Source organism: Cyprinodon tularosa, unplaced genomic scaffold (assembly GCF_016077235.1).
Source record: "Cyprinodon tularosa strain WSP-4 unplaced genomic scaffold, ASM1607723v1 ctg70, whole genome shotgun sequence".
In the NCBI taxonomy this organism is placed as follows: domain Eukaryota; kingdom Metazoa; phylum Chordata; class Actinopteri; order Cyprinodontiformes; family Cyprinodontidae; genus Cyprinodon; species Cyprinodon tularosa.
Genome location: NW_024039452.1, coordinates 4,395,107 through 4,467,195, shown reverse-complemented (window position 1 = coordinate 4,467,195; position 72,089 = coordinate 4,395,107). Strand labels below are relative to the sequence as shown.

Below are 72,089 nucleotides of genomic sequence, written 5' to 3'. Positions count from 1 at the left end.
AAGTGGGAAAAAAACAGATCCTAACTAAATAAACATATATTTCTCCATCCCCATGCATAAAGCTGTTGCAGAGCTAGAGAGGTCCTCCAGTGACAGACTGCTGCTCCCTAAATGCACCAGGGAACATTATCACAGATCCTTCCTCCCAGCAGCTGTAAGACTTTATAACCACCAGTGTTTCAAACAACCTTAATTAATAAGTTGTTCCATTCATGCTGATTTTTGTAAAGTTTCTACCTTAGCGAGTTAAATTACATGCTGCTGTCATTTTGTACATCTCTGATATTGCTGCTATTTTCAAATATCCATTACTGTAAAAACGTCCATATCTGGATATTGGTTATTTATTCTCCAGGTGCACAGTATTCATATTATTAAAACACTATATACTACCATATTTTATTGTTTATCTCTTAACTTTTAAAAGTTATGTTATTCTTAGATATTTTTCCAAGGTCCACATTTGTGTGACCATTTTTTCTATAATATTTTGCTTCTGTAAACCCAAGAATTTCCCCATTGTGGGACAATAAAGGATTTTCTATGGTATGCTATTCTATTCTGCACAGGAATGAGGCATCTTCTCCAATCAATGTTATTATTTTTATTTTTTTTTTTGCTACTTGGTTGAGCTGCTGACAAGATACTACTATAGTGTTATAAAGTTTGCAGTTTTGTTGCTGGTGATTTATTTTGCTTAGCTTAAAAATAAACATCTGGCATCTGTTAATAAAGGAACTACTTCTGCCAAAAGTCATGTATTCCGAATAAATAAAATCATTCTTGTACTCATGCACTGAAGACAATCCATGGGGAATAGGTCAATCTATCATCATCAGATTGTGTCTCCAGTTACAGGAAAAGGGGGAGGGAGCCTAAGAAGTTTATTAAGAACCTGATTGGCTGAGAACGTTCACGTGTTTATGAGAAATTTTATATAGTGGCAAGACACTATGATATGTTAAAAAATCTCTGAGTGAAATGTATGAGATGATGGCAGCTGTTAGTTTTTATTTTTTTTTTTTCCCATTTGGCACACAAGACATCACATTTGTTAAATACTTGTTTCTTTAAATTAAGTCTCTCAAACATTTATTTCTATGATTCTATCATTATTCAGTGTAGACCTGCAAATGAAACTTCAACTGTAATGAAGACAGAATATGGGGCTACCAAATAAGCTTTTAAATTTTACAAAAGCCTTAAGGCTTTAGATGCAAAACGTGTGACACAATGGCACAATGTGCAAGCAAATGTTAGTGTCCTCTCATAACAAAGGTGTGCTTTCACTCAGGTCTTCAGTGTTTCCAATGCAAATGCCTTCTTTCAAAAAAGTCCACCTTTCTTAGAATAATGAATAACTACCTCACAGTCTATTGCAGATTCCATATAAAACCTGAGCATATTTACTTGATCCTTTATTATAATATTTATTTTTAAGAACCATGTACAGCTTCTGATCCCTGGTATAGAATATTTACTGCAAGCTGTTTAAAGACTGAATTAGTATTTCTACTAGAGCAAATTAGTATAAATAAATCAACTAAGAACCCAAATGTTGTTATGTTATGGAAAAAAAAGGGAAAAAAAATACTTTTTGACAATATTTGATGACCAAAACCAAAACACCAGACGGTCCATTTTATTGCCACATGTTTTGAAGAACTAACCTGGAAAAGAAGGGGTTCAGTGTAACATTAGCAGCTGGATGTGTCATTCGTTGTAATACACATTTTAAGGAGAAATAATTGTTTGTGTAGCCTACAGACTTTGCAAATCTGCTCAGTGTTTTATAGACATCATTTTCCTACAGGTTGTCATGGCAACCGGCTTTGCATGTTGAAGAGAATAGATAATTTCCCTTGTATAAAACAGAAAGCCTTTTAGAGAGTGATTATAGCATCAGCGCTTTCGACTGCAGTGCTCAGCTTAGCATCATGATGGAGAAGATCTTGCTGGGACTCGTGTTTCTTCTAGGTGAGTGACTTTGAGTTTATATCTGGTGATTCCAAAAAAGAAAATTAAAAACAATCCACTGTAATTTGCTTCCAAGTTTGAAGACGTTTTGTTTCCCATCCAGGAAGCTTTTTCAATTCAAAATGTTGGGAATAGCGTTGAGTTCGAGGCTTTATACAGTAGGCTATCAAAACCTTGTTTTTGTTTTGAAAACATACAAATTGAAACTGATAAAGGGGTCCACCCCTTTGGAATGGGGGTCGTTTGGCTTCTTTTGTTAAACTGCAATTCCCCATACCTGTCTAAGTCTCTGAAAGGGAGGTAGTTAAAGGGAATTGCTGGCCTGGCTAAAAAGTCAAGGGCCTCCACTCTCCTGTACAGAGGCGAGGGCTGTGATCGTAGTGTGAAGTGATTAACTCAATTGCTGCATTGTAGGTTTTAGAAAGCGTCCACCCCCTCTGTTTAAGGTTATCTTTTCTTTCTTAACATAGATGGCTTCCTTTAAGCCCGTCTCAAACCACCTCTGTCAAAAATGTGAACATTCTGCCCCTCAAAATAATGCGCTTTTTCTCTTTGTTTTTGTTTCCAAACTTTTCTTTTTTTGTAATGACTATGAACTGGATGACTGAGAATCTTAGCCAGCATTTAAATCTGGTGGTACTTAAACCTTTTAGGGAAAGCATCACTGAATGATGAAAAATCACATTTTTTAAATATCTTCCAGACTGGGTTGTCCTCTCCACCTGCCTCCTTCCTCAATACTATTTTGTTAATAAATTGTTAAATTGGACTGAAGCTCAGACCTACTGCAGGCAGAGGCACACAGACCTGGCTACCATCCTAAACTCTGAGCAACAGAACCAACTAATCGCAACGCTTACATCTGCTGGACACAGCTCTGACGTCTGGATTGGTCTGTTCAGTAAAATCGACTGGAAATGGTCTGATGGTTACACTGGGAGTGGAGCTGACTACAGAAACTGGTATTGGAGTTACCCAATATGGTATTATATTAATGACTTATGTGTAGGATCACATTACCATGGGGGATGGTTTGATAATACCTGCACAGGACATCGCCAGTTTTTATGTTACAAAGGTAGAAATAGGAATTATGACTCGCCATTCTTTAAATCATTATTATAAAACATAGAATCCCTGCTTAACATTATCCTACATTGTCGTCACCAACAGGCTCACACTTGGATCCTGAATTTGTTTATGTGAGTACAGCAATGCCCTGGTCTAATGCACAGACATACTGCAGAGAAAATTTTGTTGACATGGCTATTATAAGAAATGACACAGAGTACCAGAAAGTCCAGAGCCTGATACCTTATGGTCATTATCCATGGATTGGTCTATATAGAGAGCCAAATCTTCAATGGTCTAATGGGAGCAGTATCCTCTTTACCAGCTGGGATACCAGTGGTATTTTTATTGGCTCAATGAGAGTCATATGTGGTGCTACATCTACTGGGAGATCAGGAAGATGGAAAATGTTGTCCTGTGAAACAAGATTACCATTTGTCTGCAACGGTCCTCCTGGTGAGTGTGTTTTAAATTTAAAAAGCGAATATAAGAAGCTGCTTTTAATAAGTATCAGGCATGTCCTGATGAGTATAATTTTTTGTTCTCTTTTTGGCAGAAATGTATCTTTCCAGACTGAGTTGCTGTCTAAACTTGACTTACTAGTGATTTATAATTTACTTCTCATTTTACTTCTTGTTCTTGTTATTCCAAATTTTATTGACAGAAATGGAAAGTTTCCAACTGGAGTTTTTCAAAGTTAGAATCAATACACTTATCTAACATAGATTAACTAGGTTAAGACTGTAATGTTTTCACATTACAATAGCTGGTGGTCTATCTCTAAACCTAAAGAAACTACGTACAGAGGCCTGCCAATTGGGCTCAGCGCTGCAGTGAGGAACTTCAAGATCCGCCGTCATTGAATCTGGGTGGCAGTTGAAGGCAGCAGTCGGGGTCTGCTAATTCCTGGAATCCTAACCTGCCCTTAAGGGGAACAAATTCAAACAGTAAAAACAAAAGAAGAGGAAAGGACCATATTTTTTAATTACCATAATTTCTCGAATTTAGATCGCACCTCTCAACAAAGTTTTTTTTCTCTAAACTTAAAACGTACACACATAAGCCAAACATGGCTATAATCTGTTGATATCTACTGAACTGGCCCCCTGCAAACCCATAAGGGGAGCTCTACATCTCACCCCTAATGTAGGGAATAACAAGAATGCTAACGTTCATTAGCTTCCCGGCTTGCGGCAGTAAGAGCTTTTTTTTTTTTAGTAAGCATGTAAGAGCTTCTAATGAAAGATGGTGTTTCGTCAGCTCTTCATTTCAGCTCTACAGGAGCAGCGCATAGTCTCTAGATTGGCTTAATGCAACAAATAAATGTCACAATGTGTGAATTCTAGACACTTGTTCTCTTTTGTGCTGACTGCAAGAACCTGCTTGTGCTAAATAAAAATGAGCCCTTTCTTGTTTGATTTCCAACTCTAACTTCCGCACCCTGGAAAAATGGGGATTGGAAAAAAGTAGGGGCTTATAGTCTGGAAAATACGGTAAGAAAATATCATGTACATCTTATTCAGTTTTTATGGCTTTGAGCAAAAAAATGTATTTGATTTTAAAAGAGTAGCTCTTCATCCACAGGAACAAGAGGCTTGAGGCACTTAAAGTGCGATCAAAAACTACAAATACCCATCCTGTTGAGAAAATAACATCAAGGGAATATGACACTGGATTTTAACTGCCCTTAAAACAATTACTAATTTTATAACTTACATCCCTGTGAAAGTATTTTATACTTATGTATTTCAATGTATAAAAAATGTACTATAATGAAAAATCCCTTCTTTTAAATTAGTTACAAAACAGGTGGTGAGGCTTGGACTTCATTTGGAGGACTATGTGGATCTGAATGACCGTGTTCTAAGAGGAAGCATCCTGATGAAGGCAAGTTTGAAATCAGGATTGTTTTTATAGCCAAATGAATAATGAAATCTCTCAAAATGAAAAAGTCTCTGCTTTTGTGTCTTCCAATTTGATCCTACAGCTCCAGAACAAACTGCAGGAGAACGGAGTGAGTGGAGTTATCCTAAAGTGGAGAGAGCAGCCTGATGGGAAAGTCTTCAGAAAGGAGTAGAATCTAGTTTAAACTAAGAAATATGAAACCTGTTTTCTTCTTCCGAGGCTGAATAAAACAATTGTATCATTTAGAATTATATGATTTACTAATACCCTGTTTGCTGCTGTGCAAATTAATTATTGTGACAGCGTGAAAAATATCTCAATTTTGTTAGCACAATAATAATAGTATGTTAACACTTCTGCAAGTTTGAGTGCCTTAAATATGGTGGGGGGTTAGAGTTGGTAAAAATGAGGAAAACAAATATTTTTGTCATGGTTTACAGCTGTTTGAGTTTTGTTTTTACCTTTCTGGGTTTTTTTTTTATAATTTCTTGTCGTATATGATTTTGAGTGAAGTCTTGCTGGTTGTGGTTCTTTATTTTTTCAATATGCTATTTTAATATAGGTTAATTTCTCTAAGTTTTGTTTCTTAATTTCTGTTTTCTGTAAACATGGCTTTATTATTTTATTTTACTTCAGACGTTTTAACTCATAGATTCTAAGTTCAGCTCCTTCCGCATTATCTTTGTTAATTAATTCCTTTGCCTGCTTTCCTTTCTCAAGATTTTGGTCTGGTCTTCCACATTTCCTCTCAGTGAGCTTATTTGGTTCCATTGTGTTGAACTTAGAACTTACACTGAGCTCTATATCATTACCCTGAAGCGACCGTTGCGCTCGATGAGCACTAAGTGGCTCTTGAGTGTGTTTAGTCTTAAGAGGAAAGTAAAATACATTACTGATGTTTGTATTGAAATAGTCCTTTGGCCAACGTCAGCCAATGACTTGAGCCAACCTCTCGAATGAACTGAAGAGACAAGTATAAACACAGGTAGTACTAAAGTCTGCAGGGAGGGGAAACATGAAATCACAAAACATGCGTTATGGATAAATGTTATTCTTCCAAGTTAATTTCAATGTTGAACATTTGTTACTATGTAAATCAATGTGGTAACCGAAAGCAGGTGTAAAAGTGTAAAAGGCAAAAACAAAAGACAATTAACACAAGAGAAATTGAAAGCTTGAACACCTAGTTGACAATCTTGAAGGGGGCTCAGAGATATGGTAGAATATCAATGATTAAAACAGCATCAACATTAAAAGGACGAAACGATTGAAGATGTTTGAGGTCTGTGGTCGGAAAATATAGATTTCTTTTATTTCATATTTTGAGTTGGGCTATTTAATCACTGAAAAAAGATTTTCCCTTTGTCAGTTTCACCTGCAAGGAGGGCCGCTGGAAGTACTTTTGAACAGGGGGCGCCGTGAATTTTGTTTTGTTTTGTTGGACAAAACACCTATGAGCCTATAGGCCTATTGAAAATACAGTAAAAATAAATACGTAAACAGACTGAGATTCATTACGTTATTGTCTTATACACTTCAGTGCACGCAATCAGAGTCTGTAAGACACAGACATCCTCAGTTCTGAGGTGAATATACGTGCTATTAAGTAAACTTCACAATAAAACTATAACAACATAGATTTGGTCAGCTGGCATAAACCTGAGTCACTGTGTTTGTGTCACACTTGACTCTATTAGCTCCAAAATCCTTTTACACAAACCACAAGGAAATACTTATATTATTATAGTATTTAAACATTATTGAAGTTCTCCATAGTCATTACACAAACAACCCAAGATCAAAATAACACTCTAAAGTACTATGGTTACATTAAACTACACAAATAGATATGACAGTGCGCGGTGGCACTATCCTCTTACTTTAAGCTACAGGTAAGTCCTCTGGTCACAGTTTTTAAAATGTTGAGGGGCGCTTTGGCTCATGGACATAAAGTCTCTAATGAGTGGACAAGTGGCAAACTGGATACCACTAGTTTGCTTGATGTTGCCCGACAACAGCAGGTGCCGCAGCACCCCCAGTTCCCATGGCCATGATCTGTAGAGCAGAACTTTAACACCCTCAGACTGATAAAGACTATTAAAAGAGTTTTTACCCTTTTTAAGCCGATTCTCCAGTCGTGCGAGCATTTTTTGTATCAGGCCAAGTCTTAGCCTCATCGTGCATCCTGCGTCATGTAGTATACATGGTGTAAGGAGGAAGGATTAGCCTCTCACTGTTTCAATGTGAACTGTTTTCCGCACTGACCTTTTTGTATGTTACACCTGGGACTTAGCCAGGGAGGACACTCATCTTTGGGACTCTGGTTCCGTGTTAATAAATCAACAGCCCTGTTGGGCTAGAAAGGTATATACTGTAGTCTGTTTGAGTTTATTAAAGGCAGAATGTAACACTCACTACCACCTCAAAAGAAATGTGTTGCAAAAGGTCTGTTTTGCAGCAGTTTGGTTCTGAAAGGTCCATGATGACTTATGTTTGAGGATTCTGGAGATCTGGATTTCCCCTGGGCCTTGGATCTCCACTGTGGTGGAAGCAGACCCCAGCAGACCCCAGCTTCATGGGCAAGGGAGAGGAGGCAAAAAGAGAGAGATCCTGGGTCCTCTGGTTTTGTTCTGTTCTCACAGACAGGGGGCTGGCAAGTCACACCTCTGTGGGAGGTCCTGTGGAGGCCTGGCTTAAAAGGGGGGTTGGAGAAATCTAATAGCTGTTCATTCACCAAAGCTGCGTTTCCTTCTCTGGTCATCATGTCAAGATGAAATATGGACACTGGTTCCCAATGTCCAAAAAGCAGGTTCATGGCATATGGCACAACAATCAGAAGCGAAACGTCTTCAAACTTGGGAAAAAAAAAGTCCAGTGGATTATTTTTTTAACTTTTGTATTTCCTGAACATAATGTTCAGGAACATAATGTTGGCTTAGCATGAACAGACTACCAACCTAAACAACCCTCTTTAAAACAAAACTAGTATAAAATAGTGATTATTTTCACCATTTTGACATTAGCCAGCAGGCCTTGCGGCTACTCCAGGCTCACAAGCAGTTTGTGATGAATTTTGGAAACAGGAGATGAGCACCTCGTCTAATGCCCCACCAGACTTACTTTTAATTATTATTTAGGTAGCACACACTAATCCTCCTTACCTTATTTTATTATTATATCTTAATTGTACTTTCAATCTCATTTTTCTCTCCTCTGTAAACCGCAGGAGACTTTCTCTAAAGGGATTAATAAATTAATTCTGATTCTAGTTCCTGAAGCCCTTTAGCAGAATTCGTATGAGACATTTTAATCTAGATTAACCTTGATTAATTCCAAGATTACAATGAGATTCATCTAGATAAAAAATGATCTATTGTCATGAATCGCGGACAGATGGACCCAGTATTCAGGAGAGACAGTCAGTAGGAAAGTTCAAAAGGTTTATTAAAATAAAAACAAAACAAAAGCGATGCTGTGGCTCGCTGACACTGCAGGCGGGGGGCGGGGCACCGCCCAATCTCAGACACTCTAGGGGAGGAAACAGGTAAGTGACCACGATAAACTGATATATGATTATCTGGGTTTGTCACTTACCTGGTTTAACAGTCCAGACCACGAGTGTCCCCAGTGCTGCAGTCCCAGAGGTCATGCTGGAAGCTGATCCTGGTGAGGGATCCAGAACAGACAGGAACAGACAGGAACAGGCGGGGTCCAGATCCGGCAGGAACAGAGACAGGTGGCAGGATCCAGACTTCCAGACATCCACAGGCTTCCAGGAGAGTTCAAAGTCAGACTGGGACCAGAAGCATGACCAGGTGGTCACGCACAGGAGCAGACAGGATCAGGTGCAGATGAGCAGGCACAGTGGAAGAGGGTAGCCGAGACTGGATGAAGGAACCGGAACTTGAAGCAGGACTTTAAACTGGTCTCCTTCCTGGAGCCAGGCTTACTTGGATAAAAACTGACCCCCCCCCCCCCCATAATGAGCCAAAAACCCAGAGGACCCCACAGGGGAGGAACAGTGGACAATCAGGAGAAGAGACAAACACTAAAACCCTCTTTCCACTGGCAGCTAGGATCCAGGACATGAACCAAATAAAAACTGAACAGAAAGACAAGCAAAGATCTGGCACTGAATGCTCAGGCTGAACTGAATATAAACCAGAGGAAACAGGTGAGAGGAATAAATTATAATGAGGCAGGGAGGGAAGAGGGCAGGTGAGAGGAATTACTAATTAAGGGAGAGCAAACAGGCCAGATCATGACATCTACGGCCAGCACTAATTAGAACACTATCATAAAAGAAAACAAATAACTGAAAAGCAAAACACAAACACCTCTAAATTAAAAAATGGGATCAAAAATGTATATTATATATACTACTATACATATTACACTCAAAACCACCACAATTTAATTAAAAAATTTTAAGTTTACAGATGAAGAACATATTGTGTTCACATCGTTTAGAAATCTTTCACATCATTACAATAATGGATTAGATTCGTAGCAACCAGGTTATTAGCAATCACTATATTACTGAATAATAAAAAGTAGTTTAGGTTTCATATTTTTTGGTTTGAAATTCTTTCTTGTCCTTTTTCTTCTGATTTGAAGACTTTCCCATCAGGCTGTTATCTCCACTTCAGGGTAACTCCACTCACTCCGTTCTTCTGCAGTTTTTTCTGGAGCTGCAAGATAAAGTTGGAAGACATAAAAAACGTAGACTCTTTATTATCTCTATATAAATTTGAGATCAGGTGTACAGTACTGACTTCAGACTTGCCTTTTTGAGGATCTTTCTTCTTACAACAGGGTCATTCAGATCCACAGAGCCATCTGCATGAAACCTGAGCCTCACCACCTGTTTTTTCATTACTAAATTAAAATAAAGGAAATAATGAATAGCTTGAGTGTTCTTTTAAGAGACACGTTCTTATATGTTAAAAGAAATAAGTAGTGCATAATTTAACACTTTATAGTGTAAGTTTAAAATGAATAACTCTATTTAGGGCTGTTCCAATCCATTCTGAAAAACCCATGATAAAAATGTCTTAACTTGAAGGTATCAGTTCCTGAGGCCTCTTGCTCTTGTAAGTAAAGAGGTGCGCTATCTCAATCAAAATAATTTATAAATGTTGAATGAATTTGAGTTGTTTTCCTCTTTTGTCGCTTTAATTTGTTGAATTTATTTACATCAAAGGCAGGTTTGGCTTCCAGGAATTAGCAGACCAAGACTCCTGCCTTCCACTGCCACCCAGATTAAATGGCAGCTGATCTTAACATTCCTGTCTGCAAGTGGTGGGCCTGCATGAAGAGCCTTTCCAGATTTTTGGGTTGAGCTCAGCAACACAGAGATAGACCATGAGGTTTTACATTGTGAAAACATTACAGTCTAAACCTGGGTAATTTATATTGGAGAAGTACATATATTCTTCCTCCAGATGGAAACTTTTTTTTTCCCAGTAAAAGCTGGAATACGATGAACAAAGAGTGAAAGAGGAAATTAGAGATCAGCTAAGCATTCAAACATAGTTCCAGATATCAGTATAGAAAGTACACCTAATAAGACACGGTTGATTCCCATGTAATGCAGCTTCTTATTTTCTCCTTTTGATAAAAAAAAAAAACACTCACCAGGAAGACCATAACAGACAAATGGCAATCTTGTTTCACAAGGCAAACCCTTCCATCTTCCTGATCTCCCAGTAGCTGCAGCTCCACATATGATTGTGTATGAGCCAATCATCATATTGATGGAATCAATGTTTCTAAAGAGGACGCTGCTCCCATCAGACCAGAGAAGATTTGGCTCTCTATATAGACCAATCCATGTTAATTGATTTATCAGGCTCTGGACCTGCTGGTTCTCTGCGTCATTTTTTATGGTGGCCAGGTCCAGAAAGTTCTCGCTACAGTACATCTGAGCATCAGACCAGGTCATCGGACCTCGCCCCCAGAGTCCCTAGAGAGCGAGCGGAGCAGGCGCCAGCCAACGCCGAGCAGCAACCGAGTCCTAAGGGGATATCCAAAGCCGGAGACAGAAGACATCTCCAGGTTAAGAAGCCGGTAGAATCCAGGAATAAATCCAAAACAGAACTGACAAACAGAGCAGACAGGGGCAAGGCAAAACTCGGGATCCACAGGGCAGAAACAGGTCACAATCAGGAAAACAGAACAGATTAAAGAATGCTAGAGTTAGTCTCACCAAAACTCTCGAATAACCTGGGGCTGATGGGAGGAAAGCACACAACATAAATAGCAGAGGAACCAGGTGGAAATGATCGCCGTTAATCAGCCGCAGAACCAATTAGACAGGGAAACAACAAGCAAAGGAAAAAACCAAACCATCAGCGCCAAGATCATGACAGAACCCCCCCTTCAAGGGCGGATTCCAGACACCCAAACGGGCTGATCAGGATGAACATCGTGGAAGTCCTCATCCAAGATCAACTGGGCCGGAATCCAGGACCTCTCCTTAGGTCCATAACCCTCCTAGTCTACCAAATACGGGAGCCCCTTGCCTGTCCTCCTAGACCTGAGGAGATGGCTGACTGTGAAGGCAAGCCCCCCCTCTCTGAATTTGGTGGGTGGAGGTGAACGGAAGGGAAAAAGGTCTCCCCTATCCCCATAAAAAAAAAAAAAGAAAATACACCAAACCACAATCAGAAGAAGGGGGAGAAAAATAATCCGGATCAGGGTCCGGGGGTGCTGGGCCGAGGTTACTGGAGGATCTGGGGTTCTGGAAGTAACCACACTAGTCTTAGGTAACAGGAGAGCAGGGGAGGCAGAGAGTTTGGTGCTTCACGACTTAGTTTTACCCTTTGAAGGACAAGGCCTTTGAAAATGTCCATAACTGCCAAAGTAGAGACAGAGATGAAAGCTGATGCGTCAAGCCCTCTCCTCCTTGGAAAGGCATGTGCGTCACAGCTGCATCGGTTCGGGCTCCGGCAATCGAGCCGGACCAGGGGCCGACGTAGGTGCATAGGGGGAGGAGTGAAGAGCAGGTTGAGGAAAGGCCGTCGTCAGTGCCCTCCTTTCTCTGCCACCCTCGGTAAGGCGAAGGTCAATCTGGTTCCAGTTGCTTCAGAGTCCGGGGGTAGTCGCGGGTCGGCTCATCCTTGATACTTTCACGAAAGCCAAAGAAAAAAAATCCATGAGGGCGTCCTCATTCCAGGAACAGTCCGCAGACAGCAGGTGGAAGTCAGTATTATATTCCAACACGGACCAATCTCCTTGTCTGAGTGTCAAAATCCCCAGGAGGCTTCCCTACTAGGAATAACTGGGCAAAAAATTCGGATTAGTTCCACAAAAAAATCATTGTAAGAGCTACAGAGATCAGGATTGTTCAGCCACTCTTTGACGTTGCCCATAATTTAGCTTTGCCTGCTAACAGAGAGATTACATAGGCAACCTTAGCATGATCAGAAGGAAAAGCGGAGGGCTGTAACTCAAAATGAATCTCGCACCTAGTCAGGAAATCTCTGCATTTCCCCCTTAAATCTCTGCAGGATCTCCCTTAAACACTTCAGGATCTCGCAGGGGCAAGGCAAAACTCGGAATCCACAGGGCAGAAACGGGTCACAATCAGGAAAACAGAACAGACTAAAGAATGCTAGAATTAGTCTCGCCAAAACTCTCGAATAACCTGGCATTGATGGGAGGAAAGCACACAACATAAATAAAAGAGGAACCAGGTGGAAATGATCGCCGTTAATCACCCGCAGAACCAATTAGAGAGGGGAGCAATGAGCAAAGGAAAAAACCAAACCATCAGCGCCAAGATCATGAGACTCTGTTGTTTTGATTCAACAAATTAAATATTTCTCTAAGAGCAAACTGAATTTCTGTCACTTTTTTACCATATCCTGACAATATTTTAGTTCTTAGTTCTTAGTTTAAATTTACATGTTATTCATAGTTTAAAAAAAAGACAACAAAGCTAGCCTGAATGTACTCCACAGTAAATACTACACAGAGTTCACAATCAGCAAATTGCTCTTTGGACATTCCAATAAGTCTTAAGTGCCAGCGAGAGACACAATAGAAACATGCCTCTGTAAGAGACAGATAATATTGGAATAAGAAAAAGAAAATCACCCGAAATTTATATGATACATTTATTTATCTTAGTATTTAAGAAGGGAAAAGTCAGATTTAGGTGAGCACTTACCTCGCATAAAAATATCTCTTCTTTTTCTTCTAATAAAATCTTGCAGTACAAACATGCTACACGCTATTCTTCTAGACTTCTAACAAGTCTATAGAGAGAGAAGTAAACATGCTTTTTATACATATGGGTTCAGAGTCAATATCTTTAGCAAATGTCAATGGTTCTAAAACAGAAATAACGAAAAACAAATTGAAACGGGAATGAGATCATTTTACAAATAATTCTATTTCTGTATCAGAAAATAAATCTGCAGATGTAATTCATCTATCAGCTCTTAATTTCAAATTTTTAATGATTTTGTTCCTTTCCCTGGGCTGCCACCTTATCATGGTGGAGGGGTTTTAGTGTCACATTGGAACTTTACCTTAAAGAAGTCCCCCTCAACACATTGACTAAGGATGACAAGCCTGGACTTCAGGGACAGACAGACATGTTGTGGTGAAAAATTTATTTCTCTAACAATAAATATTATTATTTAATATTTATTTTTGGACAATATCACTATAAGGAGCAATAATCAATTCAATCCAAAGTGGACTGGTCCCTGGTTCAAGCAAAATATTGACCTCATCGATAGACTGAATTTTGAGTCCTTTTGTTTAGAGTTTTGCAACAGATGAAGTGGGCACATACACTTTGTGTTTGCCTACTACCCGAGCTGTGAACATCCTTTGAACAAACTGCTTCTTTCACTCAACTGCATCTTTGCAGTCAGAGTCTAGATCATCCCTTATAAATGTGTCAAACTCAGAGAGTATTCACTGTCTGCACCGTTTAACAATGTTCAATCCAATGATGCCAGGTAAAGAGTCTGGTTTGTTTGCGTCATCATCTTTGAGTATGAGGAAAACCACTTTCTGAGATGATAAACCCCATTACTGAACCACTTAGCAGTGTGGTGCAAATCTCCGTCCTCTCCATGAAGGTGGTTTCTGAAGAAACTTTCAGTCAAAGTCCTAGCATGATTCCCTGTGTTCAATAAAAACCTCAACGGGATACCGTCCTACTGGATTTCTACCTCTGGGCTCTTTCCTACAGCGTTTTTTCTGTAAGCCTTCTGACCTGCCTCAAACTGCCTGGCTCATAGCAATATAGACCTCTAGTTTCCTTGTGCTGCAGGAGTAGGTGAAAAAGCAGGTTGGGTTCCTGGAGCAGCAGCAGAATAGTGTGGCACAGTTGTGTTGGGATCTGGAGATTCTCCACCTTCTCCAGCAGAGTGCGCTGTGGATCCTCCTGGGCTGGAGCCCTCCAGCACAGCTGACGTTCATCAGCTCATCAGGAGACTGGCCTTTATAAGCAGCTGCCAGACCTTCCTTCTACGTGTTAGCCAAGTTTGGTTAGCGAACCTGAGCCTTTGAATTTACTAATCTTTGTCTTCCTAGAGAAACCTTATTCTAATCTGCCTCTGTCTTCTCGCTCCTAGGAAACCAATCTCTCAAGAGAAGCTCTGGATGAGCTTAACCAGAAACCTGCCTGCCTGCCCTAGAGAGCCAAACCTGAAGTTCCCACTCTGGAATCCACTTGCTGCTCTTAGGGAAAGAGCTGATCACTCCAACCAAAGTCTTTCACTGGAAGTCAGAAGCTAGACGCTGCTGCTGCTTTAGCACTCTGCTGAACCAACAGTCTCTGGACCCAACCGGTTCCCTCTCTCAGAACTAAGCCTGGACCTCTTCAAGGTATCCACTGAAACATCTGAAAATTCATTTAACTAATCTGCAAACCAAGCTAACCAAACTATCCGTCTCTGCAGACGCCAGAGAATCCTGCCCGGACCAGAACCTGAGTCTAGTTGATGTCATTGTGTGAAACCTTTAATAAACTCTGTTAAATCTTTTACCAAGTCTCCAGTGGTGTTCTGCATGTGGGTTTATCCCTAAACCGATCATGACAGGTTGAGCAGCTTATGTGGCTCCTCAACATAACAGCAATTGAGATCGGCTGCTCATTGGGTATACCAGAACTCGTCTTTCTAATCTGCTTCCACAGGTGGGTTCACAAAACACAGCCAGCTGGTTCAACCTGGTTTGAAGGGGACAAAAGAGTGATCACTGGGGCAGTCACTAGGAGAGGATTGGTTAAGGAGAGCCTGCCTGTCTTCCTGATCAATAATCAGATGTTCAGTAATTGAACATCTCACAGACTCTGGCACCACAAATTGCTCAGCACCAACGGGACTCTCCTCATCTCAAACACCTTGGACAGAGCATCGGGTTTAAGATTTTTAGTCCCGGGCTTGTAGGACAGAGAAAAAGTAAAGTGGCCAAGAAAAGTGCCCACCTCACCTGTCTAGGACTGAATCTCTTAGCAGACTTAAGATACTTTTAGCTTTTGTGGTCTGTCCAAACCGGAAAAGGAATCTTGGAGCCCTCCAACCATTATCTCCATTCCTCTAGAGCTAGCTTGACTGCCAGCAACTCTACAGTCCCTGACATCATAGTTCCATCCAGCAGCTGAAAGATTCTTGGAGAAAAAAGCACAGGGATGAATCTTCCCATCTTTAGCCTCCCGCCTGAGAACCGCCCCAACCACTGAACTAGAAGCATCCCTATCCACAATGAATTCGCTCTCAGGATCTGTAGAACAGGCGCAGAGGTGAACGAAGAATTAAGCCTTTGGAAAGCATGATCAGCCTTTCCAGACTAACAGAACTTAACCTTGGAGGAGGTGAGACCATGAAGGGGTGCAGCCACCGGACTGTAGTTCCTGATAAACCTAAGGTAAAAGTTGGCAAACCCCAGGAACCTCTGTAGTTGCTTCTTATCCCCGGGAACCGGCCAGTCGCTAACTGTGCTTATCGTCATAGGGTCCGTGGAGCTCTGATCATTGGAGACCACAAAACCCAGAAAACACATTGTGCAAACGTGGAACTCACATTTCTCTGCTTTGACAAACAGTTGGCTCTGAAGCAGACGTAGAAGAAGAGATCTGACGTGTAACATATGGGATTCCAAATCCCATGAATAGATAATAATGTCATCAAGATAGAAAAAAAGATAATGTCCCACTAGGTCCCTGAGAACGTCATTGACCAGATTTTGAAATACCGAGGGAGCGTTGGTGAGCCCAAAAGCCATGACCAGATATTTTTAATGACTGGTGGTAGTGTTGAAGGCAGTCTTCAAATTGTCACTCTCACGGATGTGAACCAGGTAATAAGAGTTACATAGGTCCTGTTTGGGAAAGATTTTGGCCCCCTGAATCTAATTAAAAGCTGATTTGATCAGAGTGATAGGGATTCTTTATAATAATGTCATTAAGCATCCTGTAATCTATACATGGCCTGAGGGAACCATCCTTCTTTCCAAAAAAAAAGTAGCCTGCACCAGCCGGAGATGAAGGACGAATAACGCCTGCTCTTAGTGACTCAGAAATGTATTTGTCGTTAGCGAGAGGCTCAGGGGCGGATAATGAATATAGCCTACCCCTAGGGGGTATGGTGACTGGCAACAAATAAATCCCAGAAGCATAAGGGCTTTGGGGAGGTAGAGCTGTGGGCCTGCTCTTCTTAAAAACCTCTCGGAGATTGCGATACTCCTCAGGAACCTTGGAAAGATCGGGGAAATAGTCATTAGCCACACCCTTTACTGACACCTCTGACTTGGTTAGGAACCAAGACACAAAGTAGCCCAGCCTAAAACCAGGAGACAGGGTTAAAATCTCAGACTTTTTTCTTAAGAGAGGAACAGTCCCCAGTGTGTCAGACTCATGTTGGAGGCGGTGCTCAGCATGTCTCCTCCTACGTCCGCAGCTTACACATAATACATTATACTCAGCAGCTGCTGAGCATTTCTGACTTTGTGATCCACAGAGAAAGACACAATGAGCGGCAGAGGAAAGGGAGGTAAAGGACTCGGCAAAGGAGGCGCTAAGCGTCACCGTAAAGTCCTCCGTGATAACATCCAGGGAATCACCAAGCCCGCTATCCGCCGCCTGGCTCACCGTGGAGGAGTCAAGCGCATCTCCGGTCTGATATACGAAGAGACCTGCGGTGTGTTGAAGGTCTTCTTGGAGAACGTTATCTGCGATGCCGTCACCTACACCGAGCACACCAAGAGGAAGACCGTCACCGCCATGGGTGTGATGTACGCTCTGAAGAGGCAGGGCCGCACCCTGTACGGCTTCGGAGGTTAAACTGCTCCGCTTCCAACCACCAATCAAAGGCCCTACTCAAGCAACTTCTACCATTAAACAGGCATACAATCATTCAGATTTTGTCAACAGTATCAACAGCTTTATTGCTTTATTTTATATAAAATGTTTAAATGGAGAATGAAGTTGGTATAGGTGTATATATAATCAGTCTAATGAAACCTAAACTGAACTCATGTGTTAAAGTCCACACTAACATCTGTTTTATTCTCATTATATATTACCATGTAACTAGCATGGAAACTCCATTTATGTGATTAGTTTCTTTTTTTTCTTTCTTGAAATTAAATCAGGTTTCTTTGGTTACATTTCCCCTAAATGTTTAAATGCCCTGTGATACTCTTTAACAGCTCTGCAAATTCATAATTCTACCAAGAATTATTGTTTTATGTTGTCCTATTTTTTTCTGATACATTCTACATTCCTGATCACGTTCTGTTACCTGATTTGTTTAGTTTTCTGTTTTCTGACTACCAAGAAAACTATTTTTTGGACATTTTCTTCCAGTTCTCCTTTTTAAAGCTCCAACTTATTAATTTAAAATCATTTTATCTGAATAGACCATCATTTATTTACACTCACCGGCCACTTTATTAGGTACACCTGTCCAACTGCTCGTTAACACTTAATTTCTAAGCAGCCAATCACATGGCGGAAAATCAGTGCATTTAGGCATTTAGACATGGTCAAGACAATCTCCTGAAGTTCAAACGAGCATCAGTATGGGGAAGAAAGGTGATTTGAGTGACTTTGAACGTGGCATGATTGTTGGTGCCGGAAGGGCTGGTCTGAGTATATCAGAAACTGCTGATCTACTGGGATTTTCACGCACAACCGTCTCTAGGGTTTACAGAGAATGGTCCGAAAAAGAAAAAACATCCAGTGAGCGGCAGTTCTGTGGGCGGAAATGCCTTGTTGATGCCAGAGGTCAGAGGAGAATGGCCAGACTGGTTTGAGCTGATAGAAGGGCAACAGTGACTCAAATAACCACCCGTTACAACCAAGGTGGGCAGAAGAGCATCTCTGAACGCACAGTACGTCGAACTTTGAGGCAGATGGGCTACAGCAGCAGCTTTCAGCTAAGAACAGGAAACTGAGGCTACAATTTGCACAAGCTCATCGAAATTGGACAATAGAAGATTGGAAAAACGTTGCCTGGTCTGATGAGTCTCGATTTCTGCTGCGACATTTGGATGGTAGGGTCAGAAATTGGTGTCTACAACATGAAAGCATGGATCCATCCTGCCTTGTATCAATGGTTCAGGCTGGTGGTGGTGGTCTCATGGTGTGGGGAATATTTTCTTGGCACTCTTTGGGCCCCTTGGTACCAATTGAGCATCGTTGCAACGCCACAGCCTACCTGAGTATTGTTGCTGACCATGTCCATCCCTTTATGACCACAATGTACCCAACTTCTGATGGCTACTTTCAGCAGGATAATGCGCCATGTCATAAAGCTGGAATCATCTCAGACTGGTTTCTTGAACATGACAATGAGTTCACTGTACTCAAATGGCCTCCACAGTCACCAGATCTCGATCCAATAGAGCATCTTTGGGATGTGGTGGAACGGGAGATTCGCATCATGGATGTGCAGCCGACAAATCTGCGGCAACTGTGATGCCATCATGTCAATATGGACCAAACTCCCTGAGGAATGCTTCCAGCATCTTGTTGAATCTATGCCACGAAGAATTGAGGCAGTTCTGAAGGCAAAAGGGGGTCCAACCCGTTACTAGCATGGGGTACCTAACAAAGTGGCCGGTGAGTGTATGTCCTCACTTGCAAAGGATTCCTCTCTAGATTCCTGTCTAACATCCCATTCAAACTGATGTAATGTTGTCACATGAAACTATATTTTAATAACTCTTGTACACAAGAGCTCAAAGTAATCATGATTGTTGTTTTTATTCTTCCTTTATTTGGCTTTTCCCAGATATATACATCTGTTTATATTTCATCATTAGACGAATGTCTGTGTAGTGAATAGTTCGACACATTCTTATCTTCATATTTTGGAACTTGTGCTAACATATGGCATTGAAGATGAAGAAATAACATTATTTCCTCACAACCCTGTCCACTCTGATCACTTTTTAATAACCTACAGGGTTACTTTAACAGAGTTCTCCTCCCCCAAAAGAAGGTTTCACTTTAGCGGATCATTATCAGATAATGCAGTTATAAATTTTAAAGAATAACTTTAGTTTATTCCCCTTCACAGGTTGATTATTAATTAATGGGGTTGTTAGTTCTCTGTGTGCCTTAGACAACGCACCCCCCTTGGGAAAAAACAAAGCAAACAAAAACTTCCTGTTAAGGGAGTTTTTCCTCTCCACTGTTTTTTTTTTTGTTCAAAACTGTTGATTTTTACCCTTTAACAAAGAGTCACCATTGGTATGTATCTGTGGTTCTCTGTAATCTAGAAATAATCCACCAAGCAGGTTCATCTCTGAAAGATTCTATTTGGACCTAGAATTATTCTTAATTAAGCCAAGCACTGAGTTTATTGATAATTTTTTTGGTTAGCTCTCCTGCAACTGATCTTTTTTAGAGACAGAAGAGGAAAAAGATCACCAAGATAATAATGATAATAAATAACTTTTTAATGCTTTGTTGAGTCAAAATCTCCTCAAATAAGAATAAAAGAAAATATCTTGTCCACAGTCCTGCTCACATGCTAATTTTTCTGTGGAAAATTGCTTAAACTTAAAAACTAAATCCTTTTTCATCCTGAGTTTTCGAGGGAACTTTCAAAGGTTTTGGGGTAGAACAGATTACTGTTCAGAGATTTTTTTAGCAATTATTTTATATCATACCATCCGCCTTGGCAAACACCTAGTTCCATTTGAAGAAACATGATTCCAGGTCATTATCCTACCACTGCCATGTTTTACTGCAGTGATCTTTTTGTGATTTGTAGTGTTGTTTCTGTGCACTCCTTTGTTCAGCACATAAGGGATATGGCAGAATGTTGTTACATATAGAAAATTACCAGTAATACAGAAATTACTGGAACTTCTTCGTCACAACTTTTTTGATTCTTATTTCCAGTTCAAACAGATATCAGCCAGACAAAAATTTATTTTTTTATAATTCATTTTTATTTGGGATTAGCCAACGTTTCTTCTACATCTCAAAAGATGACATTGTCTGTCTTTATTTGTACAAATTTCAAATAAGAACCACTAGAGGGAGCAGTAATACCCCTTGTGAAACCACCAATCAGTGTGCCACATTTTACTCTGTGTGGTCTATGTATGTTTTGGTACCTTATTTGTGTAAATCAGATGATGTCAAATGGTGTGGGATGTCACCTGCTGCATGATGAGGTTAAATTGGTGAGCATAGCAGTGGATATAGTGTGCATTAGCGTAGTCATCCTTGATCATTTTCTGTACATCACCTGTAACACCTATGACACTTGCACCATTGTAAGCTTGGGAAATGAGCTTGCTTCTCTGGTCATCAGGGAGAATGGAACCAAGCCTATCCAGAAGTGTTGTGGCGATGTCTTTCAAACCGCTGTCTGTGCCTATTGGCCAACGCTCTGACCAATGAGCGTAACTGACTGTGACGTAGGAAGAGCGACAGAAAGATGGTGGGGGAGTGTGAACAAACAGCCTGTCGGTGAAATGGGGAATACGTCCTTCTTAAAAACAAAAGAACGTAGAGCCTCTTCCTGCTCACGTTTCAATGAAAACCCCAAATCTAATCCTTCTAAAACTGATTCCAAAGTTGAGTCAAATGAGAGCTGTTCAATAGTTGTTGCCATCTCCCTTGTGCTTTCTCCAGCGTTGCACAGCTTTGTCGTCCCGCCCTCAAAACCCCGCCCGCTTTGCATACAAAAATTCAAAATGCATCTCTGTTGTGATTGGAGCATTGATCGAGGCTAGACCACTGGCAGGAAAAAATGATTTTGGCCGATGGCGGATGGGGCTAGTTTACTAGGCTAGCTACCTAATACAGGTGCTGGTCATAAAATTAGAATATCATGAAAAAGTAGATTGATTTCAGTAATTCCATTTAAAAAGTGAAACTTGTATATTATATTCATACATTACATACAAACTCATATATTTCAGATGTTTATTTTGTTTAATTTTGATGATTACAAATGACAACAAATGAAAATCTCAAATTCATCATATCAGAAAATTAGAATATTACTGAAGACCAATAAAAACAAAGGATTTATAGAAATGTTGGCCAACTGAAAAGTATGAACATGAAAAGTATGAGCATGTACAGCACTCAGTATTTAGTTGGGCCTCCTTTGGCCTGTATTACTGCAGCAATGCGGCGTGGCATGGAGTCGATCAGTCTGTGGCACTGCTCAGGTGTTATGATAGCCCAGGTTGCTCTAATACTGGCTTTTAGCTCTTCTGAATTGTTGGGTCTGGTGTATTGCATCTTCTTCTTCACAATACCCCATAGATTTTCTATGGGGTTAAGGTCAGGAGAGTTTGCTGGCCAATTAAGAACAGGGATACCATGGTCCTTCAACCAGGTACTGGTAGCTTTGGCACTGTGTGCAGGTGCCAAGTCCTGTTGGAAAATGAAATCTGCATCTCCAAAAAGTTGGTCAGCTGCAGGAAGCATGAAGTGCTCTAAAACTTCCTGGTATGTGGCTGCGTTGACCCTGGACCTCAGAAAACACAATGGACCAACACCAGCAGATGACATGGCACCCCAAACCATCACTGACTGTGGAAACTTTACACTGGACTTCAAGCAACGTGGATGAAGTGCCTCTCTTCTTTTCCTCCAGACTCTGGGACTTTGATTTCCAAAGGAAATGCAAAATGTACTTTCATCAGAGAACATGACTTTGGACCACTCACCAGCAGTCCAGTCCTGTTTCTCTTTAGCCCAGGCAAGACGCTTCTGATGCTGTCTGTGGTTCAAGAGTGGCTTGACACAAGGAATGCGACAGCAGAAACCCATGTCTTTCATACGTCTGTGTGTGGTGGTTCTTGAAGCACTCACTCCAGCTGCAGTCCACTCTTTGTGAATCTCCCCCACATTTTTGAATGGGTTTTGTTTCACAATCCTCTCCAGGGTGCGGTTATCTCTCTTGCTTGTACACTTTTTTCGACCACATCTTTTCCTTCCCTTCGCCTCTCTATTAATGTGCTTGGACACTGAGCTCTGTGAACAGCCAGCCTCTTTAGCGATGACCTTTTGTGTCTTGCCCTCCTTGTGCAAGGTGTCGATGGTCGTCTTTTGGACAACTGTCAAGTCAGCAGTCTTCCCCATGATTGTGTAGCCTATAGAACTAGACTGAAAGACCATTTAAAGGCTTTTGCAGGTGGTTTGAGTTAATTAGCTGATTAGAGTGTGGCACCAGGGGCCATCAATTTTGAACCTTTTCACAATATTCTAATTTTCTGATATGATGAATTTGAGATTTTCATTTGTTGTCATTTGTAATCATCAAAATTAAACAAAATAAACATCTGAAATATATGAGTTTGTATGTAATGTATGAATATAATATACAAGTTTCACTTTTTAAATGGAATTACTGAAATCAATCTACTTTTTCATGATATTCTAATTTTATGACCAGCACCTGTATATTTATTAGACTTTACAATTCACAAACCAATACCTCGATGTTGTTGTTTTTTTTTTTGTTTTTTTTATTCCCCTAGCTGTGGTTGCCGTTGGTAACCATTAAATAACTATTGACAGCTGGCGTGTTTAAATTCAGGATGCCATTCATGTGGTGCTTTGCATGAACTATTTCTGGTTCAATGTGGGCGTGAAGTGGGTGAGTTGGAGCCTTGGACACAAACTTTGAGGCACAGCTTTGATCTATAAAGGTCACATGGTTGGTTTTGTACGTGCACATCGTTTTCTAGGTTAGGATTTTCTTGACACATTCTATTTTTAGGTGTTTGCAGTACTCTTTTGGTAGGGTAAACATTCCATCCAATGTTTTATACTTAAAACCTCTAGTTGGTCAGTGATGGAGAAGTCCATGAACTAGTTGAACCTGCCGGCTAAAAGCCAGCCATCTTGTTCTTCTTTCAGTTTCTCTATTTAAGCCATGTTTTCTGATCCGCCCTGACTGGTTGGTGCATTAAAAACATCACAGCTAGCCATCCCAAAACAGTCAAACTACAAAGGCTTTATTGAAATATAAATGTCTACTTTTCTTCCAGTTATTATCTTCAAAGCATTACATTTTACTTCTTGTTTTTACAACATTGCTGCTGTAATAATTAGGATTCCTGAGGCGTCTTAACTGTTGCTCTATTGTTGTTTTCATGGTGGTCAGATTATGTGGTTGACTTGGTGATCATGGGGAGCTGTAGCCAAAGATAATCATATTTTGACAAATTTTCAAATTTGAGCAGATGTCATTTATTGGTGCAGATACAATGATAAGACGGAATGAATACTGGTAAAATTTCACTTTTCTTAAAATCTTGCTCTATGATTTACATGATGTGGTATTTCCATTACTCTGCTCTAAAAAAATATTTGGTGCAGATATGGACTGAGCTTACTTTTGGAAAATTATACTTTATCTCTTAGACAGTGAGTAGTGTTTAACTAAAGTGAAACAGCTGACCACAAGTATAACTAAATACATATAATAGGACCTAAAATCAAAAACTGCCAGTTATGGAAATTATCTTAGTCTTTAATTACAATAGAATAACTTAGAGATATTTTTAAATGAGCAGAACAGGATATAAAACTGTTGTTGCTCACAGAAGAATCTAGCAAGAGCCTTTCAAAAATAGGTTCTGAAATATTGAGGGCAGGGTGGAGAATGACAATAGAAACACTTAATTTTGCTGATTGGAAATGTGAAAGTAGACTAAATATAATGCATACAGAGCTGAATTTAAAATGTATGAATTACACAGGAAAAAGGCGCCTAATACATAAAATAAAGTATAATCCCAAAATGTGCAGATGATAGGACACAATAACTAAGTATGAAACTAATCACAAAGAAATTAAATATTATTGAAAGTCTATATATAGAAAAAGTGAAAACAGCAAGGTTTTACTGGCAATTATACACAACCCAGAATGATCAGAACACACACAGAAAAGGAAAATCAAAACACAATCACCTGTGGATCATGAAAAAAATATTCTGCAAATTCTTACAATTTATACTATTATATGTATATAATAGTCTAGACCACCAACACAACATTAAAGGTGCTCAAACTTACAGATGAAGAAATATTGTGCTCACATCATTTAGATAGTTTTCACCTCATTACAATAGGTGATTTCCATGGCAGCAAACTATATATCGGTTATTAGCATTACTATACAACTAATAATAAAAAGTAGGTTTCAACCTGAAAAAAGCAAAAAGAAATCAGGTTTCTTATTTCTTAGTTTATAATTCTTTCTTCTCCTTTTTGAAGACTTTCCCATCAGGCTGCTCTCTCCACCTCAGGGTAACTCCACTCACTCCGTTCTTCTGCAGTTTGTCTTGGAGCTGTAGGATAATTTGAACACATAAAACATATAGATGCTTTAATCTGAGATTAGATTTAAGTATTCATTTAGCACTAAAACAGCCTTAATTCTAAACTTCCGCTTTTTAGGATGTGTCCTCTTAGAACAGGGTCATTCAGATCCACAGAGTCCTTTGTATGAAGTCTGAGCCTCACCACCTGTTTTACAACTAATTAAAAATAAGAGATTTTTCATTATAGAAAGTGCCAACCAAAACTGTACATGTTGCTTTATTGAATTAATTAGTAGTTGTTTTTCTTCCCTTTTTTTCCCCACTTTCACTTGCCAATTCAATTTCCCTAAGAGGCAGATTAGGCTTCCAGGACTTAGCAGACCAAGACTCCTGTCTTCAACTGCCACCCAGATAAAAAATATGGCTGATCACAGGCATAAGGACTGGTGTGGACTAGTGTTAATTTCGTTAACGAAAACTAAACGAAAATATTTTTGTCAACGCACATTTTTCACTGAACGAAAACTAGACGAGATGAGACGAAAATCCCCACTAATAAACATTAACTTGGAGTAAATCAGAAATAATTTTCGTGGACTAATAAAGACGAGACGAAAATGCAGTTCGGTAAATAAAGACTGGGCTAAAATCTATGGACATTTTAGTTCACGAACAAAGACGAGACGAAAATTACATATTATTTTATGGTTTTTTCAAACCCTGTCTCCTCCTCCGCTTCCTCCTTGTCAGCTCTTCCGCCACACACCCACTTTCAAACCTGGAGCGGGCGGACACAGAGTAGCCGACACAACACATACACGGCGAGGCAGCGACAGGTTAAAAGTAAAACATGCTTTGCCCGGGGCTCGGGAGAAAGAGGAGACGTGATACATGGACACATTTTGGCTTCATTGAAGTGGAGAACAAAACCAAATGCTTGATTTTAGTCAAAAGGAAGGAATGTGGCCACATGGTAGCTGGAAAAAACACAACAAAATTGAAGAGACACGTCGCAGTTCAACACAAAGACATTACGGTAAGTTAACAGAAAGATTGGTGGTGGTTGTTTATAATGTAACATTAAATCAACGGCTATAATGTCCCAATGATAAACTAACTAATGTTGGCTAACTTTCATAGCATTTAGTATCCAGGCTGGCTACGTTACGTTAGCTTGTTAGCACGTAGCGACCGTAGCCACTTGTTGATAGAATTGTATGTGAAGTTAAATTTATGCTAACTTAGATATGGTATACTGGCCAGGTAACCATAGTTTCAGTTAAATTGCAAGTTTGATTAAAGCAGACAGATGTTTTAGGTAATCAAGGAGCTGCAAGTGAACTATAGTTAACACAAAACATCTCAGCAGCTACACATGTATGCTAAATGCTAAAACGAACTGAAACAATTTATCAGGATAAGACAAAATAAAAATAATACGCCACACATAATTCAGAACAACTTTAACCTAGATTTTCATACACAAAATAGCCATTGCTAGGGGAACCACTGCAGGGATGCAAACTCCCAATGTCTTTATTTGGTGACATAAAATGCTGCTCTGTTTATCTGCACATTACTATTACAAGGACATTTGATTTGAATTGGCATCAATATTAGTACAACCAAAATGCATACACACATAAAAATGTCTGCAATTTATTCCTGCATTAAATGATAGTTAGGCTGTTTGTATGAGTTTGAAATGGATTGTCAAATGTAGTTTTTACAGTGACTTAGTTTTTGTTAATGAAAAAAAACGGACCTATATGCCACTTATACACTTGGAATTCCTGTTATGCTGTGCATCTATCCTGACATTGTATTAATTTCTGTTCCAGATTGAAGATACACCACCACCAACAACCACCCAGAAACAATGACAGGCCAGCTATACAAGCTTCCTTAATTGCCCACACCAAATACAAAGCTGACTCTCAGGACTAGCAAGCTATGCCTTGTTTCACCTTAAATACTGTACCTTTATATACCATGTGAACTAGCTGGCAGGAAAGCACTTTTGTTGTATCAGTTTAGTTTTTTTTTTTCACATTGACCTCAAATCTATTTATTTTATTATTCTATGTGAACTAGCTTTAAACAGCCAGCACTTGTGTAAAGTTCATAAGACACTTTATTTTTTTTCTTTTGTCAGGTGTATTTTATTTGTTTTAATGCAAGCATTTGTGTTTGTGTTTTTGAACCTTAACAACGTTCAAAATAAATATGCAAATATTGTCAGAACATCTTCCATGTCTGTATGTGTTCCTTGAAATTGTGTTTTTTTTTATGAAAAAGATGAGAAAATGTTGAAATGTTAAATATTTTTAGGAAATTTTAAATATTATCTGCTGGCAAAAAAGTAAAAGGTTAAAATTATGTGCTGACGAAAACTAGACTAAAATGTTGACAGTTTAGGTTGACTAAAACTAAACAAATAAAATTATGTTTTCTTAGACTAAAATAAAGACTAAAATGCTTGACTTATAGTCGACTTAAACTATACTAAATAAAAATGGGATGATGTCGACTAAATGTGATAAAAACTAACAAGCGATGCTGAAACTGGACTAAAACTGAAACAAAATTTAAAAACGGCTGGTAAAATTAACACTAGTGTGGACATTGGCTGCTCTTTTTGCATGGAGTTTGCATGTTTTCCCTGAGCACTTGTCGGTTCTCTCCGGGTATTCCAGCTTCCTCACACAATCCAAAAACACGACTGCGCTCCAGACCGTCTGAGCAAAGAAAAGCCTACAGCCTCAGGTGTTCCTCCCATCTTGCTCTGCTCTGACTTCTTCAGAGTTTGTGGTGAGCATGCGCAACATTATTAAATTCAAAGGAGAAAAACATGTGGAAATGCCCAAAACATGTGGAAATGCCCAAATATTTTCTTTTTTGTTGATTTGTGTAACAGGGGTAACTAGGCTCATGTTTTGTATGAACTATGTTTGTTTTCTACTTCCAAACTTAGCATCTCTTATCCGTGCCTACAATAAGCGTCTTGGTATGAAATAAATAATTTAAAGGAGATGAGAAATCTGCTTATTGGTATGAGGAAGTACCAATAGTCTGCATCCAATCATTTAATCCAACGCTCTCAGTTTTCGGGAATATATGAGTTATGCTCTAATTTGCAGTTACCGATCTGTCGTTACCATATTTTAATTTGACAAACCAGATTTTCTTGCCGTTCTTTTTCTTGTTTGGTGCGATTGCAATCATGGATATGGACCTGGCCGGACCGGAGCGGAGCTAATAAAAGCTCAGCTCCGTATTTTGACAGCAATGGACGGAGAAGACGTATGTGGACGGTCACGTACGAAGGAGCAGCGGTGGATGTGGAACAGCTCTCATTGATTAACACGAAAGATAAGTGCTCCGAACGACATACGACAGCAGGGCACTGACGGAGTATGTGGAATCTGGGGGTGAGGGCTCCGTGGAGGGGGATCAGAATAGGATCAGAAGACGAGACAAACATGAAACCTCTCAACCCACTGATCGCCAGGAACCAGGACATGAACAACAGAATAAACCAAACAGACAAAACGGAAAACATAAAATGATCTGGCCCTGATTGCTCGGGCTGAATCAAATATAAAGCAACAGGTGGATGAGATGAGTGATAATTAGAAAACTGGGCAGAGTTAGGCAGGTAGGTGAAATTAACAATTAAGGTGAGCTAGCGGGCAGATCATGACAGAGATGGATGGACAGACAAACATAATTGAAATCAATAGCGTAACTATTGGTAAGCAGAGTATGCAGTTGCTTAGGGGCCCTCGACCTCTTAGGGGCCCCGTCACTGACACCTGGTAGGCACCCTACGCAATTGTGGACTAGGACATCTCTTTGCAAACGTAGTGGTGCGAAAAAATTATTTTAAACCAATCTAATACTAGATCAACTGACCGGACCTTATTTATACCCCAACACATGGCAGACATGATGGTGAGCCGTTTAAACACAACACCAATTACAAAGCAAACATGTTGTACTTCATATGGGGCCCACCCAGATAATGTCGCTTACCGGCCTATTGTTGTGTTGTTACTCCATTGATTAAAATTGTGTACATACAAGGGATGCATTATATATCGACGTTGGCATTGGTATAAACTGTTATTAGTCATTTTTTTATACACATTTTTTTGAGCCCTTAACAAATAATGCACTGAAAGGTATCTGTCTAACTATTTATAAATATCAGTGTATTTTAGTGCTCTTGCATTCTCAACAGGAAAGGAATTAATTTATATATGTTTTGGCTCATTTTTCTACAAAAACCTATCAAAGCATCTGGGTCAATTAGCAGAAGGTCCATCGGCCACCACCCTTAGTGTCCCCACCAACTTTAAAGTCACAGCCTTGTGGCTGATCTTGACATTGCTCTCTGTAGGTGGTGGGCCAACATGGAAGACCTCTACAGTTTCTTTGGATTGAGGCCAGCAACATAGAGATATACTACAATGTGTTACATTATTAAATCAGAAAATCACTTGGGAAGGGCAGACCTCCACTAAGTAACACATTTTGCCCCATATTTTTAATCACACTAAGAGTTAAAACTCACAAATGAACTCTGTCATGACGAAATTACTGACGAAATTGCTGAATCAATTCATGACTTAAGTTTATAAATGAGACTCATCATGTGCCTTAAGCCTCTAGTGTTTTTCTGCTCTCACCTTTTTCATTCAATCTGCTTTCTTGTTTGATCAGCTTGATCAGATTGAGATTTGAAGCGAGACATGGCTCACATTTCCTCTGTTTTTGCCTTCAGTATAATATTTCTAGACTTTATGGAGTCTGATGCTGAAGCTGTCAACAGTCACTGCCGCCCCTGTGGTTTAGTGTGGAACTGCCTATTCCACCAAATAATGTTAAAGAGTCCTTTAAAAATGTCCTGTCTGGTTTATGATGTGGATTATCACCAAAATTTAATTTAGTGTTCCTTGGACTAAGGTTATCCTGTACACAGACAGACTGGCCTAGTAACACAACCCCCCTGGCAGAGGTAAGAACAATAAAGTCTTAACCTAGTTAATGTATTTTGAAGAATTATAATGAATTTCCAAATTCTAGCTGGAAACCTTCCTCTCTGTCAGTATGGTAAGAATAAGAAGAACACAAAGTGGAAAAAGAAGGGAGTTGAACATAATTGATGAGAGACTTAAGTGTAGTGGCAATTCAATATAAGGTTTTGCATCTTAAAAAAATATACATGAAAAGTTTTACACAGCTTTTACACAGATACTAATATCAGGACAAAAAGTATATGGATTAAGAAATGCCTGATTCTAACAAATGCAACTTCGTATTTCCTCCTTTTGATTTTAAACAAACTCACCAGGAAAGCCATAACAGACAAATGGTAATCTTGTTTCACAGGGCAAACCCTTCCATGTTCCTGTTGTCTTAGTAGATGTAGCTCCACATATGACTGTCTTTGAGCCAATCTGAATATTGATGGAATCCATGTTTGTGAAGAGGACGCTTTTCCCATCAGACCAGTGAAGATCTGGATCTCTATATAGACCAATCCACGTTAATTGATTTATCAGGCTCTGGACCTGCTGGTTCTCTGCATCATTTTTTATAGTGGCCAGGTCCAGAAAGTTCTCTCTGCAGTACATCTGAGCATCAGACCAGGTCATTGCTGTATTCACATTAACAAAGTCAGGATCTAAGTTTGAACCTGTTAATGACAACAACGTAGGATGAAGTGCAGTAAAAAACGTTATGTTTTATAATAATGCTCAAAAAATTGTGTCTGCATTCATATTGTTACCGTTGTAGCACATAAAGGGGTGCTTCCCTGTGCAGATATAATCAGCCCATCCCCTGTTGTAATTTGATCCTACGCAATACTCATCACGGTTAGTAATATATGGCTGATTTGATGTCCAGTATCTGTAATTAGCTCCACTCCCAGTGTAACCATCAGACCATTTCCAGTTGATTTCACTGAACAGACCAATCCAGATGTCAAAGCTGTATCCAGCAGATGTAAGAGTGTCGATAAGTTGGTTCTGTTGCTCAGAGTTTAAGATAGTGGCCAGGTCTGTGTGCAGTAGGTCTGAGCTTCAGTCCAGTTCAATGATTGATTAACAAAATAGTACTGATGATGGAGGCAGGTGGAGAGGACCACCCAGTCTGGAAGATAGATTTAAAAATCTTATTTTTCATCATTCTTTGTCACTTTGGTACAAAGGTTTCAATACCCGCATAAACGTGTTATCACTTACCTAGAAAAAGCAAGAGTCCCAACAAAATCTTCTCCATCATGATGCTGTTCTGAGCACTGCTTTCGTTTTTATACATGTGTAATTTTATTCTTTTGTACATGCAAACCTGGTTGCCATGGATGCCTGTAGGAAAATGATGAATATGGAACTTTGAATAGTTTTGCAAATCTGTAGGCTACATAGGCAAATATTGTAAGATTATCTTCTATGAGTAAACTCAATTTTTTACTTTTTTCCTATAGCCTGACGATATTTTAGGACTTAGTTAAAAAAGCAGAAAATAATTCTGAACATACTCCACAGTAAGTACTACACAGAAATCACAAGCAGCAAATTGTTCTTTGAACATTCCACTAAGGCTTTTTTTATTTTCTTTGGAAGAGTTTGTATTGCTTAAACAGCAGATTTTGTCATGTTTGTTTTAAGGTTTCTAACCCACATGCAGAACACACAGACTCAGGGAAAGGAGTAGCATCTCGGAAGTAGCCGGATAATTCCTGTGAAGTCTGGTTAGTTTGATCCAAACGTGTGTTAAACTCACAGAGGGCGGTGTCATGGCCTTGGATTAGAACTCCTTGTTGCTCTAACATCCTCCGGAGTTGGACTGCTGGGTTAGTTTGTTGGCCAGAGTGTTCTGTCATGTTTGTTTTAAGGTTTCTAACCCACATGCAGAACACACGGACTCAGGGAAAAAGTTCAACAGTATATTTAGAAACACAATGATAATAAAGTACTGATGCAGGGGGGTATCTGGTCCAGGACTGTTCACGACTGGTTTCTCTGCAGAGAGGGGCAGAATGGTTAGCAGATATCCAGGTATGTTTGCTGGTAGAATGAGTGCAGGTCTGTACCTGTTCAGAGGTTTTAGCAGAGGAGGGGAACCAGGAGGGTCCAGAGGCTGAAGGCAGGCAGAGGACTATGCAGAGGCAGAGCTTGGTTTCTGATCTTGCAGATTCGGATCTGAGCTTCACTTTCAGTTTCTTCTGAGAGCGGGCAGGCAGGTATCTGACGGATTGACTTTCCAGGGTTCTTCAGAGATCAGACAGACTGGTTTCAGACTGAGAAACTCTTCTAGAGTTTCAGGGTTCAGACAGGTTCTTCCTAGGAAGCAGAGGGAACAAAAACAGGTTAGGTTCAGGTTTCAGGGGGGTCAGAGATTCAGACAGGCAGGTTGGCTCAGGCTTGCTAACCATAACTGGCAAAACACTCTGGCCCTGGAGTGTTGCTCTGCCTCTCCTTAAATGCTGGTCTCCTGATGAGCAAACAAGCCGCAGGTGTGGTAGTCAGCTTCAGCTCCAGGAGACCTAGAGCGCCCTCTGCTGGAGAAAGGTGGACAGACCTCCAGATCCCAACAGATTTCACATAATGACGTGTAGACTTACTAATAATAATTCCCTGCACACACACAGGCTGTGCTTGCCTGCTCCCAGAAAGAGTGGATCATGGTCATGTTGGTCAAGGCTCTCTATGGCAGGTTCAGCAACTGAGGGAGCTGACTCCAGAGTGATCAACCTGTGCCGTCAAACCCGCCACATGCGCGCGGTTCATTTGCTGTCTGGACGCTGCTGTGTCTCTGACTGTAGTGCTGAGAGGGACTCCTGCGGAAGCGGGAGAACGGGGTTGGGACGGGGGAGGCGCCCCACGGCCATAGGCGGATCTACTGGGATGGCATAGGGTGGCAACTGCCACCCTAAATGACAGCCTTGCCACCCCTGCTGCCACCCCAGTTGGCGGTAGGGATGGCGAGGCTGATAAATTATGGATTATTTGATAATTACGGCCGCAAATTTCCAATGTCGGACTGCAGTGAATGCAGCACGAGATGACGCGAGAGCGACTGAGACTGATTGTTTTGAAAACCGAATGAGGCAAAGCGAGGGAGCCAGGGATCATGGGGAGAGGAGACACAGGATGAAACAGGTAAAAACTGATTAACTATCTATCGAGAAATGAAATCATAATGAAAGCACAACGTTGCTAGCATAGCTGCAATGCTGATTTACAGATGATAAAAATCAGGTTGCAGAACGGTATTTCTCTATCTATGATGTTAGTTAGGCCTGACGTTTCAGGCTCAGAAAGACATATTTGCGGTCAACTATGACAGAAAAGAGACGCTCAAGTTTGGTTAAACTCAAATCAAAACGCACAAAGGCATTGGATCTAAATACATTAATGAAGCGTTTTGCTGAGAAACATGGAAATCACTGCATTCAGCTGTTATAGGCATGTTAACTTTATGTTCTGCTCTCTGGTGAGCCTTTACAGAGCTGTTACATTTTGTTTTGGCACCTGAGAAAATCTGATATTTCCTTTAATAAAACCAAAAGTGTTAAAAGTTAAAAATGTGATACTGGTGTGAATCCTGCTTAATATGAAGCAGTGTTGTTGTTTCTTTTTTGTATATATAATATGAAACTATCCAGAAATGACCTGTATGAACCTACTCACAAGCAAAATGTATTTTTATGTTGCTTCTTTTCAGATTTGTGGAGATTTTGATGTAACATACAGAACCCGCCTTTTTGTTGATTTGTTGATACAGCAGTATGGAGGACCAACTCTGCCATATTTGAAAATAAATACAGAAATAAATAAATAAATGCTCAATAAATAAATAAGCATACAATTAACTGTCAACAAAAATACAAACATCAAATAAATGTAAGTAGAAGTTAAATTATACAGTGAGACGTAAATGTATATAACTCTTTTAATTAGCCTTTGCCTTTGTAATATTCACCTTATTTAGTTTTTTGTCATTTATAATCTTCAACTTTATTTTTTCATTACTTATATTTTTAAGTATTTATTTATGTGCATGTTATAATATTTTTTTTCAGTTTTATTCTTCCTTTGTATTTTTTTACCCTAGTTATTTCTTCGCCGCTATTTATTTCTGCCTGCCCTTTTTACATTTCTGCCTGCCATTATAATATAATTTCTACTTACATTTATTTTTTGATTGCATTTTTGGTGGCAATTAATTGTATGCTTATTTATTTATTGAGCATTTATTTGTTTCTGTATTCATTTTTAAATATGGCGGAGTTGGTCCTCCATATACAGCTCTATCTACAGCATATTTACATGCATGAAATGTCCCTTTCATGTTGCCGTAACTGCTGTATGTCAAGTTACTGAGGAACAAATGGGGTAAATGTGTGTTCAGAGTAAACAATACATGGATGTCCAGTACCTTGTTCGGGTGCCTTGACCCATTTATTTCTACTGTGTAGTGATGCTCACTTTATTCCAGCTCAGTCCATCGATCTCTGATGGGTAACTTTTTCTTTCTATCGTTTCTTCTTGTGCAAATGCTGCAAAGCTGCCTCTCTGACAGTCAATCTCACACATCTGCGACTCAGCACCTGTGTCTCACCTTAATACCTTTCCTGTGATAAGGCCCCTCTAGAAGTAGTGTTATCATTCTTCTATCTCCTATTAAGTGAGATCACATTGTACGATGTATTTCTAATATGAACTGTTTCTCATGAAACACGTACTGTACATACTATTCTCACCAAACTATGATAACTGTGATTAAATTCAGTGTAAACAAATGCCATATGTTGCCACCCCTCAAAAATTCCTGCCCCCTTCTTGCCACCTCATAAATATTTTTCTAGATCCGCCCCTGCCCACGGCAGACACCAGAAAAGTCGCTAGATTTGTCGCCAGTCGCTTTTTTGAAAAAGAGTCGCTGGAGGGGTCTGAAAAGTCGCTAAACAAAGTCGCTGACTTGGCAACACTGCTCCCTGCTGTTCTCACCGGTCTTCTCACCTTCTTCCAGTCTGAGAAGCTGAACTGAAGTCCATGCACAACATCTGCATTCTTCTCCTTTAGGCAGGGGCGGATTTAGGAAATTTGGGGCCCTAGGCAAAAACTGGCATGGGGCCCTTTGAAGTGAAAAGACGACACATAAACATTATACAGATAGATAATTTTTTATAGAATAGACATACATTATTTGTTCTAGGTTTTGTCCCTCTCTTCTTGTCCCTTTTCTTGTTGTTTTCCTCTCTATATTTCAGTAAGTAAACTTACTGACGGAACCGCTCGAAGTCGGAGTCTGGAGACAATGTGTTTTTTAACCACTCTTACATGAACATTTCATCATGATGGGATTCAGTGCGACGGGCCACTAGGCATTAAATTTTTTTTTAATTTAACCTTTATTTAACCAGGAAGTCCCTTGAGATTGAAATCTCTTTTTCGAGGGAGACCTGGCCAAGACGGCACACCAGTTAAAATACAAACAGAAATACAACATAGACAAAATCTCACATAGAGGAAAAGACAGGTCACATAGGGCAGTTACATTTTTGAATGACATGACATTTTAACATGGCCTTAAATTCATTCAATGGGACTAGATCATTTAAATGGAGCAAGTTTTGCAAATTATTCCAGGACCATGGAGCAAAGTAAGAGAATGATTTCTTCCCCAGCTCAGTAAAAACCATTGTTTTAGGTGACTTGTGGCTTCTTTAGGACCAGAATGATGGAGGCAGAATTAAAGCATGCTGGCACTGTGGCTTTGTCCAGCGAGGTGTTAAAAATGTCTGTGAGGACAGTAGCCAGCTGACATGCATACTCCTTGGACACCAGACCAGTTATGTTGTCAGGGCCTGGGGCCTTCCACGGGTTGAATCTCCTCAGACTCTTCCACTCATCAGCTGTGTCAAGGCAGACTTCCTCCTCTCCCTGATGGCGAACAGCTTTCACTGCTGGTGTTCTGTTTAGTACTTCAAACCTCATACACAATTAATTTAGTCCATTTAGAAAGTCAGTATAAGCTACACCCACCAGGGGGAGGGTGTGTTGTTTCTTACCTGCTGACAACCAGGAGCATACAGTATAAGACTTTTACATTTTTGCGGCTCCAGACAGATTTTTTTTTGTTTTCTTTGGTCCAACTTGACTCTTTGAGCAGTTTGGGTTGCCGACCCCTGGCTCAGGGTGATGACATCAGAGGTGTTCTGTCTAACCCAGACTGACTGAGGTCTGTTGGTGAGGAAGTCCAGCAGACAATTGCAAATTGGTGTCCTGAAGCCCAGATGTCCCAGTTTTCCTATCAGATGCTGTTGAATAATGGTGTTAAAAGCTGAGCTGAAGTCATTTCATTTGATTAGTTCGATTTTTTTATTAAATAATGTTTTGGCTCCAATAAAGCTGGAAGCTGATGCCAGGATTGCATCTTATTAATATAACCCCGAAGAACCTCTCCCATGTTTGCGGCCCATATGCTCAGTGAGTTCAAAAGACTGAGGAACCCTCCGTCTGAACAAGAACCGATTGATCTTATCTGTAAACACGCAGTAGAGAAGTACAGAGTGGCACTGTATGGAACACCTGTCAGGTCGGTAATTGATCTGGTGCTGTGTGCCCATGAGCTGCATTCTGTCCTGGGCACCATCCCCCCATGAAATTCTAGGGGAGGCTTTAACATGTAAATGAACATGCTGTGAGCTATACAAATGCAAACCAGGGTTGCAGGGGGGGTTTTACCCCAAGTGACATCTTTCTGGGTAAGAAATTCTCTGATACAAAGAGATCAGGCTTAGTATAGCCTCTTCCATTTTAGCTTGAATTGATTTATTTAATTAAAGTATAGAGACCAAAACAGATCTTTAGCTGACAGAGCAATACATTTAGAGCAGTAATTATAAAAAAAAAATTGCATTTAAGATAAAAAATAAAATGTTGTCTGTCAATATGCTCAATTCACAATTACTTAAGTGGAAAAGTTTCAAGAAATGAGTCTGAGATGATTTACTTTATAACATGGCGCATTATCCTGTTGGAAGTAGCCATGAGAAAATTGGTACACTGTGGTCATAAGGTCCGGCCAGGTCAAGATCCGCAATTGCAATCGCACCAAACAGGAAAAAGAACATCGACAAATTCCGGTTCGTCAAATTAAAATATAGCAGCAACAGATCGGTGACTAGAAATTATAGCACAATTCTTATATATATATATATATATATATATATATATATATATATATATATATATATATATATATATATATATATATATATATATATATATATATATATATATATATATATATATATATATATATATATATATATATAAAAAACTAACACCGTTTATTTAAATGATTGGATCCAAACTATTGGTTATTCACCAACGAGGAAGCAGATTTCTCATCTCCATCAAAATATTTATTTTATACCGAGGGACTTAAACTTTAATCAAATCCATTCAAAAGAAACTTCTTATTACAGGAATGAAAAGAGATGCTGAGTTTGGAAGTAGTGAACAAGTTCATTAAAAAAAAAGCAGTTTTGAATTATCCTTATCCCCGTTACAAAAATCTACATATATATTTGGGCAGAAACTGAACATATACTGGATGATGGTGGGATTTTTTTAATATGTCATATTAAATTAAGCACTCACAGGGTTCATACAGGAATGAGTGACTCTAATTTAATGCTATTTTAATGCTATTTGAAATGATTTTAATGCCATCATCAAGAACCATGTACACAAGTTATTAGTGTACATGAAATATGAAGGAGCTGCAAGCAGAGTTCCATGACTCCTGTATGTATGTAAACACACACACACACATATATACGTATATATATATCCTCTAGCTTTTTCTCCGCCTGGAGCGATATAATATATCTGACGAAATTGTTTTTATAAGCATTTTTTATTAAAGAATTATAAATACTTCGATAAACATATTTAAATAATTTTAGTGCCAATTAAGGCCTTGATTAAAAAAAAAAAAATGAATGATTTTTTAATTATTTTTATTGATCCGCGGACACCCTGGTTCATCTCGCGCATGCTCCCTACGATCTCCAAGAAACTCAGAACGGCGGTGTGCAGCCACAGTGGAGGATGTATGCTTTGCTTTGTGCAGCGGTCTGGAGCTTCTGGATTTCGGGGTAAAACTCCTCTTGGACGCGATGGCGACTCTGCATCGAACAAGACGAACTCAAAGAAGAGATGCTAGCGGTAAATATATGTTCGATTACTGCCTGCTAAGCTAAAAGCAGCCTAGCCTAAGCTACCGGCTAATAGCGGCTAATAGTAGCCTTGCTAGAACAAGCTTTATTAAAGTGTATTTTTTGTGATTTACAGGAAGCAGTACGCCGTCTTCACAACTCGGAGACTAATTGCAGGCGCTATGAACCGGAGCAAGGGTAAGATTTAAAGAATATGCTTTCATTCTGTGGTAAAAGGTAATGGATACGGATGGATACCGATCATAGCTTTTACATTTTGTTTTCACAGACCTCCCATCTCGGCAAGTCCCGATTTGCACGATGTTGATAAAGACGACATTGTGTGTAAGTGACTTGTTTTAATGTTTTCTCCTTCCTTGTTACTGTGACTTGCGTTTGATTTTTTATTTATACCACTCTCATTTAATTGTTTTCCAGCTGCCTATAAGACGTATTTTCAGACGGTACGCAGGAGCTTCAGATATACGCAGCCAGCCACACGCTGCGTGCGGAGGCTATCTGCTCGGAGTCGGGCCAGAAGAAAGAGGGTAAGACTTTATTTGGTGACTATTTTTCAGGTGCATTAATAGATGTGTTGTGTCCATACGCAGTGCGCTGATTCATTGTTTTTTTTTTTCAGCTGCTGAAAGCGAGGCAGAGTGTGCTGGCAGATGAGGAAGTGGAACTCTGGAAGTCCGCCTTCCTCGGCGGTGTCTCTGGATGGATTGTACGGTCGCCGCCATTTCGTAGGCCGGATCTCACTGAACTCTGTGTTAAGCTGCGGTCCCGGTTAGAAGCGATGCCGAAGTACAGGGCCACGCACACTAGGCGTCTGCACATTGGACCTGCCTCGGAGGGAATGCTGCCAGTTACCTCCAACCCCGAGGAAGCAAACGGACCGTTCACGGAGTTTTAATTTTTAGAAACGCATGTGTTTGGATACGCGTTGTATATAGTTGTGTTTCAATAAAGCTCTTTCTTTGCATAAACAGCTTCCTGGCAAATCTTCATTTCCTGTATAAATTCATTCATGTCAATTCAATTCAATTCAATTCAGTTTATTTATATAGCGCCAAATTCACAACACATGTCATCTCAAGGCACTTTACAGTTCAACCAGATCATACAGTCAAATTGATACAAAGTTTTCTATCTAAGGAAAACCAGTTGATTGCATTGACTCATTGACTCAAATACAATCCCTCACACTAAGCATGCTTGTAGCGACAGTGGAGAGGAAAAACTCCCTTTTAACAGGAAGAAACCTCCAGCAGAACCAGGCTCAGTGTGAGCGGCCATCTGCTGAGGCCCACTGGGGTTCAAGGAGACAGAAGCAGAGATACAAGCAGCTGTAAAAGGCGGCCCTGTCCAGGAAACACACAGCCAGGCAGACGAGCTCCAAGGCAGCTCCCATGCCAGAGGATGAAGAGAGCACATCCACCCAGCCACGGCCAGAGAAACAGGACCACACCTGAAGACAGGCCGATCTCCAACATCTACAAACAAGGGTGTTGATGGAAGCAGCACAGCTGATGTTTCTTTCCTGGATGACGTCACAGCCAAACAGGAACAGACGAGGCAAAGCTACTCTGAGGAAAAGCAGAGAGAGCAGAACGTTAGAGATTGAACAAACAGATTCTGCAGAATAGGAGAACAGAGAGAGAATGAAGCAGAATGATGAAATGGGGGTCCCTATGTCCTCAAAAAGTCTAAGCCTATAGCAGCATAAATATAGAGAGAGAGCTCAGGATAACCTGAGCCACCCTAACTATAAGCTTTATCAAAAAGGAAAGTTTTAAGCCTAGTCTTAAAAGTAGACAGAGTGTCTGCCTCACGGACTAAAACTGGTAGTTGGTTCCACAGGAGAGGAGCCTGATAACTAAAAGATCTGCCTCCCATTCTACTTTTAGAAATTCTAGGAACCACTAGTAAACCTGCAGATTGAGAGCGAAGTGCTCTGTTAGGAACATAAGGAACAATCAGATCTCTGATATAAGATGGAGCTTGGCCATTTAAGGCTTTATATGTGAGAAGGAGGATTTTAAATTCTATTCTTGATTTAACAGGAAGCCAATGAAGAGAAGCCAGGATAGGAGAGATATGATCTCTCTTTTTAATTTTCATCAGAACTCTGGCTGCAGCATTTTGGATCAGCTGAAGGCTTTTAACTACAGTTTGTGGACTTCCTGATAGTAAAGAATTACAATAGTCCAGCCTTGAAGTAACAAATGCATGGACTAGTTTCTCAGCATCACCCCTGGACAGGAGATTTCTAATTTTTGCAATGTTCCTCAGATTAAAGAAGGAAATTCTAGAAACCTCTTTTCCTTGATGGTAGCATAATAATTGTGTAGTAGTGTAGGATAACATAAATACACACCATATGAATGAATAAATATATGAATGAATAAATATATGAATGAATAAATATATATATATATATGAATAAATATATATATATATATGTAAATTTATATGTAAATATATATATATGCCAACCAATCACGAGCGACTTTACTTGTTTAAAAAGAAGTGGTTCCGTCCAATACTCAGTAAGAAAATTAAAGCCTGGCGTGGCCACGTGTGGTTTTGCTGCCAATCACGAGCGATTTTACTTGTTTGAGAATAGTGGTTTCAGCCAATACTGAGAAGGTTATTCAAGCCAGACTTGGCCAGCCGCGCGGGTTTGCTGCATTCATATGCTAATTAGGGCCATTAGTACAGCTGATCGCTCTCCACATACGTCACGGTACGTTTCCGACAATTTGTGGCACGACAAACGCGGACAAGCACGGGTTGCAAATTGTCGGAAACTGACGAAAATCAGGCAGATCTGCGGGAGTTTACGGGGACGAAAATCTCACTTTTCATGCAGTGCCAGCCTCTTAGGGCCATCCAGAGTTCAGGTGAAAAATAAAACTGATGATATTCAAAGCCAGGTGGTACGTCCCGCACATGCCCGAACTGTGCCGCTGAGTATCATGGTGCTTGACATTCTACAAGACTCACCAGAGAGCTTCCCCAAACTCCACTGCAGATTATTATCCTGTGACAGAGACTGCTGAACCGGAAAGCGTTAACATTTGCAACTGTTATAAGTGCTATCGTCCCCTGATTAAGGACAGCGATCCCACACAGATCTTTTACACCATTTAGATTCCTTCTTGTACAATATGTTAAAGAAAAAACACTGTAACCTTTGTTCATTGTATTTCTGAAGTGTAATGTAGATTTCTGATGTTTTTCTTCAGGGTCAGTAGATAACATGATTAGATGCTGTTTAAATCAGACATAGATCTCTTTGGTAAATTTCTGATTTTAACAGAAGTGACAGGATTAAAATCTCATCCTTTTTTTTCTTCAGAGAGGAACACCCTCAGTGTGTCAGAACCATGTTGGAGGCGGCGCTTAGCATGTTTCCTCCTACGTCCACAGCATACACACAAGAGCTTATACTCAGCAGCTGTTGAGCATTTCTGACTCTGTGATCCACACAGAAAGACAGAATGAGCGGCAGAGGAAAGGGATGTAAAGGACTCGGCAAAGGAGGCGCCAAGCATCACCGTAAAGTCCTCCGTGATAACATCCAGGGAATCACCAAGCCCGCTATCCGCCGCCTGGCTCGCCGTGGAGGAGTCAAGCGCATCTCCGGTCTGATCTACGAGGAGACCCGCGGTGTGTTGAAGGTCTTCTTGGAGAACGTTATCCGCGATGCCGTCACCTACACAGAGCACGCCAAGAGGAAGACCGTCACCGCCATGGATGTGGTGTACGCTCTGAAGAGGCAGGGCTGCACCCTGTACGGCTTCGGAGGTTAAACTGCTCCGCTTCCAGCCATCAATCAAAGGCCCTTTTCAGGGCCACCCACCCACTCATTAAGAAGCAACTTCTACCCTTCAACAGGCATTCAATCAATCGAGCTAAGATCCTATGGGACTTCAAGATCCAGACTGACAAACAGGTGATGGCTAACCAACCAGACATCGTGTTGATCGACAAACAGCAGAAGAAGGCAGTAGTGATAGATGTGGCAATCCCAAGCGACAGCAACATCAAGAAGAAAGAACACGAGAAGCTTGAGAAATACCAAGGGCTGAAGGAGGAGCTAGAAAAGATGTGGAAAGTAAGAGCAGCAGTGGTGCCAGTGGTAATTGGAGCACTGGGGGCTGTGACCCCCAAACTGGGAGAGTGGCTACAGCAGATCCCAGGTAAAACATCAGAGGTCTCTGTCCAGAAGAGCGCAGTCCTAGGAACAGCTAAGATACTGCGCAGAACCCTCAAACTCCCAGGCCTCTGGTAGAGGACCCGAGCTTGAGGATGACACATACCACCCCACGAGGGGTGAGAAAACAGTTGTTATATAAACCTTTAATGCTATCTTAGACGTTATTGGCTTTATTCAAAATGTGAATAGTCCGACACATTCTTATCTTCATATTTTGAAACTTCTATTTTGAAACTTGCATTGAAGATGAAGAAATAACATTATTTCCTCACAACCCTGTCCACTCTGATCACTTTTTAATAGCCTACAGGGTTACTTTAACAGAGTTCTCCTCCCCCAAGAAGGTTTCACTTTAGCAGATCATTATCAGATAATGCAGTTATAAATTTTAAAGAACAATTTTAGTTTATTCCCCTTCACAGGTTGATTATTTTGTGGATGGGGTTGCTAGTTCTCTGTGTGCCTTAGACAACGCAGCATCCTTGGGAAAAAACTCAAAATACTTACTGCTAAAAGGGAGTTTTTCCTCTCAACCGTCGCTATAAGCAGGAACAACAGGAGGAAAAGGAAATGCAGAAAGCTGCTATTAAATACCTAAGACTACAGGAATATATTATAAAGATTTAAAGGTATATGTATATATGGATGTATGTATATTTGTGTATGTATTTATATATATGTGTGTATGTAGATAGATAGATAGATAGATAGATAGATAGATAGATAGATAGATAGATAGATAGATAGATAGATAGATAGATAGATAGATAGATAGATAGATAGATAGATAGATAGAAACATAAAGTAATCATCACATTGATATGGCCCATGCTACATACTCCCGTAGGTACAGTAGGTTGCGGTATGCTCCTAAAAGTTAAGGTTTAATCTGCCATTAAACAAGAAGAAGAAGAAGCGGCGTGGAGCTCCAGGAGGAGCCGCTAACCGAGCAGGATCCGGAGCTCTGCTGCAGCGTCATTCTTTGACGCTCAGACCCAGTTTAAGAGCAACGGAGCCTCAACTACCGGTGACTCCTCTGCAGCAGAGAAACATGGCCAGAACAAAGCAGACCGCCCGCAAATCCACCGGAGGTGAAGCTCCCAGGAAGCAGCTGGCCACCGAAGCTGCCCGGAAGTGCGCTTCAGCTACCGGTGCCTTCCACGCCCAGAGGGTCACCATCATGCCCAAAGACATCCAGCTGGCCCGCCGCATCCGTGGGGAGAGAGCTTAGAGGCTGCAGCTCACAAACACAAAGGCTCTTTTAACAGCCACCAACATCTGCACTAAAGAGCTTCTTCCTCTCATTCCTTCATATTTAGTCACAGATATTTTCTCATGTAGGTTCTGGTTAACATAAAAACATTTTATTATTACTTTCTAGGAAATCTCAAAGAATAAAGTGAACATTGTAGAAATAAAGCTGAACTACAGAACCTCATGGAAAATGAAATGTCATAAACCCTTCAGTAGAAAACTTGCTTCTTCCAGTCAAACACTTTCATTTACCCCATAAGATATTTTTGTCAGCGTGTCAACGCCAGTAATAGTAATATTTCTGTCCAGTATTTGTTTTCATGGCAACACCTCCAAAAGTTGTTTCAATAAATACAGCTATGTATGAATTTAGTTGCTTTAAGTTATGTATCAATTGAAGACACTATCCAGATCATACCCAGCCAGTCAGCCACTGGTAAGGGCTGTATCTTTTTTTTTACAGTGTTCAGTGAAAATATCGCAATGCATCGCAATATTTAAAGTATCATGATGCATCGTGATAGAATCGTGTCGTGGCATGTGAATCGTGATTCAAATTGAATCATGACTTCTTTGCGAATACCCACCCCTAATTGACACTACCCTTGAAAAACCGTGCAGAGACCGGTCCGAGCTCAGTAACTGAGATAACTTATCGTGTGTAAATGGAAAGCAAACTGAACCGAACCGAGCTAGACACAACCGAACCGAGCTAACTGCAGACCAGTTCCAGAGGTGGGATCGGCTCGGTTTTTCCCTGGCTCGATTCTCTGATAACAAGAGTGCATGAGCAGAACGCGTCATCTCCGTTTGGCTGCACATCCCGATTCACACTCCATTCCAGTAGTTGGCAAAATGCCCCTCCGGAGGTTGCTTGCCAACCAACACAAAACAGAAGAAGAAGAATAACTAAGTTAAGCTGGCTTTCTCAATTAAATCCAGGAAAGGTTGCCGTCTTCGCCTGACCCTCCGCAAACCCATGAAGTACAGCATTAATATTCAAGCATAACTTTCTGAATGTGACAGGCGCTGCCATTCTGATTTGCTTGATTCCCTCCTTCTTCGTCTTCTTCTTCTTGTGTTTTATGGCGGTTGGCAAACAACTTTTGGTGTATTACCACTACCAACTGCTTGATTTCCTCCTTCAGTACTGGAAGTAATACCGCAGATCGTCACTTGGTGGCGAGGAGTCGAGGAACCAAGATAGCGTGATGTGTAAACGGTTGTCAGAACCGAGCTCAGCCTGGTTAACTGATCTGAGCTCGGACCGGTCTCGGCATGGATCGGTTTTTCAAGGGTAGTGTAAATGGGGTAATTATCTAGATTAATCTAATCATAATCTCAGAAAGAATCAAGATTAATGTAGATTAAAATGGCTTGTTTGAATTCATGTGTCTGCTACCTGAATAATAACTAAGTCTGTGAACAGGTTTCTGAAGTCAGGTGGCGCGTAAGACCAGGGGTTCATCTCCTGTTTCCAAAATTCATCACAACCTGCTTGAGAAAGCTTTTCTACTATGCAAACTGGTGATGAAAATAAAAAATATTGTATAAGTTGTATTTGTGTCTAATAACTGTTTATTTAGATAAACATTGATTCTGAACTGTAAGCCTACATAATAGGTCATTTTTCTTTGTGTCAGTCAGTCTAAGTGCAAGTGCGGTACGTAAAGACAACATGGAGGCCTCCAGTAAAGCACATTAAAATGACATCACTCTTAAATACAAAAAAACTAATTTATTGAACAGTTTGTAATAATTTCATATTCAAAGTACTTTCAGAAGTATGAACTCTGAATATGAGTGGAGTTTTCCTTTAATTTGGAACTAGAATCATGCTTAATTAAGCCAAGCACTGAGTTTATTGACCATTTGTTGGTTAGCTCTCCTTACTTACCACTACTTTCTGGGAAATCTCAGTTAATAAAGTGAAATTTCTTACTGACACAAACTAAGAGGGAAAATATAACAACCTTATCGTGTGGAAAAGAAGCTCAACTTTAGAACCTAATGGAAACTTAAATGTCATTCCATCTAGAAACCAAAAACCCTTCAGTAGAAAACTTGCTGCTTCCAGTCAAACACTTTCATTTTGCTTCTAGACATTGGCTGTTATCAGAGGTGGAAGTAGATTTAAATTCTTGCTGGTACTACATAAAAATGTTTGTTGGCCTATATTTGTGTATGTATGTTGTACAAATCACATTGTAGGTATTTGATATTTAAAAAAAACTATCCGAAAATCCTTTTCATTTAAGAAATATGTTAACAAAAATGTTGAAATATTCAAAGGACACAAAATGATCCTTTTTATGACCCAACAGGAAAACATTTACATCTTATGTGAAAAGATGGAAGCAGGAACAATGAGAGAAATAGTCAAAGACAATGCTGGTGCCTTTTCTTTGGTGGGTTTATTAAGTAATAAAAAGTAAAACAATATTTAATAAAATTTAGGGATTCCTTTGGTAGAAATTAAAGAAAGTTTTGCATCAACTCTTGTGAGCTGAGTAAGAAAAAACCCAACAGCTAGACCAAAGCACTTTTTTGCTCTTGGCATATAGTGTTTATCAGTCGTATAGAGTTTATTAAGTAGCGTGGGCAAAGTCGGCCGTCCAATGTGCTGCTAGCACAAATATGTAATTCTGCGCGAGCCCAGCCCAGGACAGTTTCCCAGAGTTGACCAAGCATCAGACCCGAATGAGCCTGTGTGACATTCAACATTCGATATCCGTCTCACCAAGTTCCAAGTTGGTAACTGTGCACTGAAATTGATGACACAAAATGGCAGCCAGCAGCTCTACCTGGAACTGTGTACCGCCCCTAAATCTTTTCCTAGCTCGCAGTACCAGACCTTTCCAGCTTACTTTCACCCCTGGCTGTTATCCATCAGATAATGTTTACTATCATAATGAAGGGCATTGGAAATAATTGTAATTATTACAGTTTTCTATATATAAATCAATTGCATCCAAAACTGTAATTCACATTAGTTGGTGGCTGTGAATGATATAGACCACGGCTGTTATTAGGGTTTAAAGTAGATTTGAATTAATGCTGGTACCACATGAAAAAATAAATCATATTGGCCTGTATTTGTCTATCACACCCAGCATGCATTTTTATTTTCGTTTAAAATTTATATATATATTAGTGTTGGGCATAGATATATATATATTTTAAATCTAGATTAATCTCACTATAATCTCGGAATTAATTAAGATTAATGTAGATTAAAATGGCTTCTTTGAATTCTGCCAAAGGCATTCTTCATGTGTCTGCTACCTAAATAATAACTAAAAGTCTGTGAAAAGGTTTCTTAAACCAGATGGCGCTTTAGACCAGGGGCTCATCTCAGTATGAGATGAGCATGTAATAATTCCAGTCATATTTAGAATTCTTAAAATTCTAAATATGACTGGACTTTTCCTTTAATTAAGCCAAGCACTGAGTTTATTGACCGTTTGTATGTTGGCTCTCCTGAAGCTGATCTTTGTTAGAGACAGAAGAAAAAGGCGACCCAGATAATAGTGATCATAAATCAGAATGAAAGAAAACATTTTTTCCACATTCCTGAACTCATGTTATTTTATCTGAGAAACATTATTTTTCTTCTATGGAAAAAGGCTTTTACCTAAAAACTAAATAGTTTTTTGTCCTCAGTTTTCTAAGAAACATTTAAAGGTTTTTGGGATTGAACTGATTGCTGTTTAGAGCTTTTTTTAAAGCAGTTATTTCACATCATTCCATCCGCATTGGCAAACTCCCAGTTCCATTGGAAGAAATGTGATCCCAGATCATTATCCTTCCACCACCATGTTTTACTGCAGGCATGTTGTTTTTGTAATTTGTAGTGTTGCTTCCCAGCACTCCTTTGTTCAGCACATGAGGAATATGGCAGAATGTTGATAGATGTAGAAAAAAAGCAGTGATACAGAAAATACTGCAACTTCTTCAGTGCTACTATCAAAGGATGCAGATGTTGTTAAAATCTTTCCAGGAAAGTAAAAGTTTATTAGAGAACATCATACAATGATGTCAGGAGTTAAGTCAGGAAAACTGGAAGTAAAATAAGGCAAAATTTCAAAATATTAGTGTTTAAACAAAAACATTATTACACCTTTTTGATTTTTTATATCCCAGAATATATTTGACTTTTTCCAGTTAAAACACATATCGGTAACATCGAAAGTGTTTTTTTGAATTACATTTTTTTTAAAGAGCAGCCAATGTTTTTTCTACATCTCGAAAGATGATATTTTCTACCTTTATATCTACAAAGTTAAACTAGGAACCACCAGAGGGAGCTGTAACACCCGCTGTGAAACCACTAACCTGTGTGATATTTCCACATTGTACTCATGCGTTGTCTATGTATGTTCTGGTACCTTATTTGTTTAAATCAGATGAGCAGTGATGACTCTGAGTACTTATTTATTCTTTTTATTAATATCTGAGGGCAGAGGAGGACAAATTAAACACCCTAAAAAAAGACTTTCATGGAGATTTTTGATAAAGAAACCAATTATTCCACTTGTAGAAATTGTTATGTTATTAAAATGTTATTATCCTTGTCCGGCCAACACTATATCTTACGTCATTGTGGCAATGTTCATCCAAGCATATAGTGTAATGTCATTGGCATGTGCAGGTCCCAGGTAGATCTGGTGCCTACACTGGTAATGGGCCCAATGACTTTAAAGGCCAAAGCTCTCCCTCAGCTGCTAACAAGCTTTGTGCAATCTTAAAGTTCACGGTTCTACTAACAATGGTTCATTTAAAAGTCTTATATAATGCTTTGCATCACACAGTCTTAATTACATACATATGAATCATCCTCATTAGCTGATACATTTTCAGCACACTGAAACTGTTTTTTAAAGTAAAATTGAGCTAATGGATGTTAAAGTAAAGAAAAAACAAAGATAATCATTTGTGTTTTATTTATTAGGACTGCAGTGCTCCCATTTCACCATGTGACCCTTATTACCTCCGACAAAAAGGTTATGTTTTTAGTAGAGTTTGTCTGTCTGTGTACAGGATAACTTGAAAAGTTATAATTGGATTTTAATATCATTTTCACCAGAGGTGCGCCTCATGCCCAGGAACAATCCATTAAATCTGGGTGATGATTCAGATCATAATCAGAATTTGTTTTATGGATTCTTTAACACTGAGAGAAAAAAAAAGCAGTTCTCCCTTAAACCAGAGGGTGGAAGCAGTGATAATTTACAGCTTCAGCATTCTTCTCTGTTGTGATAATTAATAGCTATTAAATAGATAATTCAAAATTGAGGGTAAAACCAATTTGATGTTATTAGTTGAATCATTGTAACTGTAAACTGCTTACTGACCAGGATTTTTGGCCTCTACCTCACAGGTGGGCATCTGGACCACCTCTTCAAAATCCTGTTATCTCCCTCAATCTAGTGACCTAGGCTATGGCTATCAGCAGACTTATTAATTACCAACCAAGTAAAATGTTTGTAAAATTCAATTCAGTTTGTTTTCTATAGCGCCAATTCACAACACATGTCATCTCAAGGCACCTTAAAGTTCAATCAGATTATACAGTTAAATTGATTCAAAGTTTTCTATCTAAGGAAAACCAGCTAATTGCATTGACAGCTTGACTCGAAGGCAATCCCTCACACAAAGCATGCTTGTAGCGACAGTGGAGAGGAAAAACTCCTTTTTAACCACAGAACCACGCTCAGTGTGAACGGCCACACTGGAAAATATCTAAATCTAGATAAGTAATTTTTTCTTAAAATAAGTGCATTTGTTTTTGGATTAAGGAAGTAAAAGATACATTTTGCCAATGGAACAAGACAATTTACATTTAAAATAAGAGAACACTATTGCGTTGTTTTATTTCAAGTGCATATTATCTAATGATCTTATTTTACGAGTAAAAATACTCATTCCATTGGAAAACTATCTCATTTACTTTCTCAAATTAAGGATAAATACACTTAATTTAAGAAATTTTTGCTTATTTCTAGATCGTTTTTCCAGTGCACCTGCTGAGGCCAACTGGGGTTCAAGGAGAAAAATGGTGCCAAGAGGAGGGTGAGTCTGACCTGAGTGATAAATTGTTTGCTGCACAATAAATACAAGATACTACAGGTTAAAATATTGATGTCTTTATTTCTAACAATCAAGCATTATAGAAAATGTATCATCTATGCAAACACTAAACACTACTAGAAAATAAACATAAGGTAGATGAAAGAATAATTTGGAAAGAGGGAAAAAGGGGTCTTAGAGTCCATTCAAATGATTTCTGTCCAAGTCAGGTCAGATGTCCGTTCAAAATAGCAGCAGGTATATGTGAATACCAATAGATGTAGTTAAAGTGTAATTTCAATTAAATTACAATTGTTAGTGTTTCACAAATGCATTAAATAATACAGTAGTGCAGCATATTGGTTAGCCCAGATACACTTAAGACCTAGACAGAGGGGGAACTTTGCTGAAACAAAGTGCCATAAAACCACAAAATGGCTGCCTCTACCATATGGTCAAAGAGGTGGAGTCAAGTGCTGTAAAGCACAATGGTTTAACACTCAAAATGGCTGCACCTATGATATGACCAAAAGGGGAGTGGTGGACTACCAACATTGACACATGGGTTATGAAACTCCTAAATTGGCTGCCCCTAATATGCCCCCCCCCCCCCCCCCCCCCCCCCCCCCCACACACACACACACACACAAAAAGGGGGGTAAGATTATGATTTTAAGGACAAGGGGTCGTAAAAACTCAGAAAATGGCCACCCCTACTATCACAACCACACTTAAGAAGGCTCACAATACTCTCAGTTCACTGCCAACACACTTACTTTAGAACGAGAGGGATCGGGAAGACAAACTGGAGGAAAATAACCCAATTGCAGCCAGTCACACAAAGACTCATTCATACCGTGAAAATGGAGTTCTGTTTAGAGCTCCTTAAAAAAAAAAAAGCTTATAATCAAGATTTTCAATAAAAACACATGTAAAACCTCACTAATGCCACTCCCCCATGCTAAGCACCTTAATTGAGCATCAGAAATGTGATTTTACTGTGAGTCTACTGCGGATGGGAGGAGGAAAGTCAGCATTGGGTTTTTTTTGTCGGGTCCAGTCCTCAAGCAGTCTGTTTTCAGAGCAGGGTCGACATTTAAGGAGATTGGAATCAGTGTGATGCAAAAAACAAGGGGATTTTATGGGCTTTAATCCATGTGGGAACTTAAGGCTTTGTCAGAAGGCGTCACCTCTTACTGTACACCCGTAAAAGTCACACTGCAATGTTGGCTCCTCAGGCCGTGATGATTCCAATTCCGGCCGTCACCGGACAGTTTGGTTAACCAAGGGCAAAAACTCAGTTTTCTCATCCAATTCACAGCGGGCAGGAATTGCAATGTTACACTGTGGTCAGAAGTTCCAAACTACAGGAAAGTAAGGCAGTCTGCCTGCAGACCCACTTCCAAAAGATTTCATGTGAAAGCAGTTTCTCTCTTTACAGGCTGGAGCCCCAGGGAAAAGAGAAAGTAGAGTCTTAGCGCATCGGTTTTTAAGCTGTATGATGGCGGGAGCAGTCCTGCCTGCATCACAGTTTTCCAACAGCTGATTTGTCTTGCAGGTGAATATGTGGCGCTTTTGGCTTTCCATAACTGCTTCAGTTGCCTGTTAGTCACTGCAGTCATATTCAAAACATTGCAACCTCTTAAAGGGTGCTGGTCCTTAATTTGGTGCTGGTCCTTAAGGTCTCTGAATAGGTTGTGTAACATTGGTTGGGCTGAAAATGGCATATTTGCTGTTCTATGAGCCCTAATGCAAGCCTGTTAAAAAGCCTTGAATGAATGAAATGACAGGTTTGCTTCCTTTTATGGTATGATCATGAATATTTAGATGAGCTGTGCGCTAATTGGTTTGTTTACAACAGGCATAGCTGCTGAGCAAAGACGCATTACAGCAACAAGCACTCACCCCCTGAAACATCATGGTAGGGTGACCAGATGTCCCCTTTTTCCCAGACAAGTCCTAATTTTCATACCTAAAAAGTGTCCAGGGGGAATTACAAAATCGTCCAGGATGTTGGTCGACTACAGTGCAGCAGAACTGAGCCATCAGCTCCGGGCTGGTCCTGGAACCCCAGCAGGAGCCAGCAGGGGACAGAGAGACCTAACCTGACCTGGTGACGGCAGTCTGGACAACGGTAGCCCCGGGCCCACTTACCATGCTTCGGTAAGGCATGTGGGGGGAAGCATACCGTCACTGGGTCGGGTTCGGTTGCTCCGTCCCCAGCTGGCTCCAACCGGGGATCCTGGACCAGCCCAGAGCTGAAGGCTTGGTTCGAATGCCCGGTCTGGTCCAGTCAGCGGTCGAGAACGTACATTTATTCATGTTCTTGGGCCTGTGAACCAGTGGGCTGGTCTGTATGTCAGTTTCTGGGCGTGAAAAAAGTACAAGCCAGAACCAAATAAGGTGAAAATCACTGAATTGATGTCAATTCGGGGCTTCCTTTGAATTTGGCCGTTTCATGATGGAAGTTTAGATCTTTGAGATTTGCAGAGAAAGGAGGTGTTGATGGAGTTTGAACTTCTCTGTACATCCATCACTCACTCTGCTATCGTTATTCATCTATGACAATGTAAACTCAAAGTGGCTTAGGTTATCCTGAGCTATCTCTATAGTTATGCTGCTATAGGCTTAGACTTCTGGAGGACATAGGGACCCCTATTTCATCATTCTGCTTCATTCTCTCTCTATTCACCTACTCTGCAGAATCTGTTAGTTCAATCTCTAACATTCTGCTCTCTCTGCTTTTTCTCATAGTAGCTTCATCTGGTCTGTTCCTGTTTGGCTGTGACACTGGAAAGAAATATCAGCTGTGCTGCTGCCATCAACATCTTTGTTTGTAGATGCTGGAGATCGGCCTGTTTTCCAGTGTAGTCCCTTTTCTCTGACCGTGACTGGCTGAATGTGCTCTCGTCATCCTCTGACATGGGAGCTGGCTCGGAGCTCGTCTGCCTGGCTGTGTGTTTCCTGGACAGGGCCGCCTTTTACAGCTGCTTTTTGTATCTACGCTTCTGTCTCCTTGAACCCCAGTTGGCCTCGGCAGATGGCCGCTCACACTGAGCCTGATTCTGCTGGAGGTTTCCTCCTGTTAAAAGGGAGTTTTTCCTCTCCACTGTCGCTACAAGCATGCTTAGTATGAGGGATTGCATTTGAGTCAATGAGTCAATGCAATCAACTGGTATTCCTTAGATAGAAAACTTTGAATGAATTTGACGGTATGATCTGGTTGAACTGTAAAGTGCCTTAAGATGACTTGTGTTGTGAGTTGGCGCTATAGAAATAAACTGAATTGAATTCAATTAGTATACAGTAACAGATAAATGCCTTTTATGTACATAAATAAATCTAAGATCTTTGTGTTCAGCTGATAAAAAAATTTTGCAATCATGTTTCCGGTCAGTGTATAGATTAAGGGTTAAACTGCATAAGCTTTATACATGTTTGCTAAATTAAAATGTGAGTTTTATGAATTTACCAATATTAGAGAAAAAAATACAACAACTACTTATTGAATAGTGGGATGTTAAAATATGTAATACAGGCTTTTTTTGGTAAATAAAACACACCGAACTGAAATGGTTCATAGTAATTGATAACAAGCATAGGAAGGATACGGTTTATGATAAGCTGTACTATTTTTTACATATTTGAGGTGATCTGCAGTGTTTAAATCTTTGAAATAAAGTGTTTACCTAAAAAAGGATTAAAGAATTCTATAATTCTTATTAAAGAATATTCCTATAAATGTATAATATAATGTATAGTATATAATAGATGCACCATTTGGTTAGCTGGACTCTGGATTGATAGACTGCATGCTGAGGAGATGACATACTTCTTTCTTCTGTTTGTTTTGCTTTTGCTTTTTTAATGAAAATCCTCCTAGGAGAGCAAAAGACCACTGATAAATGGAAAGTTTTTTTTACGTGTTTGTTGTTTTAAATGAACCATGTAAGTCATGCCTAAGAAAAAAAAATGCTAACCTAAAAATGCAAATGGCGTCATGCAATGGATACAGTTTCTATAAAGTTTGCACGGAGAGAGAGGATCATTATGGGGGATCATTATGAGGATCATTAGAGGATCATTCCCTAATATGCAAAAGCTTCTTATCTGCTGTGGAGCATCATCATGGAGTGGATGTTGTTGTCAAGCCACAGTTCTTGTAATCCATCTAAATGCGGGTCCTCCACCGACCTTAACCAGCTATTAAGTAGATCATAGATTTACATATGATCAACTAAATGCCTAAACAGCATAAAAAAATGCTTCTTTCTTTGAAATGAATCTTAATTATTGTTTAATACCAGACTTACTTTTTGCGGTATATCTAAACCTTTGTGCAGTCCAGCTTACCAATAACATTAGGAAATGCTATATCAAAACGTAAAAAAAACCTGATCTAGAGGTTTCTCAAATTTATTTTGTGATGTGTAGACACATTCATGTAACCTGTTGTATCACTCCTTGATTGTAACTAATTCAGCTGTGATACGGGAAGGCTATGAAGATACACATATAAATCTAAGTATACTCTACGCTTAAATTTCATCTTGACCTGCTGCAGGTCCTGGATGTTTCAGTCATATTAGTTCTACGTGGATATTGTCACGATATGTAACGAAGAAAAATGTGATCAGTCATAGCTGCAGCTTGACAAAAAAGTTCACTGCTGGATCATTCTTATTTCTCCTTGGCTCTTAATTTCTTCTATCTCATTAGTAAGATTATTCAAAGCCATTTTCTCTACCTTTATGCTGCTATATGTTTAGGCTGCTGGAGGATATAGGGACCACTTTTCTTCATTTTGCATTCTACTGTTTTGTAATATATCTGTTAGTTCAACCTCTTATGCTCTCGCTGTTTTTTTCATTATAATAGCTTTATCTGGTCTGTTCCTGTTTGTCTGTGACTCCTGGAAAGAAATATCAGTTGAAATATCAGTTGTGCTACTGTCAACTCTATCTTTGTTTATAAATGTTGGAGTTTGGCCTGTTTTTTTATTGTAGTCCTGTTTCTTTTACTGTGATTAAAATTATGAGCTATCTTTCATCATTTGACATTGGAACTTGTCTGCCTTGCTATGTCTTAACTTAAAAGGGCCACGTGGGGAGCTAGTTAACCGTAACATTTAAGTATCTCCCTCTTTTTGTATGTTTGGTTCTCTGTGAAAATGACCCCTGCATTTGGCTTGATCGCTTGCACCTTTCTTGACATAATGATACCTTTAGTCTGGCTTGGCGTTTGTGAAGTGGGTTAAGCCAAGATGTACTGATCAAGCTCCAGACAGGCTTTAACTCATATCCTTGATTTGTAAAATAGGCCTCTGCTCCAGTTCTATTAATGGCTTCCATATTTACAGGCTGCTCCTCATTTGCCAACAGACAATGCCAAATTTTACGCTCTGTTTTGGCAAACCTGAGAACTGTACTATGACTGTACTAGAACTGAAAAAAGCAAAAAAACAGTGGTGAGTGTATATACTGCTGTCCCTGCTAAGCCTCATATGATCACAGAGAGTCTCATCCATCTTGCAGCCTACAGTGACAAGAGCAATACAAGGGGAAACAAATATCTAACAGACTGTTAACCATTCTCCTGCGATGGATTGGCGACCTGTCCAGGGTGTACCCCGCCTCTCGCCTATCGACAGCTGGAGATAGGCACCAGCACCCCTTGCGACCCCTCTCGGGACATAGAGTGTAAATAAAATGGATGGATGTTAACCTTTCTGCTGTCAAATGATACTGTGGGGCATCACACTCAAGAAATGACATTAAAGATCAAGTCATTGTAAGAGTCATGAAATGTGGAAGATTTTCCCTACAACTTGATGAGTGCACAGATATGTAAGGAAAGGCACAGCTGTTGGCCTTTGTGAAGTACACTACAACTACAAAATGAAAATGCACAAAAATTTGTTCATCAATCAAGGAACCATGCACTTTTGAACAGTAACAAAATTATTGGCTGAAATGGAATAGCTGTGCATCTGTGTGCACGGATGGAGCTGGAGCTATGCAAGGGCAAGAAAAGGTTTGAGGGCCTCCCTTGTGGAGGTAGCCTCCGATGTGAAATTTCTGCACTGCGTGATCCACATGACAGCACTTGCTGGAAGGTGTCTCGAGCCAGAGCTTTGTTATGTTCTCCAAACATCAGTTAAACTTAAACTCAGTTAATTTCGTCAAATCCAGACTACTGGAAGCAGACATTTTGCCACATTCTGTATTGCAATGACATCAGAACACAAAGCACTTCTCTCTCACACAGAGGTCAGGTGACTTTATTATGACAAAGCTTTAATGATGCTCTGAACGATTTGAGGGTTCCACATATTTTTCATCAGACTTTAATTCTCCCCTTTATGACTATCTGACAGACCCAAAGTGGGTTGTGAGCCTTCCATATTTAGCCAGCATTTTTGTAAAACTAAAACATTTAACTTGTCTCTACAAGGCCCAAATGCAAATGTCCTTGGTATCTGTCATGATGTGGCAGGTTTACTAGCCGAGGTGCAGAAGTAACGGACACAGAGAGGCCGGATAAAGTCCAATATTTATTAGAAACACACAGGGTTCTGCCCTGGAAGGCAGAGAGGACAGAGCAGGTTAGGTTCAGGTACAGGTTAGGTTCAGACTTACAGGTTCAAACAGGCAGGTTGGCTCAGGCTTGCTACCATGGCAAGGACAACAATCCGGCTGAAAGGGAAGCTCTAACCCAGCTTATATGGGGAGAGCTTCATCATGAGCTGATGGGAATCAGCTGAGCGCTGAGCACCAGCTCCCAGGAGAGGATCCATGGCGCCCTCTGGAGGGCAAACCCCTGGATCCCAACAGTACCCCCCCCCCTTAAGGGCGGATACCAGACGCCCAAAAACCAGAAACAAAAAACAACCCACCCAGGGCGGGCAGAGGGGAAAACAGGCAAGGAGGGCCAGGCACAGAAACATGGTCCAGAATTCAGAAACAGGGTGGGCGAGGACAGGGAAAGTCTCAGGTGGCTGGCCGTGGGACCGGCAGCAAGGCAGAGTTCCAGGTGGCCGGCCGTGGGACCGGCAGCAGGGCAGAGTTTCAGGTGGCCGGCCGTGGGACCGGCAGCAAGGCAGAGTTTCAGGTGGCCAGCCGTGGGACCGGCAGCAAGGCAGAGTTTCAGGTGGCCGGCCGTGGAAACGGAGCTGAAGCAGACGCTCCGGAGGCCGGCCACAGGACCGGAGTCTCAGAAGCTGCAGGGGCCTTGGAGGAGGACGCCACCTCCGCTTCAGTAGGAAGCGCAGAGGAAGAAGCAGTCTCTGCTTCTGCAGGAAGCTCCGAGGAGGACGCCGTCTCAGCTTCTGCAGGAAGCTCCGAGGAAGACGCCATCTCTGCTTCTGCAGGAAGCTCCGAGGAGGGCGCCGCCTCCGCTTCTGCAGGAACTGAGGAGGCCGCCGATTGCGGCTGCGAATCAGGAACACCGGAAGTCACCGACTGCGGCTCTGAATCAGGAGCACCGGAAGCCGCCGATTGCGGTTCCGCATCAGGAGAAGAGGAGGCCACCGACTGTGGCTCCACATCAGGAACAGAGGAAGCCATCCCTTGCGGTTCCACTTCAGGAACAGGGGAAACCACCGACTGTGGCTCCAATTCAGGAATCTCTGGAAGACACAGAGCAGGCTCAGGGGTCTCCAGACGGCTCAGAGCGGGCTCAGGGGTCTCCAGACGGCTCAGAGCGGGCTCAGGGGTCTCCAGTCGGGTCAGAATCTCCAGCCATCAACGGAACGAAACCGTCCAGTGAGGTTCCGTGGAGTTAGTCGGTTCCCCCTTATAGATCCTCAGGAATGTCTCCGTTGGGTCTGCTGGGCTAGTCTGTTGGCCGGATTGTTCTGTCATGATGTGGCAGGTTTACTAGCCCAGGTGCAGAACTCACGGACACAGAGAGGCAGGATAAAGTCCAATATTTATTAGAAACACACAGGGTTCTGCCCTGGAAGGCAGAGAGGATAGAGCAGGTTAGGTTCAGGTACAGGTTCAGGTTCAGACTTACAGGTTCAAACAGGCAGGTTGGCTCAGGCTTGCCACCATGGCAAGGACAACAATCCGGCTCAAAGGGAAGCTCTCACCCAGCTTATATGGGGAGAGCTTAATCATGAGCTGATGGGAATCAGCTGAGCGCTGAGCACCAGCTCCCAGGAGAGGATCCACGGCGCCCTCTGGTGGGCAACCCTCTGGATCCCAACAGGAAAAACAGAAACCCACAGAAAGGGATCCACGTCGCCCTCTGGAGGGCAAACCCCTGGATCCCAACAAGGTCACAGCCTTTTAGAGTGAGCTGGAGCGGTGGGCTATTCGAGTGAATAGGGGAAGCATTGCAATGCCCCCGAAGCTGGAGGACTTCATGGAGCACTATGAAATAATTTAAACTATGAAAAAAATTATTGCATGTCAACTAAGCAGCCTTCTTCAAAGTCTTGATAAGTAGTACCCAAATGACGACACGTCGGGAAAGTACGATTGGATATGCCATGTAAGGCTGCCACCTCCTTCACTGTGCTTCATCTATCATCAAAGTTGCCTGCTCAACCTCTCCTCTGATCTCACATTACAGACTGCTTTATATACATGAATGCTAAAGAATTCTCATTACCAGGACTTGTCTCCTACCCCTTCTTATGCTCTCCACTGATCAGAGGTGCTTGGGTCTGCTGGTGCACTGATGGTTATCTAGGTATTTGGTTGGTTACTTCGGGGCTTTCTCATTCTCCTGGTGGCTGACGGGCTGGACCTGAACCTCCTAGACCTGTGGGGTCCCTGCTTGGGCATGGTGTGCCCCCGGGCCTTGGCCCCTAGGCTCTCATCCGGGTCAACCTTGAGTGTAACCGACCTGTGGCGGAGCTCGCTGCCCTGACCCTGTGCGACCTAGGCACTAAGTTCTCTGGCCCCTCAGGGACTAGGCCATTTCGAGTTTTTGCCCTCGGGGGTCGGGCTCTGGTTGCTCTTATCTGCCCTTCTTTGGTGAGTGCAGCCATCCCTTTGTCTGCCCTCCTTGTGTCCCAGTTATCTGGACTGCTTCTGGATATCTGGGGTCAGGTTCATCTCTTTATCAGTCATGAACCCTAAAGGGTGGGTCTGGGGTCACCCACACCTGCTATTAAGCATCCTTCTAAAGAAGCTTTTTAAATCCTTAGTAGACTAGTATCCTCACGAAAATATACCATGGGAGTTTGATTTCAGATGCCCATTGATACACACTAATACTAGATACTAGTATTAAGCCATAGCTACAGATTTATACCACCCTGTATAATATTGTTTAATACCCATAGGTGTTTCCTTCCACACAGTTTGATATCTAAGGATACCAGCTGGTCTTGAAGCTCTTTCTTGATGTTTACTTTAGTTGTCTTCTTTAAACTGTTGTTATGTTCTCTGTTTCTTTCATCTACAAGTGTGGAAGTAAACTTCTAGGAGTTACTGTATATCTTTTGCGTTGTCTGTTTTGAGTTATTTTCTCTCCATTCATGCGCTCCTTTCCATCTCCGTTGTATACAAAATTACTCCCAAAATAATTTTCATTAAAATTTCATATACAAATACCAAGCAGAACCTTGTGGCCATAATGGTCTACATGTGAAAGCATATCTGTTGGGTCATCTATTCCCAGAGCTATATTAGCACAACAGGGCACCAAAAAAACAAAAAACAGAGACTTCTGGTTGTCAGTAGTAACAGCAATGTCAAAAGCTGCAACTGATGTACTGTTTCCATTTGCATCCACATATCTGCACTGACATACATGAAAAAAAAAAATACAGATCTTGACTCCTCTCGAGTGATCTCTGTGTGGCCCTGTCTGACATAAAGCCAAGAATAAAGCTGCTCTGTTCATACAAGCAGGCTGAATCATCACATTCAGCAGTTGCTGAAAACATCTCCACTTTTTTCCAGGAATCTTTTTTCCCCCACTTAACCTCTCAGAAAAACAGTGTTGTTTAAAATTAAAGATGGGCTGTTTCCCAGTGTTGGGGGGGTGGTGGACAGCAGTGCCTGTTTAAGTTGCGGATCACGACTCAAAAAAATTAAGAACACCTGGTCCACATCACCACAAATTTAATTCTAGTGATAGGTTTTGCAATTGAGATAACCAAAACACTACTAAAAAGAGGATAGAGACATTTTCTTAAAGAGATGATGATATGTGACAGCTCAAATCTGGATTTAGATGACCCTTTTCATAATATTTATTATCAAGAGCCATTGTGAAGGGTCCAAAGAGCCATTTGCGGCTCCTTTCCCGATATAGTATATTTACTCTAGGAGGTTTTCAGACCAACTTTGTTTGTTTGTTTTGTTTTGTTTTACTGAAGTACACTACAAAATTTAAACAAAGTTTTAAGTATTGCAGCTTTGTCAAGATAAGTTTGCTCTGAAATATCTGACAATATTTGATTTGTAAAATAAAAAACATCAGAGTGTCCATGATATACAGGTGCTGGTCATAAAATTAGAATATCATGAAAAAATAGATTGATTTCAGTAATTCCATTTAAAAAGTGAAACTTGTATATTATATTCATACATTACATACAAACTCATATATTTCAGATGTTTATTTTGTTTAATTTTGATGATTACAAATGACAACAAATGAAAATCTCAAATTCATCATATCAGAAAATTAGAATATTACTGAAGACCAATAAAAACAAAGGATTTATAGAAATGTTGGCCAACTGAAAAGTATGAACATGAAAAGTATGAGCATGTACAGCACTCAGTATTTAGTTGGGCCTCCTTTGGCCTGTATTACTGCAGCAATGCGGCGTGGCATGGAGTCGATCAGTCTGTGGCACTGCTCAGGTGTTATGATAGCCCAGGTTGCTCTAATAGTGGCTTTTAGCTCTTCTGAATTGTTGGGTCTGGTGTATTGCATCTTCTTCTTCACAATACCCCATAGATTTTCTATGGGGTTAAGGTCAGGAGAGTTTGCTGGCCAATTAAGAACAGGGATACCATGGTCCTTCAACCAGGTACTGGTAGCTTTGGCACTGTGTGCAGGTGCCAAGTCCTGTTGGAAAATGAAATCTGCATCTCCAAAAAGTTGGTCAGCTGCAGGAAGCATGAAGTGCTCTAAAACTTCCTGGTATGTGGCTGCGTTGACCCTGGACCTCAGAAAACACAATGGACCAACACCAGCAGATGACATGGCACCCCAAACCATCACTGACTGTGGAAACTTTACACTGGACTTCAAGCAACGTGGATGAAGTGCCTCTCTTCATTTCCTCCAGACTCTGGGACCTTGATTTCCAAAGGAAATGCAAAATTTACTTTCATCAGAGAACATGACTTTGGACCACTCACCAGCAGTCCAGTCCTGTTTCTCTTTAGCCCAGGCAAGACGCTTCTGACGCTGTCTGTGGTTCAAGAGTGGCTTGACACAAGGAATGCGACAGCAGAAACCCATGTCTTTCATACGTCTGTGTGTGGTGGTTCTTGAAGCACTCACTCCAGCTGCAGTCCACTCTTTGTGAATCTCCCCCACATTTTTGAAGGGGTTTTGTTTCACAATCCTCTCCAGGGTGCGGTTATCTCTCTTGCTTGTACACTTTTTTCGACCACATCTTTTCCTTCCCTTCGCCTCTCTATTAATGTGCTTGGACACTGAGCTCTGTGAACAGCCAGCCTCTTTAGCGATGACCTTTTGTGTCTTGCCCTCCTTGTGCAAGGTGTCGATGGTCGTCTTTTGGACAACTGTCAAGTCAGCAGTCTTCCCCATGATTGTGTAGCCTATAGAACTAGACTGAAAGACCATTTAAAGGCTTTTGCAGGTGGTTTGAGTTAATTAGCTGATTAGAGTGTGGCACCAGGGGCCATCAATTTTGAACCTTTTCACAATATTCTAATTTTCTGATATGATGAATTTGAGATTTTCATTTGTTGTCATTTGTAATCATCAAAATTAAACAAAATAAACATCTTAAATATATCAGTTTGTATGTAATGTATGAATATAATATACAAGTTTCACTTTTTAAATGGAATTACTGAAATCAATCTACTTTTTCATGATATTCTAATTTTATGACCAGCACCTGTAGCTCGATGTATGTAAAAACTTGCTTTGGAAAGAAATGGTTCAATGTAATATTAGCAGGCTGTCGTGTCATTTGTGGTTTTCCTTGTTTTCAAGCAGAGGGGCATCTTTGTGTAGCCTACAGACTTTGCAGATCTACTCAACCCTTTCTACATATCATTTTACTACAGGAAGTTCTGGCATCTAGGTTTGCACGGAAGTGAAAAAAGAACATTACCCATGTATCAAACAGACAGTCTTTTCAGAGACTGATCATAGCATCAGCAACTTCTACTGCAGTCCTCAGAGCAGCATCATGATGGAGAAGATCTTGTTGGGATTTTTGTTTCTTTTAGGTGAGTGACTTCATCTTTACGTCTGGCGCTATTAAAAGCTTTTCCGTAAAGTGACACAGAATGATGAAAAATAAGATTTTTAAATCTATCTTCCAGACTGCGTGGTCCTCTCCACCTGTGTCATTCCTCAGTACTATTTTGTTAATCAGCCATTGACTTGGAATGAAGCTCAGATCTACTGCAGACAGAAGCACACAGACCTGGCCACCATCCTAAATTCTAAGGAACTGAACCAACTTATCAACATTCTTACATCTGCTGGACACAGCTCTGACGTCTGGATTGGTCTGTTCAGTAAAATCGACTGGAAATGGTCTGATGGTTACACTGGGATTGGAGCTGACTACAGAAACTGGAGAGAATATCAACCATCATGGCATTATTCCGATGACTTTTGTGTGGGATCATATGCTTCTGGGAGTTGGTTTGATGATAACTGCACAGAAAATCGACCATTTTCGTGCTACACAGGCAAAGCTATCAATTATGAGACACATTCTTTGAAGCATTACTGTAAGTCATAGAACATCTACTTAACATTATCCTCTATTGTCGTCATAACAGGTTCACGCTCGGACCCTGATTATGTTTATGTGAATACACCAATGAATTGGTTCAATGCTCAGATCCACTGCAGGGAAAACTTTATTGACCTGGCCACCATAAAAGATGTCACACAGGACCAGCAGGTCCAGAGCCTGATAGCTGATGGTGACGAACCATGGATTGGTCTATATAGAGATCCAGATCATCACTGGTCTGACCGGAGAAGCGTCCTCTTTACCAACTGGGATTCTGGTGTTGTTCGCTTGAACTTGAGGACAGTCGTATGTGGTGCTACATCTACTGGGAGCTCAGGGAGATGGAAGCTTTTACCCTGTGAAACAAGATTACCATTTGTCTGTTATGATAGTGGTGAGTGTGTTTTACAATCCAAAGTAAAAATAAGAAGCTTCTTTTCAAAGGAAGGCAAATTCTGATGAATATTATTTTTGTCCTGATATCTAGCCTTTATGTTACCCCAAAATCATAAACCAATATATCACATTTTTTAATTTATTTATTTATTTATTTATTTGTTTGTTTGACAGGGACAGTGTACATTAAAAAGCATTCCTAAAAAATACACCACAATTAGCCAAAAGGCTATTTTTTCATCTGTTGTCCCTGGACAGATCTTAAAATTGTCTACCTAAATAAAACACAACAGTAAGCATTCTACAATGAAAAATCCAAATATAAAAAGAAATAAAAGCTATAACTATAGCTATAACTCCTCAAAACTGATTTAAAAATACAGAATAAGTGTACGCTGGACTACAGAGGTTAATTGAATAGAATAAAACATTTACATAAATATATACATAAAACATTTATGTATATATAAATATATATAATATATATATATATATATATATATATATATATATATATATATATATATATATATATATATATATATATATATATATATATATATATATATATATATGTTCATACATATATATATATATATATGTATGTATATAAGAAGAAATAAAAAGAAAAAAGATAGATTAGGGAAGGCAGCTGTTCACTATTTATTTCCCAAAAGGTGAATCAAGATAAATACTTACAAAGTTCTATTAAAGCTAACATAGTTTATTCCAGACACCTGCTGTTGGTGTTTGTAAGCTCAAATTAAATCTTAAGCTTAGCTTGTTGCCAACCAGGCTGCCTTCATCTGCAAGTATAAAGACAGTTAGAGGCCAGCTGTTAGTTGTCAACATTAGTTTCAGAAACAAACAGGTCCTAGCACAGCCACAGCAACTGGAACAGCAGCGGCCGGTCCTGGCAGCTCATCCAAAGATAACAGTTAGAGCTTAGAGATGAGCAAAGTGAAGGGGAGATCTTTGTTTGAGTATTTGAAGGCAAGCTATGGAAAAATAATGGAGTGCAACTGATGATTTCCTTGAAATTGTTTTCTAATCTAACCTGCAATCAAAATCCATCATTTACTGAATTTATGGATTATGTTATTTTGTTAGTGACGTAACTTGAGATAAAGAAATAAAAATTAAAGGTGAGGTCTTTGTTCCAGAGTTCAAGGATAAGCTTTGATAATATGACAGTATTTGTCAATTGTTTATGTTTTTTTTTGTTTTTTGTTTTTTTTTGTTACTGCTGTCCCTTATTTTAAATCAGTGGTAAAACAGGTAGTGAAGCTTAGATTTCACTTCAAGCACCCGGTGGATATGGAGGACCCTGTTCTAAAAGGGAAAATCCTGACAAAGGCAGGTTTGAAATAAGTAATTACTAATTTTTGTTCCAAATGAATAATTCAGTTTAATCTTGAAATTATAGTTGTTTATGTCTTCCACTTTTATCCTACAGCTCCAGAACAAACTTGCAGAGAACGGAGTGAGTGGAGTTACCCTGAAGTGGAGAAAGCAGTCTGATGGGAGAGTCTTCAAAAAGGAGAAGAAAGAATTATAAACTAAGAAATATGAAACCTGTTTACTTTTTCCTCGGATTAAATATACTTTTTGTCATTCAGAAGTGCAGTAATTGTGAATAATCTGCTTACTGCTATGCAATTAGATTACTGTCTTAAAATATCCACACGATATGAATACAACATGTTGCTGTGTTGATTTAGACTGTATATATTTGGGAAAGCTTTCTTTTATCATGATCTATTGTCCTTTGGTTTTCTTTTTCTCGGTTTTTCTGTCAGTAAAGTTTTGCCATATTCAGTTCCTGATTTTTTTCCCTTTTACCCTTTCAATAAAGGGTCCATTTCTTTATGTTTACTTTCTTGGTGAATTGTTTTTTTTTTTTTTTCCTCTTTGTATTTTGGTTTTATTTTTTTATTTTAATTTGAGAAAGTTTTTCTCTTTAATTTGTAGATTTTAAGTTAATCTGCGCATAATCTGTGTTAATTGGTTCCCTTCGCTGGTTTTCCTTCTCAGGATTCTGCCTCAGGTCTTTCTTGTTTTTTCTCACTAATCTGACTTCCCTCAACATTTAAGCTTTAAGTATTTTTTTTTTATAAAGGTTTCACTGTTTTTTTCTGAGCTTCAAATTGTTTTTTCAAAATTAACAGGAATTTTTATGCTTTTTTTTTCTAAATATCCCAAGGGTTTTGTTAAAGATTGATTCTTTTAGTTTTATTTCATGTTTTAAATAACTTATATTTGTTAATTTCTATATGTGTTCATGTTCTGTGTAAGTCAGCCAACACCAGAGAGGCTCCAGCATCACCTTATATGGTAATGCTGTATGCTGTGTCAGAAGGGCCCAATGCTGACTGGGGGCTTTGGGATAAAATTGAAAAGCGTCTAGAAGCTTTGGGCCATTTTGTTGGGTCCTCAGCTGATTGGTCAAGATGTAAAAAGATATGGAGAGATATTTGTGCCATCGGTTTGAGCGCGCAAGAACCAATCCGAGAGATGCTTGAAGCTGACACCCCACCCACGTCAAAAAACTCTAAATAGACTGAATGGTTAGTGCTACGTTAGTGCAGATTTGTGCAGAAAAAAATATTGTTTGTGCTACTTTTGTTTAAGAGATATTAAAGATAATTTTTTAGGTCATCCAGAGGTCACCATCCCCCCATTAAACTCCAATTTGAACCAAAGTGGTCTCTTTTTTTAGTGCTTTGTTTGTGCTGATTTGTGCAGTTTAAAACGGTCATTTGTGCTATTTTAGTTTTTAAGATATAATCATTTTAATTTTTGGCTGATGACGTCACCATCCCCGCATCAAGCTCCGATTTGCTCCAAAGTGGTCTCATTTTTTAGTGCTTCGTTGTGCTGATATGTGCCGTTAAAACCAACATTTGTGCTGCTTTACTTTTTAAGATATAATAAATTAAAATTTAGGCCGGTGACGTCACCATCCCCCCATTAAGCTCCGATTTGAACCAAAGTGTTCTCCTTTTTTAGTGCTTCGTTTGTGCCGTTAAAACGGTCATTTGTGCTGCTTGCATGTCCGATTCAAACTATATTCTCTATACTTGCAGGTGATGATCACAACCAACTACATTTATTACACATCTACAACTAATTTCACCTGCTGCTGTTTTTGTTTCAGGCCACTTTTTATCGTGTAAATTCTTGTCAGTAATTTAGTCTGGGACAAAAGTAAATTATATCTCACTGCCAACACTGGAAAGAAGGGAAGTCTTTTTAAAATGTTTCTACTGATAAATCAGTGTCATTATTAAGATTACCGAGCCTGTCTGTCCCCTTTTTTATTGAGAAAGCACTTTACAATACAATTATATACATATACTGGTTATGTTCATATTTTTACATGCTTTCTCTGTTTTCTAATTTCCACAAGAGAAGAAAAAAAACCGAACACACACAAAAAAAAAAAACTTAACTGGGAGTGGCGGGGCAGCCTGAATATCAACTAATAATTGACATCACAAATCAAATTAGACCATAAATCTGAATGACAGTAAGGTTTATAAAGAAAACTCAGGTATAACAGGTTTGACATATTCTGTCCACTTTGACCATATCTTGTAGAAAGTGTCTCTCTGCACATTGATGGAAAAAGACAAGTCAAAAGACAGTCTCTCCAGTGCATACATCTCTTTCACTACACTTATCCAGTCATCGATTGTTGGAGGTTCCCGTTTAAGCCATTTTCTTGTGAGGGCCTTAAAATGAACAGAAGTTTCTGATCATTGTGGTTCAGTTTGTCTACCGGGATGTTACAAAAAAATATGCATTGAAAAGTTAAAGGAAATTTAGCTGAGAGTACGTTCTGTAAATGTTCATGGATTTTTGACCAATATTGCTGAATGGCTTGGCAGTCCCAGAAAACATGGAAATGATTGGTACCATCCCTTCCACACCTCCAGCAGGTATCACCCCTCCCCTGATATCGTTTCTGCTTTGGGGTTATGAAAAATCTTATAATATTCTTCCAGCAGAATTCACGCCAAACCTTCAATCTTGTTATTGTCCAAGGTATCTTACAGATGTGGTCCCAATCTTCTTCTGAAATCGACAGGCTGGCTTCTTTTTCCCATTTCACTTTAATATAAACAGTGCTGTCCTTTTTACACCGCAGGATGGCGTCGTATAACCTGGAGATAATTTTGCCTGATTTTGATTTGGTTAGTAATATAAACGTTTCCACAAAACTAAGATTATGTAACTGTACTTTTAGATCTTTATTAAAATTATTTCTAACCTGTAAAAATCTATAAAAGTCATCTGCACATAAATCATGTTTTCTTCTCAAGGTCTCAAAGCATTGAAACGCCCCCTTGTGGACAAAAGAATAGTAACTAGTTAGGCCCTTTGAAATCCACTTCTTGAATCTGTCATCATGTTGATTTGGGATGAAATCCAAATCATAAGCGCACCATCTTAAAAGTTTAGAGGCGTTTTCTGAGCCACAGATTCTAATAGCTTCGTTCCATGCAGATATCATTACTTGTGTTATAGGTTCGTCTGCCAAATTAATTTTGTTCTGTAATTTTGTGTCAGCTATTATGGCTCTAATCGGTATTGTTTTGACTGTTTCCCCTTCCACATTCTTCCATCCCGCAGTGTAATCCGGACAGCATAAACATATCAAAGGTTTCAACTGAGCTGCACAAAAGTATTCTCGTAAACATGGAAGCCCATAGCCCCCTTTTTCCTTTTTTAATTGTAAAGTTTTGTATTTAACTCTTGCTTTTTTCCCTTTCCAAATGTATTTAGACAGCATCTTATCCCATTCTTCAAATTGTTTTGACGGTACGGGAACTTGTCCCCTTCTTATTAGATTATTTATATATTCATGCTAATTGGCAAAGATCTCTAGGGAAACGTGTTTTTATTGTTATTTTATTATTATTATTTTTTTTGTACTTTCCACTGTTATAAGACTACTTATTTTATACAGTGGCTTGGTTGCCCCATGCTGGAAAGGAAAGTAGTTATTCAACAACAGCAGTTGTTGTCCACTGTCAGAACGTCTTGGTGGAAGAAGATGTGACCAGATGCACCATTAGGTCTAACCACTTTTCTCAAGAAAGCAGTTAATTCACAAGGGAAGAACCATTTCTTTCTCCTGAATTCTCTGTCCTGGTGGACTCCGGCATTTCTCACCTTGACATTGCAGTAGAAAACGGGCTCTCTTTACCAGAGTCTCCCTGCCTACGCCCACTGCAGAATGAATCAGAGTGTCCAGCTGAATTCAAAACAGGAGCCAGTCCTTCAGGGAAAAATGCTCTGTGCTGGAAGTGTTACTCACAGCTACAGCATTGGAGAAATAGCATGGATTGACACTGACCTTGCAAACACAACTGAATTTCCTTTGTGTGAATTTCCCTGTCTTGTGGCTCTCCAAGGAAAGACACTGACCTTAAGAGGAGTGATCGCTTTCAAGGCCAGCTCAACCAAACACGGTCTTGGACATTACACTGCCTACTGCCGAAGAGCTCCATATATGTGGGAACTTTATGATGATCTGGCAAATGTAGTGAAGACAGTGCCTGAAAATCAGTGTTGGTAAGTTACTTTAAAAATGTAATCCGTTACAGTTACAAGTTACCTTGTTTAAAATGTAATTGTAGTGTAACTTTTTCGATTACTTTTAAAAAGTAATGTAACTAATTACTTTTGATTACTTTTTGATTATTTTAAGGTTTTAATGAGTATTGACCCATGTTCAACATTTAATTTTTGAGAACTGAATGTGGACCTTAAAAAAGCACTAAGCTGAGAGGGAACTGCTGACAGACGATCACAGGTTGTCCACAAGAAGAGATGCCAGCACCAGGCATGTAAGATTTTCTCAGACTCCTCTCATCGGGCCATACTCTTTTCTGTTCCTCCCCCAGGCTCTACCATTTATGCAGTTTGCAGACTAACACAAGCTGGTTCAGGTTGATAGCCGGCAAACACTTCTTGCACTGCACGGTTAAATTTGAGCCATTTTCACAGATGTAAATGAAATGCTCCTTAAATTTCCAGTGCTGGAAGGCTGTTATTTTTGATGCGCTGCTTGAGCTGAAATAGAAGCGTCGGCTCGCTTGCTGTTCCTCAAGGAGGCTCCACTCCACCAGCACAGGATGGATCATCAGAGTGGCAAATATGATAGAGACAAGGAGCCGTAGCGGGAAACGGCGATACAGGGTGCAAAGCAATAAAAATATCAATACAGTAAACCCTCGTTTATCGTGGGGGTTATGTTCCTAAAAGAACCCGCGATAGATGAAATCCGTGAAGTAGAAACCTTTATTTTTTTAAAGTTATTATACAATGAAACACTCCATACAACATTGAAATCAAGGAACACAAACTTTTTACAGGCCCAAGCATTTGTTAAACAAATAAAAGTACGGTATAAACGTTATTGTCTGTTTTTTTTTTTTTTACAAATAACTACTGTACTGTACTGTAAAACAATATAGTTATCAATAAATAAGTAATAATTTTAATCATCAATACAAAATGAACGGTTAATATTGCGGGGATCAGCACCGCCCCGCCGTGACAGATTGGAACGAGAGAAAATGAAAAATGATTATGAAAGAAAAATACAAAGTACAGTAGGACAAATAGTGCCTGACATGTACAGTACAGTATTTCACTGCTGTGGAGCCGCTGCATCCTGATTCTGCTCTGTGGCGTTTTTTTCTTCTAAAGCCTGCAGTGCAGGTGTATTTTTTGGAGAGAAGAACATAGTTATCGGTAGTTGTTGTCGCTCTTTTTTATTCTGGGCCAATAGATCCTTATAAACCGACATGCCACCATTGATTATGTTCGACAATAAAGTTTAACAATGCATGAAGCAGCGAGACCGTGAAATAGCGAGGGTTCACTGTACATATTTCGCAAAGGTTTTTCTTTATATTTAAAAAAAAATTTAACTACATTTGGAATTCTTAATATTTTCGGAAGTAACTGTAAACTGAATTACATATTTTCTCATTGTAACTGTAACGAATTAGTTACTCTGTTTTTGTAATTAAATTACGTAACGTCGTTACATGTAATCCGTTACTTCCCAAAACTGCTGAAAATACCAAAATACAACCACATGCTGTGTTATACACAGCAGATTGAATGCTGTGACGAAATATACTTTGGAGGTCAGTTTTGAGAAGCCCAGAAGAGTTCCCAGTTGTTATGACCATATGGCAGTTTTAAAAAGGCGTTTTCTTTTATCAGAATGTTCAAATGTTAAAATAAAGTTCGTTTTCCAAATCAGAAGTGTTTGTTCTTCTTTGAAAGTAAAAGGTTTATTAGATATTCAAGGGCACTTTGTTATAGTTGATCTTATAAGTCATACTTCATTACTCCTTTTTGGTGTTTCTGCACCAAGAAATAAGCTAATTACAGTTTACAGGCTAGTAGTAAACTATAACAAAATACAGCACTGTGGTTAGACTATAAAGTAAAACAGCATCTGAATGGAACAATATCCAACAATGTTTGTCTATTTAAGCTAAAGGTTCAATTAGGCTGAAGGTCCTCTCCAGTTCATTACTAGCTTCATGAGTGGAGTGGGAAATATTGTCCAACAATTAATATATTGGCGTAATTAAAGAATTATAAATTACTAACAATGTGGAGCAATTTTTTTTTATGAGCTCAGCATAAACTATATATATTTAAAACGTAGCAGTCTGCATATACAGTATTACTGGGCTGCAAATCTTAATAAAACTTTTCATTCCAAGGTTATTGTTGATAAATGAAAAAGAGCCAAGCTTTCAATTAATTATTTTCAAAATGCATTTTGTTCATAGATAGGGAGACGTCAGGTGAAGTGTCAGAATGTCTTGCAGTCCAGCATGTTCTTCAGTGGATGACAGGGCAAGCCCACACTCCAATTCTTCCAAGTGAAAAGCAACATTTTAAGATAACATTCAGGTTTGATCATGAGTGCAGTGAGCGTTTAGGGGATCACTCCATTTGCTATCCAGTAGTGAGTGCATGTACGTGTACTGTCACATTTCCAGTACAGCATTTGACAACTTACTCTGAGTTTAAAAGGATCATGACAGAAGCTGTTCAGCATGGTGGTGGATTCCACAGAGTTTAACATTATTTTTTTGAAAGCAGTTAACACTGGGGGAACTAATCATCCTACCCAGATGATTTTGCCCATTTGATAACATATCAAATAAAATTGCAATTGATTGGAGTTTAATTTCATTGAAAATAGAAATGCTGAAAAAACACACAATACATAGAAGTTTCAAAATTATTTGCAATCCAATTTATTTCTCAGTGACTTGTCAATTTTTCTGCTCCTCAAAGGAAATGAAGCTTAAAATAACAATAAAATGTGTGAATGTCTGTTTGGAGAACCTGGTAATGTTCTGAAGATTTGCAGTTCTGAGGTTCAGTACTGATGAAACTGGCAGGTGTTACTGAAACTGTCCAGATCTTTATAAAAAGAGTTCAAAAGTCTTCTCCTACTTAAATGTTGATGTTATGACACCATGTTTTGTATTCAATGTACAAGTCTCGGCCATGTTCTTCAGAAGGACCTAAAGGATTGATGGTTCTCTGAAGTTCTGCAAGGATGTCTTCATCCAATGGGCACTCAACTTCAGGGACAACAACTGCTCGGTTGTATTCTTGGAGCACAGCACTCTCCCAGTCAATTCCTGGGTCCCGAAGGTCCTTCAAGCACAGACACAGGAGAATTAATCAAAACAATGACATAAGTGAACGTTTTGAATTTATTTTCAACTTCTATTCATGTATTGTTGAAATAAATTCACCAACAGAACCTACTGCGATGTTTCTTTAGTCATTTTTGAGGTTTTGATTTGTTACATAACTACATCATTGCCATGTCATTTAAAAGAATTATTGAGTTATATTAAGAAATATTAACAGAATAAATTGATGTAGACATTGTGACTTTGTGCTTTAGAAAAAATATTTGATATAATCATATGTCATCTTAGTTAACCACAAAGTAATAACATGATCCATCATATCTAGATCCTTTATCATACCATTATTATGATTATTGCTCGTTGACAGTTTGCTCTATGTCTGTGTGTGTGTCTGAGTGAGTGAGTGAGTGAGTGAGTGAGTGAGTGAGTGAGTGAGAGAATACATATATATCTATATATAGATATATATCATTAAATAGTACAACTATTGAAATTACTAGCGATTACCTCAATTCTCTCCCCTTCATCCAGATCTTGGAGGTGC

General features: G+C 39.8%; 3 protein-coding genes across 3 annotated transcripts; all 3 read left to right on the top strand.

The window, feature by feature from the left end:
• Positions 1 to 3,110: 3,110 nt before the first annotated feature.
• On the top strand, positions 3,111 to 5,398 carry LOC119772139 (C-type lectin 9a-like). The gene is made up of 3 exons (XM_038268445.1): positions 3,111 to 3,504; positions 4,847 to 4,935; positions 5,036 to 5,398. Exons 1-3 carry the CDS (start codon positions 3,192 to 3,194, stop codon positions 5,123 to 5,125), a joined length of 492 nt encoding a protein of 163 aa, XP_038124373.1. The 5' UTR covers positions 3,111 to 3,191; the 3' UTR covers positions 5,126 to 5,398.
• Positions 5,399 to 16,937: 11,539 nt separating this feature from the next.
• LOC119772129 lies at positions 16,938 to 41,788 on the top strand. The gene is made up of 4 exons (XM_038268431.1): positions 16,938 to 17,252; positions 22,933 to 22,943; positions 22,992 to 23,051; positions 41,466 to 41,788. Exons 1-4 carry the CDS (start codon positions 16,946 to 16,948, stop codon positions 41,784 to 41,786), a joined length of 699 nt encoding a protein of 232 aa, XP_038124359.1. The 5' UTR covers positions 16,938 to 16,945; the 3' UTR covers positions 41,787 to 41,788.
• A 13,729-nt stretch (positions 41,789 to 55,517) lies between these two features.
• Positions 55,518 to 64,711, top strand: LOC119772128. Its single transcript, XM_038268430.1, has 8 exons — positions 55,518 to 55,549; positions 56,611 to 56,773; positions 58,336 to 58,500; positions 61,815 to 61,917; positions 62,014 to 62,388; positions 62,482 to 62,832; positions 64,102 to 64,190; positions 64,291 to 64,711. Exons 1-8 carry the CDS (start codon positions 55,518 to 55,520, stop codon positions 64,390 to 64,392), a joined length of 1,380 nt encoding a protein of 459 aa, XP_038124358.1. The 3' UTR covers positions 64,393 to 64,711.
• Positions 64,712 to 72,089: the final 7,378 nt, after the last annotated feature.

Coding starts and splice junctions, on each gene's coding strand:
- LOC119772128 (XM_038268430.1), top strand. CDS start 55,518: ATGGAGCTGGAGCTATGCAAGGGCAAGAAAAG. Junction 55,550..56,610: donor CTATGCAAGGGCAAGAAAAG/GTTTGAGGGCCT, acceptor TGGGACCGGCAG/CAAGGCAGAGTTTCAGGTGG. Junction 62,833..64,101: donor ATTTGTCTGTTATGATAGTG/GTGAGTGTGTTT, acceptor ATTTTAAATCAG/TGGTAAAACAGGTAGTGAAG.
- LOC119772139 (XM_038268445.1), top strand. CDS start 3,192: ATGCCCTGGTCTAATGCACAGACATACTGCAGAGAAAATTTTGTTGAC. Junction 3,505..4,846: donor TGTCTGCAACGGTCCTCCTG/GTGAGTGTGTTT, acceptor CTTTTAAATTAG/TTACAAAACAGGTGGTGAGG. Junction 4,936..5,035: donor GAGGAAGCATCCTGATGAAG/GCAAGTTTGAAA, acceptor TTGATCCTACAG/CTCCAGAACAAACTGCAGGA.
- LOC119772129 (XM_038268431.1), top strand. CDS start 16,946: ATGAGCGGCAGAGGAAAGGGAGGTAAAGGACTCGGCAAAGGAGGCGCT. Junction 23,052..41,465: donor TCAATGTGGGCGTGAAGTGG/GTGAGTTGGAGC, acceptor TGATCCACACAG/AAAGACAGAATGAGCGGCAG.